Below are 72,089 nucleotides of genomic sequence, written 5' to 3'. Positions count from 1 at the left end.
GCTTATTGATCTTTCCAACCTATTTTGTAAAAACTTTCTTCCCAGATGTACATAATCACTGAAGTTTCCATTTCGGCTAGTATTATATCTATTTCTTATAGCTAAGGGGTGAAAAAACAACTATAACAAAATACACCTTTTTCAAGATTTGCAGATTAGCTTTAGGTGTGTCTCCTTTATAGCCTATTCAGCCTTCTTTATGGGGCCAATTTCATTATTGCATAAATGTTTAAGGCAAGAATTTTATAGATATTTATTAATTTGATTAACTATTTTATTCTATTCCACTAGAACTTTTATCATAAATTTATGTTGAATTTAATCATATACCCATTTAAATTCTAAATTATAAATATTTTAATTACATCATTTGATCATCAAAGATGAACTCAACCTTGAGTTCTTGCATATGTGCAATACCTCTTTAGCATTATCATATTTTTATATACTGTTGAAATATAAAAGTAGAGATCAATATGTTTCAGAATGTTATATCTTAGTGTAAGTTCTTTTGGGGACGTATTTTTTCTTTCATTTAATATTATGCATGTGAGTTCTATCATTCTTCTCCATTTCCTTCTTCAATCATGGTATAAAATCCACTGTATTAATGCTTTAGTTTGCCAGGGATTCTGTAACAAAATCTGTACTGTAACAAGCTAGTCTATGATACTATCAAGTAAAAAAAATATATTGCCTCACAGTTCTGGGAGCTAGAAGTCTGAATTAATGTTTTTGCAGGACCATGTTTCCTCTGAAAAATGCACAGAGTTCTGGCAATGGCTGTGAATTCATGATGTTCCTTCACTTGTGGTATAATTCTATTTCTAGCTTAATTGTATAGCCATCTCTTTCTCTCTCTGGATAAACAAATTTCCCCTGCTTTAACAGATACCAGTGTTTAAGACATGGCAAGTTCACCAATACTGATAGCAGAAGAGACACATCTGTCATAATTCATCTAAGGACTGATCCTCTCTGATGCTTTAATTGTCCTGATTTTAAATTCAGTTTTGTCTTCATTAGAAATATATTCAGATATATATCAAGCCTTGCACCTCACTATTCATATGGAAATACCTGCAAATTTAATGCAAATACTGTGAAGCCCCAGGGATTTTATTATTTTACTCTGGTGAATACATTGGCCTAAGTCAAATAATCAACATTTTTCTTTGATTTTGTCATCAATTTACCATTTCAAATATCATTACTATAGAAACACATGTCTCCATAGTGTTGTCACATTCAGCCATCCCTGATGTGCCCTGCAGCTCTATCCAAGCTATAGTTTCTCTGACCTTTCTTAGGACAATTTCTAGATTTCTGCAAGGGACATAAAACCATTTCAAGTGATTGTGTCTCACTTATTACAGCACTACCTTGTTCTTTATTTCATGCTTTATTTGCTTTTCTCCCTTCTCTGTCTCACAGTCTTCAGGCCCATATTAATGCTTCCTGGAATCAACTGCAAGTTAAACATCATATAAACAAAGCTTTCTCATAGTATCATTTAAGGAGGGATTTAAATTGTGACAGTTCTCATTTCTTATATGGAATTGGTGAAATGACAGCAGAGATGTCCATTGCACCAATGAAACTGTATAAATGCAACTAGTGGAAGAAAATGATAATGCTAATATCACATTACTGAATAACTGGAAGTAAGCTATCATTGGAAACTATTAGTATTTGAAATATAAACAGTTCTTCAGCATCAATAGCTCTGAGCCTTACCATCTTTTCTAAGATCAAATTCTAGATTTCAAACTGTGCTTTCCCTTTCAGAATTTTCATTGTTTAGATTTCCATTAACAATAAAGAAACCATTAAAAATAGAAACAGATAACCTGCTTTCTTCAAAGAGCATAATAATACTGGTAAAAACACCAAGTTGCTCAAGAAAACATCATTACAATGAGAATATTAATATGTATGACATGCTCTGCTGAGTCTGGCACTGGTACTGTTGTTATTTCCATAATTTTAAATTGAAAACATGAGTCAAGAATTTTTACTGGAGCTAATATGATAATCATAATTAGAGTCCTCCACTCACCTTAAATGAGGAATGTGTTATTTCTTCCCCATGTGGTTGGTAACCTCACTGAAATAAGAGGAATTTTTGAGTGTCTCTCCCTTCTGAGAAACACTTCTGGGAGCTTGAGTGCAATTTGTTATATTTCCAGTGCATCTTAGACCAGGAAACAATGCCACCAGGCCTTTGGTAATTATTCAGGGTAACTTTGATTTCCCTATTGGAAAACATTAATTTAAATACAATTCCCTTGCTTTCTTGTGTTATTTTGTTCAACCGCATTGATATAAGTGTATTATTTGTTGGATACACATTTTAATTTAAAAAATTATTTCAGTATTCAGCATTTTTCATATGAATTCTCCAAGTCTGAGCATGAAGGTATATTTCTTTAACATGCCCTAAAACATTTTTAAAAGATTCAGAAAGAATACAAATTGTGAAAATTAGTTACTCATTTTATTTCTTTAATCTCACAACTAAAGTGAGTTGATCCTACCTTAATTGCTTATCCTGTAGTCAACATCAGTCTTCATTCCCAATTCCATGTCACTTCTCCTTCCTATATAGGCATCTCTCCTAGTCGGTTGATATAGGTCCTTAAAAAGGGCATCCATGTATAGCACTGGGCAGTTGTCCACTCTGATACATCACATTACCAAGGAAGTCATGTGACTGCTGCTAGGAGAAATAGTAGGAGGGGTCATAGGAAGTCTTCTGGAGATCTGCCATATCTTTTTCCTCAGAACAGAACAACAATAGTCAGTGAAATCAAACCCCCATACCATGGACTTCAGAGAAGCAATGCTCATGGGTCTCATATATGACCAACTCCTTGACTCTCATCTTTAGGATTGTCTTGCCAGTCTGGATCAACACCTCTGTGTCCAAGAAACTCACATGCTGTCTCAACTGAATTGGGGTACCCAGTAAATTATTAAATCTTGGAGTGTTTGGTGTGAAGCAGCCAAGTTGTATATGTCCTATGACTACCATTGGTATGATAATGAAGAAGCCATGAAGATGTTCAAACAATGTGCTCTGATGGTGCTGGAAGATGTTAAGGCACAGCTCAGTAAGAAGAGTGGGCAGACTGTACTGTTTGATGCCACTAAAGCCCTGGGAAATTACTGGGGTTAAACTGGTAGGGTGATAAAGTTTGTGAACTCAACTAACTGATCCCTGACCTTGAATTGGAAAGCTGAAAGGGAGGGAAAAATATTTGGACTAAATTAATATTTTTTATTTAACATGGTCTTTTGTGGATTTTTATTTCTTCTTTTATCTGGATTTGAAAAAATCGTATGAAAATGGACTTTTGCAAATAATGGTCATATAGTTTGCTCATTGGCCAACAGGAGAGTCTATGTTTCTCCTTTTTCCGGTGGAGTTTGACTTAACAGTGATGTAGTCAGTGGTCTAGTTCAACCTGTGTAGGATACCATAGACCATTTCCAAAAGCAGGTTGCATAGATTCTGTTCCAAATTTTATCCAAGACTTAAAAAATCTGGATATTCCCATTTAGTCATTACATAGTGTGTATGTGGTGGATTGAATCTGTCTTGTACCCCAGGAAAGACCATGTTTTCTTAATCCATTCTGGTGTGTGCAGAACTAGAACAAAATTGATACTGGAAAGAAGTGGAGTGCTGCTGCAATTTGCAAATACCAGATATGTTGGAACAGTATTTTGGATGGCTAAGGGGAAGACTTTGGAGGAACTGTGAAGAGATTGATGAAGAAGTCCTGGAGTGTTTGAAGAGATTGTTGGTGTAAATGGAACCACTGCCAATCTTGGCAAAGGAGGACACAAAAGGGAGAGATTGGAGTTTGCAGAGTGAGGACCATGGAAGCTCGGGTCTGAAGCCAAGAAACCTCAGCCAGGAGAGTGGACCCACCCATATACATGGAGAGGGTGAGTTTACCCTGAAGGGTGAGGATGAGCCTTTCATCTTATTGAAGTGGGAGGGTTGTGTAGCCTCGGGCCTTGGAGAAGGTAGAGCACGCTCCTTGGGGGACTGGGAGAGCCTGGCTGCCACCACATGGAGGGGTTGAGCGTGTGCCCCAGAAATAGCAGAGAGCCCAGGGGTGGCCCTGATGCCTGGAGAGAGTGGAGCTGAGAGGTGGTCTCCTCAATGTTCCCCGAGGTTGATTTGAAAAGAGGCAGGCCACTGCATTGGCCCTCGGAAAGGGTGGGACTGCTACTTTTTAAAGCCAAAGGATGAATGACTTTCAGACTTCGAAATCCAATGGTGCTTGCTTTGCAGGTTTTACATCTGTGTTTCTTCCAATTTCTCCCTATGGAAATGAAAATTTGTATCCTGTGAGTATCCTCCTTTGCATCTTGGCACTAGACAACTTGTTTTGAGATTCACAGGTCCACAGCAAGAAGAGAATTTTTTGCACCTGTTTAAGGTGATGCTTGAAGTTGCCAAGTTGACAAGGGCTGGACATGTGTTAGTTATATTCAGTTGTCAACTTGGCCAGGTGAGCATACCTAGTCTTGTTGTTGCAGACATAAGCCAATAGTATGTGAACCTCATTTGTTGCTAATTACATCTGCAGTCGGCTAGGAGGTGTGTCTGCTGCAATGAGTGACATTTGACTTAATTGGCTGGTGCTTAAATGAGAGAGGGCAACGTAGCACAGCTAAGCAGCTCAGCATTCCTCATCTCAGCACTTACAGCTCAGCCCAGGCCTTTGGAGATGCAGAAAGAAGTCACCCTGGGGAAAGTTGTTGGAACCCAGGGGCCTGGAGAGAAGACCAGCAGAGACCATCTTGTGCCCTCCACGTAAGAAATAACCTCAGTGGAAAGTTAGCTGCCTTTCCTCTAAAGAACCAACAAAATAAATCCCCTTTTATTAAAAGCCAATCCATCTACGGTGTGTTGCATTCTGGCAGCTAGCAAACTAGAACAGAGTAGGTGGGAATTTTTGATTAGTTGTTTCAATTGAGATGTGACACGTTCATTCAAATGGGTCTTAATCCTATACTGGGGTCCTTTGTAAGAGATGAAATGAAAAGACACTCATAGATAAAACCACAAAGAAGCTCAGAGAGCACTCAGCAGAATCTCAGAGAGAAAACACCCAACCCCAAAGTGAAAGATGAGCAGCAGATGCTTTCCATGTGCCTTCCCAGGTGACAGAGCTGTCCCAGATGCTAGCAGCCTGTCATCAGAGTCCAAGTATCATCCTGTATATGCCTTGAGTCTGACATACCCATGGCCTAAAAACTGTAAATTTTGAGTTAATAAATCCCCATTGTAAAAGCCAACCCATTTCTGTTATATTACATTCTGGTAGTTTCAGAAAACTAAAACAAAATGGAAACATTTACTGAGTTTTTTATTAATGCTCAAGGAAAACAAAATACAGTTCAAAGAATAACCAACAAGTGGCCACATATAGAGAAGGGCCATGATATGAAAGGTAGCTAGCCTAAATTTGGGTGTTCCTTTGTTGCAGGTTCTATCTCATTTCTAACACTCCCTCCATCCTCTATGTTTAAGAAAAGAACTCTCATTTGTCATCATTCCTCAAAGTTTACACCCAATGAGCAAAGACATGAGAAATGATCTACCATTACCTAAATATTCCCCCATCTACCTTATATATTTTTTGTCTTGTTTATTTTTGTTGTAAAAGTTGTTTATTTGAAGAGATATTAGGAATATAAACTTAGTTTTCTTTTATTGAAAGTTCCTTTTTACCTGGCAAGGATGATTGCCCTGTGTCCACTATAACAATCCCATTAAAACAAGGTAATCAAAGAGTTAATTATTAGATCTGAATTGATATCCAATTCAACAATTTTCAGGATCTCAGTTTCCAATCAATTAAGTAAAGAGAACTCATATATCTCATTGTTACAAAGACATGGTTGATAGTAAAATGTGTTTTAAGTCAGTACTCAAAATTCTTCTTGGAAAAAAAAGAAATTTTCAGAAATAAGACATTGGGTATAATGTGAATATCATGTTGTATTATAAAGAAATTAATATATTTGAAACCACAGCATCTTAAAATTTATTTGATTATGATTGCTTGAGGTGATTTTTCTGTAATAAATAATAAGCTAATTGAAAAGTATTTCTTAATATCCATCTCATAAAAATTACAGTATTTTCAGCATTCTAAGATCATTGTATGGCTTATTCTTTTCAAAACAGGTTTTAAAATTAGTAAGGTAAAATTTCAGTCGTGAATGTGCCCTGGTTTATCAGTTTAGTTGTCTCTTCAAATTAGCAAAAATATTTTTTATATGGGAAAGAGAGATTAGTAGCAGGACTAAGGATGTGCTCAATTTTGTCTGTCAATATCTGACCCAAAATTCCATCTATAATATCCACAAATTGATACCAACCTAATCTGCTTGAAAATTGCACTATCATTTTTCTCCTAGTAAAGTAGACACCAAATGGTGACAATAAACAATTTCTGTGATTTTCTATTCATGAGGTCAATATGATAAAATGATATATTAAACTCTCATGATAATTTTCACACTTCATATTTCAGCTCAATTATCATTTCAACAACACAGAATTCTTTGACTTTCATTGCTCATATAAGACCTCTCTTTTTTGTCACTTAGAACAGTCATCATTTAATATTTGGTGATATGAAAACTTGATTAAAATTTAGCTCTCCCACTACACTGACACTGTAACCTGATTAAATGCAAGATTTTGTGGTCCACATATTTGTATGCTAAAGGCATAGTGAACGTCCAAGAACCTATAACTTACTCAGAAAATATGTGTATGTTTAATAAATTGTGAGTCAAGAAATGAGTAATAGTTAATTGCAATAGTTAGAACTTTTATGCAGTTTATTAGTTACCAGACTATATATACATTTTATATATACTCACTCATTGTATCCTCATAACAACCCCAAGATGGGAGTCCTTTCTCACCTATCACCAAAGATAACATGTGAAGAAACAGAGGAATATGAACTCTAAGTTAATTTGTCAAAGCCAAGTTGGTCATCTGCATATACTAGTATTCTAAACTAAGTTTCCTTAGTAGAGTACGTGCTTTAAAACACTTAAAACATAGAAAAAGAGCAAAATTATCTTTTCCCTTTGTACACTGATTATTAGGCCTTCTTGTTATAACTTTATGAAGTCATGAATGTCTTCATTAAGTCAATGTAATAAATAAGAAAGGAAAGAGCATTTTTAAGAAGGAGGGAGGAATTTGATTCACTTGATTTGACAAATCTTTCAAATGGTTGATATATGTATAATTTTCAATTTTATCATGGGAGGTCAATAATATGAAAACAATAAAAATAGCACTAGAAATGGAAGTAGAAAAAGATGAAAGAGAAAGAGGAGAAAGTCCAAGGAGCAAGAGAAGGAGAATAAGAAAATGAGAAAGGAAAGAAGAAAAGAGTGAAGAAGAATAACATTTAGATAACCAAAGACAATGAATAAATTGTACCTATAATGAGTCTGAGGTTCCATCAGATTTTCAAAGTACAGAATCAAAACCCTTGATAGATATTATCCAAGAAAGTGTATAGTTATTGAGAAATGAATTATTTGAAGCAACTGCACTGGATGAAATTTAAAAGGGAACATAGAACCTCTCCTCCTTTGGATGCAGAAATGTGCAAAGATAATATTGCTCTGACTCCAACGATTTTCTTAAAAGCCAGACACATGAAAAAAATCACAGCTTTTCATGAGCCCTTATCCAAGTAATTTGAATTCTGAGCATGGGCAGGACCCTCAAATAGGAGATTTGACAAATGAACACTTTCAACTTTGACAGGGGTTGGGGAAAGGAGGTGGACATACATACAAGCAGGTACAATGGGATCAGATAAATTATAAAGAAAAGATTCAGTAACACTGAGACAAAGTAATTTGGAGATTAAAAAGCCAGCATCAATTTATTTCACAATAGGTGAGCTTGGGGTTTATGATGTATGTCAAAACAATTTCAATAGGGACTGCTTACTCCTTGAAAAATCCTCATGAGGGAATTTTACTTCAACATTGAAAAATTGTTATAGTCATTAAGTGTACTTTCAAATAAAATAAGTAACGGTCAAAGAAAGAATCATACCCAAAACTTTTATTTCTAACATTTTTTGCTAAGTCTCTGTTGTTTGGATGGCAACATTCCATCTCTAATAGTAAAATAATTTTGATAGATCAGGAGTAAGAAGCAGAAAGAAAACATGACTTATTTGTCTTACATTTTTAAAATTATAATTTTGTCCCTCACACTTATATCTTTCTAAAATTATATTTTTCTTTTGAATTCTCTCAATGTTTCTCTTGTTTTGAAACTCTGCTTAGAAATATTGTAATTTTCTGAAAAATTGACTCTGTTATTATTTTATACTGACCTTATCTTTAGAGTACAGATGTCCACTTTTTCTAATAGTACTACTTTATTTGGACAGTATCATTTTTATGCCTATATTTACAGGTATACATTTTTATATCCTTTATCTATTCATCCATTCCTTTTTATAAAAAAGTCATTTTTCTTTATTAGTTGAGTGAAATATTAAATGAAATAAGTCAGACACCAAAGGACAAATATTGTATCTTCTAATTGATTTGAAACAATTAGAAAAAGCAAACTCAGAAGATCAGAGACTAGAGTATAGGTAACTAGGGGAACATGGAGCTAAGGGATGGGGTTTAAGGCTTAAAATGTACAGGGATCCTATTAGGAAAGATGAAAAAGTTTTGCTAATGGATGGTGGTGATGTTTCATAATATTGTGATTGCCATTAACAACACTTAAAAAAGAAAACTCCAGATATATAAGGCTCAACTTTATTATTGAAATAATAAAAGTTGTCATTTATAGAACCAGATATCTAGGGCTTCAACATTATTATTGAAATAATGAAAGTTGTCATTTATAGAGCCCATGTTTCAGGAAAAGAATTTTGTACCCATTGTCCAATTTTTCCTTACAGCATCTCTCAAAGCTGATGAATGCCAAACCTAAGGTTCAATTCCAGTTCTCCTTTTGCATGCATGGATTCTTCACAATCATGTACTACTTCTTGTTATACCATGGCTCTATTCTTCTATCACCCCTTCTTCAAATAATTAAAAAAAAACAAAATATGACTTATGAAGTATGTGGATATTGTTTAAACCATGAAGAGAGACTATTGACCAAAGAGACTTCCACTAAGAGACTGTGAAACTTAGTAAATTGAAGTGACTTTTAGATCACTTAGCTAACAAAATCATCTTAACAGAAGAATTAAATGCATTCAGACTATTCAATGCCACTGGATAACTTAAGCAGCTTTGCTTTCATTGATAAGTTCCCATTATCATTTATGTATAAACACTGATCCCTTAAACTCTTACTTTAATGTGGATTATCTTACTTTTACCAGGCCTAACTTCAAGAGTTAAAGTAGCTCTAAACTTTAAAAATATTTCAAGATATTTGCTCAAAGTGATTCATTGAACATGACACTGGAAAAGCTACCTTGACCATTTCCTAACTGCATCTGTACTGCCTTTTGAAAGTCAGAACACCCATCACATTTAAATATGAAGGAATAAAAGAATTGCAATTTAAACTCAATATCATGGTATGTAAAGTGCAAAAGGAAACATTGAAACAAATAATATTTCAAAAAATTTAAAATATCAGAGCATAAAAGGCAATATAGCAACAAATGAATAATATAATATCTTAATGCAGAAGAAAAACTAAAAAGGGGGATAAATAATCAAGAAATCCCCCCAAAGTCAGAATTTAGAGGGCTACACAATAGAAAGACATGAAACCTCCAGAATAATTCAGAAAATTGTGACAGTGATTAGTCACTATAGAAAACACACAAGAGAAAAAAGGGGAGGACAGATATGAAGAATAATTATTTTGAAATGGGAGATTTAATAATTTGAAAGAGGTTGACAGAACTAAAATGATAAACTGTAATTTTCAAAATGTTAAAAGGTTATTCATAAAAATATAAAATGAGTACATGATAAAATTTGCATATCATTTTATTAAGTGAAGAACCAGGATGATAGGGAGACCAATTCAAAAAGCATTTAAATAACAGGGATTTATAGAATTTGTTTAAAATTAAAACACAGTAAGTTTGCTTTCTTTTTAAACTTTTATTAAATACAGTATCTCTATAGATAAGCCCATATATTATAAGTGTAAATGAATTCTCATAAGCTGAAAATCATGCTGTAAGCAGGATGAAGATTGGAAAGCCAAATATTGCCATCACTACAAAAAGCTCTATTACCCTGTGTTCAACGTAGAACTGGAAGTGTATTTTTCCAGGTAGGATCTATGGAAAATCTTTTTGTCTGATCATCTGGACTCCTGTGAACTTCTTGCAAAACTAACATAGCTTTCAAGAATTTTGCTTGAGCAGACACACTGCCAGGCTGGAAAGAGGACAGAAACAATACAAAATGAAGATAAAATGGCATCCAATGCAGAACCATAGAATCAGACATCTCCACTGAGGAGAACAAATCTTGGGACAGGAGAGATGGGTTTCCAGCCAATCCTTTAGATAGGCCAAGGTTTCTTACTGAAGATCTGGAGGGTGGTGCTGATTGCTAAGAAATTCAGTGTTCAGTTTCCACACAAAAACAAAATAGGTATGCTTTATAAGTTAATCTCCAAAATGACCCGCATACAAGACTTGTTGGGAGGTGCCTAGGCCTTATTGTTTTCTTAGGGCAAGAGCACCCTCATTCATTTGGGCCACACATTAAATGCCTAGAAAGTGTAGATTTGGTATTCAAGCTGTTCCTGAGGCAAAAAAGAGATTTGCTTTTCTTACACAGAGGAATTGCAGAACTTGAATCTAATATAGTCTGCCCTGTTAGATTTCAAACTTGCTTGGGAACTTGACCTCTTCCCATCTGGTTACTCTTCCCTGGAATAGGAAAGTCAACCCTGTGCCAGACCCACTATTATATTTGAGAATCAAATAACTTGTTTGCTAGGTTTCACAGATCCACAAACTAGAGAAGAATTTTTCCGCGGGATGGACCATACCAAAACTGCTTTTGATGAGACTTTGGACTAGGGTTGTTACTGAAATGACTTAAGAATTTTGGGATATTGGGAAGAATGAATGATTTTTGCACACGGGAATACCTTCTGTATTTGTTCCCAAGGGGGACTAGATTAAATTATGTGCCCAATTTAGAAATGTTCTTCATCTTAATCTGTGTCCCAGTAAGTGTTAAGACCTTTTGTAAACAGGAAATCTTGAGTATATTATTTTCATTTAAGGTGTGGCCCAAATGAATGAGGGTGAATCTTAATCCACCTAGGAGCTTGATGAAGAGGAAGTCAGAATTTGGAAACAGCCAAGGGGAAGAAGCTGAAACATTAGGAGCAGACTCAAGAAGAAAGAGATCTCTATGTGATAGGAAGGAGAGACACAATTGTAGGAACCACAGCAAGAGAGCACATGAGAAGTACAGACTTTGAGAGAAACAAGTCTTTTGATATCTTCAATTTGGATCTTTAGCCTTGAAAATCTGATCCAATAAATTTCTTTCATTTAAGCCAATCCATTGTATGGTATTTGTCATAGAAGTCTGGCAATTTTACTGATCTGATATGATATACATTTAGAGATTTCTTACAGAAATTGGCCCACAAGGTGGCTGTACCAATTTCTAAATTTGAATTCTGTAGGGCAGGCTGTGCATTGGAAAGCCCCATGAAGGAGAAGTTGAATTTCTTAGTAGAAATTCATTTTGACTTCTAAAACCCTCAGCTTCAGTTCTTAAGATCACCAGTTAATTGTGTTGAGAGACCTCCACATTGATGTGGGCAATCTCCTTTATTGGTTGTAGATGCAGAGTGTTGTGCAGTCAATTAACTGAGTATATATGTATATACATCTATGAAATGTCTTCACAGTGATAATCAGACCAGTGCTAACTTGACCAATCAACTAGATACCTTAAACTGTCCAAGTTGAAGCATATTTTAACCATCACATTTTACTGCTTTACATCTTGGCATTCATACACATTTACTTAACTTATTCTTACTGCCAAAATAAAGACAATAACATAGTCAAAAATGTATAACATGATACAACTGTCTTGTATACAGTGGAAAATGCACTAATGATTTTCCCAGAAGATGATGCAAGTTTGTAAGATGTATATTTCTGTGTGTGTGTGTGTGTGTGTGTGTGTGTATGACTGTACATCCTACGGGTGTGTATATATATATATATATATATAACAAAACAAGGGAATATACATATATTAATAACAAAACAAGGAAAAATAGTCAAGAATTGCTAGTCTTTGTTTCTGTACCTGTTCACCTGTTCATATTTATAACTGAATCCAAAACCCATTCCATCCAAAATTCATTCCATATTCCCTTTACCATCACCAAGCACCTGATTTCATCAAGGTTCTTTGCTTTTGGGGAGTGATCCAAAGCTTCATTTCTGTAGGGTCTAGAAAATTATTAGTTTGGGCTGGATTGAGTTATTGTAGTATTTCACTGACTTCAATAACAGGGCTTGGGAGTAGTTAGAGATGGCCTAAATGACCTGCTATATTCCAGTCACACTCTTCCCTACCCCTACTAATAGTCCAATGTCCCCTTTCTAAGCAGCATCAATCACCCCAGTGAGTACAGTAACTCTCTTTTTGTCTCTTGTTTCAGAGAACAAAATGGCCACGAGCAGTTTTATATTCCAGTTCAGTGTAATCATTGTTGTATTTCCTGATGGAAGCACTTCTCCCTTATGCAGACATCTAGACCAGAATTGCATAATATTGCATTGATGAAATAGTAGTGGATCACATATGTAATAGAGATTGGTTCCACTCTTATTTCCACACTGTGACTCTTGGCCCCATGAATCCTGGCTATGGAAGAAACATCCCACCATACCTTAGACACTAATTTAGAACATATATATCACCCTGAAGAACATTTCCCTTACCATTTGAGGTATTGACATCCTTCTGACATTGTGTTTGAATCTTGGATAGATCATTCCATGGTTCAATGAATCTAGCTGTCTCATGATCTGAACATCCTAAGGTCAAGTAATCTCATGAGTAGGGCCCACTGACCACACTTCCTTTGGGATAGAGATTTCCTTTATCAGAAGCCATGCTTGTGGAATGATTAGATGATGAATAAGGCATTCAACAGGCCCACAAATGGCAGTTTCAGAAGAAATCATATATGCAGAGAAGGCAAATCAGTATCTAGTAAGTATCATTTGTAGTATTTGCAAAATTGTGCCCCTTCAATGATGAATGTGGTCCAATTTAATCACCTGCTACCAGATAATAGGGTGACCAGGCAGTTTTCCTAAGCTGCTGATGGATTGGGCAAACAAAAGTGTTTGTAGTCAATTAGGCTTTGGTGAATTCCATGCTGCTTTGCCCATAAGTAACAATCTCGCATACCACCATGGCCTCTTTGATCTTGGGCCAATTGGGCAATTCAGGAGTGACTAGAAAATGAAACTGCTCATAAAAGCAAAAGGGTCACTTTATCTACTTGACTCTAAAATCCTCTTATATAAATATCCAATCAGGTTAGCATTCACAATGACACAAATGTTTTCTGGATTTTTACCCATTCAGAAAATTCTATTCATAAGCTTCTGTCCTAGACTGTTTAGTCACCAATTTACCAATAATATTTCTTCCATACCCAGGCCACAGAGTGATATCATTGTCCACATCCCATGAATATGTATACACATGCATTTCTGCCCATTTATTCTTCAAGACAAAATTAACATGCATGTGCATTGCTCAAGATTCTACCACAGAGTAGACTTTCCCTTCACCACTCTCTCAATAATGTTCCAAAAAGGAGCTGCAGTGTCTAGCTGTGCATTTTAGATGGTGTCTGTACATTGTGTAAAACCATTTGTAAAGAAGACTGAGGCTTTATTGCAAGGAACTCCCTAAATCCATAGCTTGGGTTAGGGGAGAGAAAGTAAGATAGTATGTGCAGTGTCCCTGGGACCTGTGAGCCATAATTTCAGTTATTTGTAACTTTGGGGCCTGCTATGACTTGAACTCCTGTAAACTACTCTCTTATGATGATGGAGTACAACATCCAAATTTATTTTTTAATATGTATGGCCACACCTATTTCATGATGGGCAGCTCAGGTTTTATGGTAATTAGTTGCCCTGGGTTTAAGCACTCAGTTTCTTTTAATTTGTATTAGCAGACCAAAGGCCAAACTTTTTCTCAAAAAAGTGTGTAATTAATTGCAGAGGATGCATGCTTTACTCCAAAATTCCATGTGCCTATGCTTTGTTCTCACATAGAAGTTTGAGAAAGGAAAAACATCTCCATATGACACTAAAACTTCAAGTAGCATTTTTTATATGCTGGGTTCTTATGCCCAAATGACAAAGTAGCTTGTGTGGCATTCTGGTCAGGTTGCACAGATTCCTCTTGTTCTTGTCCATATTAAAAAATAGCAGCATTGGGTAACTGAGCAAATTGGCCAGTTTAGTACATATAAATGAGAAATACATTGGCTCCATAGCTTAGAGGCCAGTCAACTAGGCATTCTGCTTCTATTTTGGTTTTAGAAGAGGTCAGATGCAACAGCTCATCCTTCACTTTAAAAAGAATATCTTGACATTGTCTTATCAAATGGTGACTATAAGTTTCACTGAGATGAAAGTATTCTGAATTTTTGTTTTTTTATTATCTATCCTCTAACATGCAAATGTCTTACTGTTAAGTTTATAGTAGTTGCTAGTTTTTGGCTTACTTCAACTAATCAGCTTAATATCATCAACTTAATACACCATTGTGATATCTCCTGGAAGGGTAACTTAATCTATGTAACTGCAGACTAGTTTATGAAATAGTGTTGAAGATTTACTGAGGAAGGACAGTGAAGGTATTTTGCTGTCCTTGTCAACTGAAACAAACTAACAAGTATTGAAAACATTTGCCCAATTAATAGCTTTACATCATGTACCTGGGGATGTGTTCATTGTTTTATGCAATGGTACCATATCTGAAACAGTTGCTTCAATTAAAGTAACCAGCTGTTAGTTTATGGTAATCTCCTTTCATTCTCCAAGATCCCTCAGCTTTTTACACAGTCCAAACAGGAGTTTTGAATGGGAATGTGATAGAATCACCACTCCTGCATCCTTAAAGTCTTGGTGTCAACATTAATCTTTACTGGATAGGTGTGAATTTATTTATAGACTCTGTATTCCCTTGATCAAGGTAAAAATTCCTTTAAAAAATAATCACATTCTCCTGATTATTTTAGATTTTTCACAAAACTTAAAATTAGATTTTGTGAGACTTCTAACTTCATTCTACTTTTTCAAAGGTCTTTTGACAACCTTAGTCCTTAGCGATTTCACACATATTGTAAAATCACATTGTCAATTTCTGCAGCAAGAAAATACTTGCTTAATTTTTTTTTTTTTACATGGGCAGGCACCAGAAATCAGACCCGGGTCCTCGGGCATGTCAGTCAAGCATTCTTGCCTGCTGAGACACCATGGCCCACCCACTTCCTTAAATTTTAACTGTGCTTCATTAACTCTGTTGATCAATTTGGGATTACATTTAATTAATAAGCCAATTGCTCCCAAATGGCTTCCTACCAGTATCATTATTTCTTTAGTTATATATATATATATGTATATATATATGTGTGTGCGTGTCATAAAACAAACATGCATAACTTAAAGAACAAATGATTTACTTCTAAATTAGTTTCCTCTTTCTTGCTTGCTAAAATTTCCAAAATGTAATATATAAGAAATGGTTTATCATTTAACAATGGGAATTTTTTAGTTTACATGCTTACAGTTCTGAGGCTGTGAAAATATCCAAACCAAGCTTCATCCACATGGCACCTTCCTGAAGTCAAGCTGCAGGTGATCCTGGAATGTTCTCTCAGATGATAAGGCTAATGGCAACATCTGCTGATCTCCTCCTTCTCCTCTAGTTTTTATTGCTTCCAGCTTCTGTCTTCAGTGGCTTCCTTCTGTTTATGTGGCTATCTCTTACTGCTTCTGTCTTTACCTCTGTTTTTTGTCTGATTTTCATCCTCTTATAAAGGACTCCAGTAAAAAGATTAAGTTACAATCCTATTCACCAAAAGATCCTACTTACAATGGGTCATCAAACACAGGAATGGATTCAATTTAAGAGCATGTTTTTCTGGGGTACATAACAGCTCAAACTATCATAGACACAGTCATTACTTTATGCTTTGATGAAAAGTGATTTGTTTTATAATGACTCATTCATTTCTTTAAGATAAAATGTGGATGTGATAATTCACATTTCCGGGTTTTTCACATATATCTTAATTTCCTAGGCTTCTTAAGCAAATATAATGTAATGATTCAGCTTAAACAATGGAAATTATTACCTTACAGGTTTGAGACCAGGAAAATGTCCAAACTAATGCTACACTGCTACAATGGTTTCTCCCCAAAACTGTAGTTAGCTGAGAGTGACTACTGGCCCTCAGCTTAGCACAGAGCCTTGCACATAGTGGGATCTATTGGTATCTCACTTCTCCTCCAAGTCTTATTGATTTCAGCCTTTGAATACTCAGTCTGTGGCTTTCCCTTTCTCTGTCTGAATTTCATTTCACTTATAATAATTCTAGTAATAAGACTGATAATCATATTGGTAGAGGTTTTTCACACATTAACTGAAGTAGCTTCATCAAAGATCCTATTTATAGTGAATTCACACTCAAAGGCATGGATTACCTTTAAGAACAAGTTTTATTTTTGGAATATAAGCATGCATACACACTCCAACCTCTCTATTCATCAGTACTGGGTGGGCCATGGTGGCTCAGCAGGCAGAGTTCTATAGATTTTTTTAACTGGGACATTTTCTCAGCCTGGATCTGTAGACTAGCAACTTATTAAATTTCCCTTTTTAAAAGCCATTCTGTTTCTGGTATATTGCATTCTGGTAGCTAGCAAAATAGAACAGATTTTGGTACAAGAAGTGGGGTGCTGCTGCGCTTTGCAGATACCAAACATGTTGGAATTGCTTTTTAAATTGATAAGGGGAGGAATCTGGAGGAGTTGTGAGAATCCTCATAGAGAAGGCCTGGAATGTTTTGATGAGACTGTTGGTAGAAACATGGACTCTAAAGATACTTCTGACCAGGCTTTAGACTGAGATGAGGTATGTGTTATCATAGACTGGAAGGAAAGCAAGCTTTGTTTTAAAATGGCAGATAATCTGGAAAAATTGACTGGTGGCTTTGGCTGGAAAGCAGATTTTAAAAGCCATGAACTTGGATATTTAGCAGAAGAGATCTCCAAGTTAAAAGTGGAAAGTTCAGTCTGGTTCCTCCTCACAATTTATAGTGAAATGCCACAGGAAAGAGGTAAGATGAAAACTAAACTCGAGTAAAAAGAAACCAGAAAATGAACTTCTGGAAAATTCTGGGCCTCCAGAAATAGAGACCCCAGAGAATAATGCCCTGTGTGAGGATTTAACCAAATGTGGAACCAGCCAGCCATTTCAGGGAAAGCCAGGGTTGGACATGGAGTTATCCAGGAAGGATTTGCAGAAACTCCTTATGTCTGATGGACATGATCCAAGGCCACTGCATAGAAAGCCAATGAGAGTGTTGTGGGACATGTACAAACAGAGCCACTGACAGTCTGGACTGGGGGGGTTCAGATAAGAGACACATTGGAGGGAAAATAACTTCAGAGGCAAAACCATGGAGGCTGATGTCTGAAGTCAAGAAGCCTCAGGCCAGGAGAGTAGATCCACCCAAACCCATGGAGAAGGTGAGTTTGCCCCAAAGACAGAGGATGGGCCTCCTGCCTTGTTGCAGTGGAAGAGCCATGCCACCTCAGGCCTTGGAAAGGGTGAAGCACATTCTTTGGGATTTGGAAAGAGCCTGGCTGCCACCACATGGAGGGGTTGAGTGTGTACCCCAGAGATAGCATAGGGTCTGGGTGCAGCCCCAATCCTTAGAGAAGGTGAAGCCAAGAAAAATGTGGTCTCTCCAATTTCCCCCAAGGTTTCATTTGGAGAGATGCAGGCCTCTGCATAGGCCCTTGGAAAGGGTGGGACTACTGCTTTCAGAAGCCCTGAAGATAAATGATTCTCAGACTTTGAAATTGAATGGTCTTTGTCCTGCAGGTTTTCAAAACTACTTGGGTCCAGTGACTCATGTGTTCCTTCCTTCATATGGAAATGGGTATATATATATCCTATGAATGTTCCTCCTTTGTATGTGGCAGCAAATAACTTGTTTTGAGTTTTTATAGGTCCAGAGCCAGAGAAGGACTTTGCCTTAGAATGGACCATGCCTGTTACTAACTTTGATAAGAGTTGTACTGTTTCTAATTTTGTATTTTGTTTGTATTCCTGCTGAAATGGTTTGAGGATTTCTGATATTGTTATGAAAGTAATGTATTTTGTATATGGGGAAAACATGTCTTTTTTAGGATCCAGAGGGTGGAATGTGCTGGTTTTCAAGGATGTATATACCCTAGAAAAGCCATGTTTTAATATAAATCAAATTCATAAAGGCAGAATAATCTGTATTCAATACTGTATGTTTGAAAATGTAATTAAATCATCTCTCTGGAGATGTGATTTAATCAAGAGTGATTGTTAAACTGGATTAGGTGACAACATGTCTCCACCCATTTGGTTGGGTCTTGCTTAGTTACTGGAGTCCTATGAAAAAGGGAACATTTTGGAGAATGAAAGAGATTTTGAGAGAGCAGAGAATGCTGCAGCACCATGAAGCAAAGTCCACCAGCCAGCCACCTTTGGAGATGAAGAAGGTAAATGCCTTTTGGGGAGCTTCATTAAACAGGAAGCCAGGAAAAAAAAGCTAGAAGATGATACCATGTTCACCGTGTGCCCTTCCAGATAAGAGAGGAAACCTGACTGTGTTTTCCATGTGCCTTTCCAGATGAGAGAGAAACTGTGTTTGCCATCTGCCCTTCCACTTGAGAGAGAAACCCTGAACTTCATCAATCTTCTTGAACCAAGGTATCTCTCCCTAGAAGCTTTAACTTGGACATTGCTATAGACTTTTTTTAACTGGGACATTTTCTCAGCCTTGGAACTGTGGACTAGCAACTTATTAAATTCCCTTTTTTGAAAGCCATTCTGTTTCTGGTATATTGTATTCCAGTAGCTAGCAAACTAGAACAATACTCCTTTGAAAGAGAAACAGTCTGATGCCATAGAAAGAATACCAGAAATCAAATAATTCTTAAGGAAAATTACATGGTTTAATTATTTCAGCAATAGATTTTAAAAATAAGTCTATTAATGATCATTGGGGAATATATATTTCATAGTTATTTAAAGACTACATAAACAACTTTAATATATTAATGAAATGGTTGTGCTTTCTATTTGCCAAAAAAACATTTCTCAAGTATCCATACAAGCACTCTGCAGAATTATGAGTACATGAATATAGAAATAACATATTGTCATTAACATAAAATTTAAACAGAAATAAGATACAGAAAGTGCAAAGGCCAAAATGAGTAATTTATTGATATGTATTTCTAGAAGGAAAGCAAAAAAAGTCTCACTGCTTGTATTTGTAAACAGGGTGCATCTATTCCAGGATACTTTCTGAAGCCCTGTTCACCTCCATTCCTGACGTGTAATTAAATTTCAAGATAGTAGACAGAATGGACCCATAGGATACAGGATGGTAATAAAAGACACATTCAGTTTGCTAAGGCTTCTGGGATGCAATATACCAGAAATGGATTAGCTTTTACAAAGGGGATTTCTTAAGATGCAAATTTACAGTTCTAAGGCCATAAAAATGTCAAGAAGAGGATACCTTAACTCAAGAAAAACTGATCACATCTGGGATTTCTCCATCAGCTGGAATGGCATATGGCTGGCATTTCCTGGTCCTTTACTCTTGGGTTGTGTTCCTCTCAGCTTCTGACCCCAATGGTTTTCTACATCAGGCCTCCAAACATCTTTAAATGTGTGAATCTAGTCATCTGCTTTCTGTATTGGCTCTAAGCTCTTACTTTCTCCTTGAGCTTTTTGAAGGACTCCAATAAACTAATTTGGACCCACCTTGAATATTAGGGTCACATATGCATATGTGCCAGATTGACTCTGTTGTGCACCCCAGAAAAATTATGTCCTTTAATCCTCATTCAATATTGCTGCATGGTAGCTTTTTGATTGTTTCCATGGAGATGTGATCCACCCAATTGTGGGTGTTAACTTTTGATTGCACAATTTCCATGGAAAAGTCTACATCCATTCAAGTTGGGGTTATTAATTGGAGTCCTTTAAGAAGGAACAGTTTTGGAAAAAATCTTTAGAGCTAATACAATCAGTAGAGCATCCAGAAGTGACAGAGCTAACAGAATGAACAGAGCCCTGGGGAAGATGTTGAAGAGAAAGCTAGCAGATCTCACCATGGCCTTTACAGCTGACAGAGAAACCCTGAACACTGCCAGCCTTCTTGAATGAAGGCATCTTCTCTGGATGCCTTAGATTGGATATTCTTTTAGCTTTCCTTTCATTTGGACATTTTAATGGCATTAGAAATGTAAATGGACAACTTAATGCATCCCCCATTCTAAAAACCATGCCATATTTGGCATACTGCATTCCAGCTGCTTATGAACTGAAACAGATTTTGGTACCAGAGAAGTGGGGTGCTGCTGTGATTTGCAAATAGCAAACAGGTTGTAATGGCATTTTAAAAGGATAAGGGGAAGATTCTGTAAGAGTTATGAGAAGTTTGATAGAGAAGGCCTAGAATTATTTGAAGAAACTGTTGGTAGAAATGTGGACTCTAAAGATATAACTGATAAGGCTTTAAACAAAAATGAGGAATATGCCACTGCAAACTGGAGAGGTGACTCTTGTTTTAAAGTAGCATAGAATGTTCCAAAAGTGTGTACTGTTTTTGGATGGACATTAGAATTTAAAGGTGACAACCCAGGATACTTAGCTGAGACTTCCAAATTAAGTGTTGAAAATGTAGCATGGGTTCTACTTGCAGATTATAGTGAAATGTGACAGTAAAGAGATCAGCTAAGAACTGAATTATTTAGGTATAAAGAAACCAGAAATTGATGGTCTGGAGAATTCTGGCCTTCTAGAAAAGGAGACACCAGAAAGTAGTGCCCCGTGTGAGGACATAACCAAACATGGAAGAACTAAGCCATTACAGGACAGGTGAGGATTTGAGATGGAATTATCCAGGAAGGATTTGTGGAAAGTCCTTTCATTTGATGGCCATGATCCCAGCCTATTGCATAGGAAACCAAGAGGAGTGTTGTGGGATCTGTATAAGCAGAACCTCTGCCATTCTAGACTAAGGGGCAGAAAAGGAATATATTGGAGGAAAAATAACTTCAGAGGCAGAACTATGGAAACTAAGGTCTGAAGTCAAGAAGGGGTTGACTGTGTGCCCCAGAGATGGCAGTGAGCCCAGGTGTGACCCCAATGCTTGGAAATGGTGGAGACAAAAAAGGTGGTCTTCCCAATGTCTACCAAGGTTGCATTGGGAGAAAGGCAGGCCACTGAACAGGCCCTTGGAAATGGTGTGGCTGCCATTTTTTAAAGCTTAGACAATAAATGACTCCTAGACTTGGAAATATAATGGAGTTTACTCTACAGGTTTTTGAAACAGCATGTGTCCAGTGAACCTGTGCTCCTTCCAATTTCTCCCTATGGAAATGGGATATGTATCATATTGCTGTCCCTCTTTTGTATGTTAGCAGCACATAACTTGTTCTGAGTTTTACAAGTCCAGAGCCATGGGAAAATTTTGTCATAGGACAGAAAATTTCTGTAGCTGACTTTGCTGAAATTTTCTACTGTTTCTGACTGTACTATATTTGTATTGTGACTGAAATTGTGTAAGTCTTTCTCATATTGTTATTGAGTGAATGTTTTTGCATTTGGAAAGAAAATGTCATTTTTGGGTCCTAAGTATGGAGTGTGCCAGCTTGAGTCTCTTGTGTACTCCCCAAAAATCCATGTCCTTTAATCTTCATTAAATATTGCTGGCTGGTAGATTTTTTATTGTATCCATGGAGATATGATTCACCCATTTGTGGGTGATAACTTTTGATTAGATAGTTTCCATGATGAAATGTCTCCACTCATTCAAGGTGGAGTGGCTTATTGTAGCCCTTTAAAGGAAACCATTTGGAAAACACTTTAGAACCACAGAGTCACCAGAACCAACAAAGGCAACAGAATGGACAGAGCCCTGAGGAAGCCATTGAAAAGAAAGCTAACAGATTTCACCATCTCTTTTCTGCCTAAGAGAGAAACTCTGAATGTCACTGGCCTTCTTTAACCAAGGTATCTTTCCTTGGATGCCTTAGACTGGTCTTTCTTATACCCATGCTTTAATTTGGACATTTCTATGGCCTTAGAATGGTAAACTTGGAACATAATAAATTTCCATTTTTAAAAGCCATTCTATTACTGGTACATCACATTTAAGCAGCTTACAAAACAAAACTCCATGTAAATAACCTAATCAATGTCTCTACACAATTCCATGAATAGAACCTAATCAAGAGGTCCCACGCCACAACTGTTTTTCCTCCACAAAATTGGATTAGGGTTAAAAGAACATGGCACTTATGAGGAACAGAACTATTTCAAACCAGCACAAGTACGTACAGTTATACTGCTGAGAATGAATATCATGATTTCAAATGTCATGAGTGTCTGTGCAGGGCAGGGCTAAAATTGTAATTTGTCACAGAAAAAGTGATAAGTTATAATGGATCTGCAGAAGTGCAATCTGTTCAAGAATCCATGTTGTACATCTGAGAAATGAAATGGCCTTATTCTCTGCCAGGAAATTGACTACCACTTTGTGAACAACAACAGAAGAATAGCAGGCATCCAAGTATGACAGCACACTCAGAAAGCAATACATCAGTTTGTGGAGCCAGGGATTTCCAATGGCCAACACAACCAGTCCCAAATGTCCTAACAGAGTGAAGAGACAAGTTGCTAGATATAATAAAAAGAGGAAGTCTTCAGACTGTGAAGCCCATCAACATAAACATAGTGACCTCAGACACATTCTTCACCTGAATCTTGTATATATGCAAATCAGATGCCTATCCTGATATTTCACTTCATATGTATATGCCCCCAAGGCAAGAACTTGTGGAAATAGAGTCCACACAATTCTGTCCTCATCTTTGTTTCCTGAAAAGGAATAATAATATTCAAGGCATTGATACAGTTAGCATGACAAAAAGTTGTGCCCAAGTGGCTGAATTTCCTTATGTAATTCCTGGTTGTACCCTGTTTTATAAGTGTAGTTGCTCTTTGAAATTATCAGAAATATTCCTTCTTTGATAAAGAAAGATTAGCATGAGAAACAAGGATGCACTCACTTATGCCTGTCAGCATCAGACTGGTAATTCAGTCCAAAAAATAGACAAATTGATATAAAATTAATCTACATGTAAATTGTACTATCCTCCTTTGTCTCCTGATAAAGTCAAAGCAAAATGGTGAAAATAATTGTCTGCAATGATTTTCTATTAATCAAGTCAATGTGGAAAATAGTATACTTAACTTTCAAATGAATAACTTTTCATTCTTTTTATTACCACTCAATCACCTTTCCCTCAAGAAATAATTATTTGACTTCTGTTCCTCATATTGGACCTCTTTTTATCACTTAAACTGGTAATCATTTAATATCTCTTGATATGGAAGTTTGATTTCTATCTAGATCTATCACTATATTGACACTGTAATTTTCATAAAAGCAGGAATCTGTCAATTTGTCTCTGCATACAATCTTATCTTCAGGATATAATGTGGTGCCTGTAACCTATGGCTTACTCAGAAAATATATGTATTTTAATGAGTGGTGAATGAATTAATGAGTCAATAGTTGGCACTTGTATGCAGCTTATTAATTACTGAACAATATGCACAATGTTTTGATGTACTAACTGTTTATCCTCATAACAATACTAAGAGGTGAGACTATTCTTAACTGTCATCAAAGATCACAGTTGAGAAAACTGAAGCTTATAGACTTTACATAATATATTCAAGACCACATCACTAATATGCAGGATACCAGAATTCAAAACTAAGCTTCCTGGCTAAAGCCTGCTTATGAATGCTTCCATATATAGAATGCAGGAATGAACTGATCTTTTCACTGTGTCCCCTATCAGCCTTCTTGACAATACTTTATGAAGTTATGGAGGACTTTATTAAGTCATTGGTAGAAATAAGAAAGAAAGGAATATTTTAATAAAAAGTATGGGAGAATTGGTTTCCAATAGGTTTCACAAATTACTCGGTTTGCAGATATATATAGGGTTACAACATATTTTCCTGAGTGATCAATAAGATGAAAACTTAAAAAATAAAAGTAGAAATACAAAAAGAGAAGGATTAGGAAGAAGAGAAGAAGGAAAAAGAGGAGGAAAAGAAATAGAAATAGAAATAAATGAAAATAATGGAAGAGGAGGATGAAGAGGAAGAAGAAGAGAAGCAGGAAGAGGAGAGTTTGAACAAGGAGAAGGAGAAAATAAAGAGGAGGAAATGGAAGAAGAGGGTGAATAAAAAGGAAAACATTGGAAAAGCAATGTGTGAGATCAGTTATAGTTATAATGATTCTTAGGTACCACTCCACTTTCATGATACAAAACTAGGACCCCAGAAAGGTGTAATACAGGCACATACGGAATTATGGAGAAAAAAGGATTTGAAGCAACAACACTGCATTCAAGGTGAAAAGGAATATAGAATTTCCACATCTACCTGGAGTGTATACATCTGAAAAGACATTGCAACAACTTAACAGTTTTTAAAAACCCAGATAATCTAAGGAGGAACAAGAATATTAGAGGAGATGGGATAATTGAACTCTTTCACCTTTGTCAGAAGATGAGAAAAAAGCAGTAACCATTGCTTGTACCTGCAGTGACCAAGCAGGTATGAGAAAATCAGGTAAATTATAAGATATTGTTAAAGCCAAGTGTGGGCTTGAATGTCATTTGGGAAAACCAGAGAAACCTAGAATAAAGGTGGTTGTATTCATTCTCTATATCTTCTTGGCAGGTCTTACCAAGTGTCCATGAGAAATATAGGCATCCTGCTTGGAGATCCCCTGATATGATTACCATGCAAACTACAAAATATCAAAAATCTTCCTTTTTTACCAAATGAAGGACTACTTTTCCAACTACATCTTCAATCTTAATTCAGACTGTTTTAATGATAGATAAGTATTGTTAGATACCTAATGATAGAATTGTCCCTGCTTTCTGATAGCATATAATATATAATAGATATTTGGTTTCTAATTACCCCCCCTCAAAGTGTCATAGTTTCTTCCTCAGAACTACTTACTTTGAAACTACCTATTTCCACATGGCTTCTATTCTTTCTGACTGCATTGTGTAATAAATCCAAGTTGTTGGACCATAGGTATTTTGGGTGATCTTGTCAAGTGGAATGGGTAAACAATATGCACAAATACATGAGAAATTTGATTGGAGAGACATACTATAAGATATCAATGAAATGGTAGAAATATATATTTAAAATGTACACAAACAAAAACAACATTAGAAACAAAGCATTCTTTCAAAATTTCATGAGTAGAGTCACTACAGCAGAGAAGAGAATGAGTGAATGTGAAGATTAGCTAAGAGTAATTAACCAAACAGAAAATTAAAAAAAATTAAGAGAGAAAAAACAACCCAATAGCTGTGGAGCATGATTAAACATTTTAATAAACATGTAGTTAGAGTTCTACAGGAGGAAATAGATTAGAAAAAATATTAAAAGAGATAGTTGCCAAGACTTTTCCAAAAGTAAGAAAAGGCATCAAATCATAGAGCCACAAATACAGTAAACCAGAGGAAGGATAAATGCAAAAAGGAAATTGACCAACCATAAAACACATCTATATTTATGAGACTCACTGTTGAAATACAAAAGTGAGGAGACAATTATGAAGGCAGAGGGAAATACATTTCACATGCAGAAAGAAAAAAAATTAAGCATTATAAAAGGTAAAATCTATTTTTTTTGCTATTGCTGCCAGAATGCAATATACCAGATATTAGATGACTTTTACAACTAGAAATTATCAGCTTGAAATTTACATTTCCAAGCCCATGAAAATATCCCAATTAAGGCATCAACAGGATGATAGCTGGACCCTAAAGGTAGGCTATTGGCATCTGTGGTTCCTCTGTAAGATAGCAAGGCACATGGGCAGTGTCTGCTGGTCTATCTTTTCAGTCTTGCATCCAGCTTTGGTTATAGTGGCATTCTCTCTAAGCTTCTGTAGGTACTCGCTACATATCTCCAAAGCTTTTCTCTCTCCAAGATCTCTGGGTGTTCCTCTGTGCTTTGTCTGGGTGTTTCTCTCTTACCCTACTAAGGGACTCCAAGTAAAAAGATTAAGATCTAACTTTTAATTGGGTGGACCCATCCCAATTGTATCAATATGATCAAAATTCCCACCCACAATGTGTCTTCCCCCACAGGAATGGGTTCAAAGAATATGGCCTTTTCTGGGGCTTCAAACCACAGCATCTTTAATGATACAAGTCACATGATAATGCAAAGATATATTTATGGAACTGAAAGGGAAAAATTTATTCCAGAATTCAATACCTACTGATAATAACATTCAAATATAAGAAGAAAATGCAGACTTTTTAAGAAAATTAACAAAAACATACATATATACACAGAGAATTAATTTGCCCACAGAACTTTCCTTTAAATATGATCCAATAAGATATAGGATAACAGGACACTTGTGTCTAAATATAGACATAAATGACAGTGAAAATATAAAAGAAAAGGTAAATATATGAAAAATTAAAAATAAAATCAAAAAAAGAGAAAGAGGTAAATACATCAAATATTTGATTTAAAAATTTCTAATTGTTTAAAAGTAACATAAAAAAACTAGGCTGATGTATTCTCAGGATTAAACCATACAGAAGAGTGTTGTTTATGAAAAAAATAGCACAATGGGAAAGAATAATAGAATTTTTACTAAGTTATAGAGCTAATGGTACAAATTATATGGTTGTATTATATTATATTAGATAGACTGTAATAAATTAAACATGCATATAATGAACCCTAGGGTAACTGAACATGGCAAAGACAGTATAAAGACAGAGTTCATGAAAGTAAGGAAGAGAGCAAGATAATATTGAACCTGAAGGCTCCTTTAAAACTTTGATTTTTACTCTTAATGTGATGCAAAGTCTATCTAAAGTTTAGATAGACTAAACTATTTAGGTTTTTATGAAGAAACTGGCATGAAAAAATTAGTAATTTTATAGTAACATTCTTGGTTTTTACATTGAGATAGACTCACGGAAGTAATGTTGGAAAACAAAGAGATAATCTAGAAGACTTTAGTGTTAAAGACTGAGATGATGGTTCTTTGCATCAGGGTGGTAGCAAAGGAGGTATTGAGAAATAGTCACGCTCCAAATATGATATGCTGATGAACTCAATGTAAGATGTGTGACTAGAGAATATGCCAAGATGACTCCTAAGTCTTTGCCTGAGCAAGTAGCAGAACAGCTTTTCATTATTTGAGATTAAAATTCAGATATTGATAGAACCTACTTGAGCATTAACTGGTGATGATAGACTATGTTCATTATATACCCATAGCCCTTTGAATACTGTCTGGCATAAAGTGGGGGATAAGTAAACATAATTTATTTAATTCCATTACTATATAACTTTTAACATTTACAAAAAAACTTTTGTTCTTATTTGTCGTGCTCTTTACCAGTTATTTTCTTTATCGTTATTTGAGTAGCTCAAAGTTCAAAATACATAGAATTTTGCCATACCACCAAGAGTAAAAGTAATTCGTCTTAAAAACACTTCTGATCACATATTACATAAAATATACTATGCATTGTTATAATTAGCAAAAACAGAGGGACAGTGCAAATAGTTATTTTTCACATTACAGAAAGATTCATTTAGTAAAATCACAAATGCTTTATATAATACATTAACAGAGGATAGGGCAGTCTGAATTTAATTAAAACACAAGTATCTTCTAAACTTATATTGTCTGAAAAATTACAGAATCATATGACCATCATTGTCAACAAGAACCTGCAACAGCCATTTCCTAAAGTATAGAAACGTATGTAAATTAAAGCAAGGCAAGCACAGTTTATGAAATATGCCAGAAATGTAAAAAGCTTGTGAATATGAGATGAGAAACAATGCATGTACAAGATGAGATATTAGTTCAAAAATTATATTAGAAAAAAATGAATGCTGGGGATGCAAAGTTAGTTCACTGGTGAAATTCCCACCTGCCATGCATGAGACCAGGGTTAGATTCCTGGCCTGTGCCTTCCCCACCACCCCCCAAAAAATGAATGCTTATCAAAACATCTCCAATTGCAAATAAATAAAGATCAATTACCATAAATATGGATTCTAAGTAACATAGAGGTCATAGCAAATATGAAATATAATACAGCAATTTATATGATAGTATAAATTATAAGTTAACATTTTCATATAAATTCAGCTTGTGGAGGAAAAAAAGGCACCTTTTAATTGTTTGAATAAATCAACTAACTAATGAACTAGTGGAAACTCATTAACAATTTACTTCTAAAAGAGGTTTAACTTCATTTTAATCTTTCAAAAATAATTTAAAAATAATGAACAAAACTAATTTGAGAAAGATAAACAGTTAAAAATACAAATCTCTCAAAGTAAAAATATATCTAACAACCAATGCTAAATTTTAAATGAAAGAAATCAAATATAAGATAATGAAGAAAACATATTTTCTTAAATATACATTGAATAGTAGAAAAAATCTAAACTCTCATTCTAGGCTATGTAGAAGAACTTTTTAAAGGAAAAGTTAGCAACCTAAGAACTAAAATCCATGGGATAACACAAAACTTGATTCAATAACAATTCTTAGCTTTGTAATTTTCTGTATTAAAACTTTCAAGTAACAAACCAAAAATTTAACCTAGAATTTATTTCTTTTTAAAGAACATAAACTTGTGGAAATCAAGAAAAATGAAATGCTTATTTTAATCATACCAAAATTAAATGAAGGAATATAATTTACTGAAGCTTATTGACAATCACAGTATAGTAGTGTTTTCATATGGTTAGCAGGTAGACACAAACAGATAATAAAGCAAGGAGATATTCAGCCTCATGAATTTACAAAACTCCAGGTCTTAAGGCATTGCAGTGAGATTCTTAATTTCACCCACATAGCAAGAAAACATTCATTTCTCGAGTTTAAACAACAAAGGAACTACAAAGGCTATAATGAAGAGTGACAAATGCAAGCCGAAAAATGGAAATAGAAAATGACAAAAATGTTATATGCCACATAATATGTATATTTGTATTCATAAGATTATCTAGAAGATGAACAAAACTACAAAAAATAGGTTATTTGTATTTTCTTTAATAATACAAAATATTTTCCAAACTTACTACAGTGTTACCATAACCAAATACTTTTTCTGTAACTTAATTCTATCACAATATTTTGCTTTGCTCTAAACCAAATATTGGAGGTGCTATTTTCATTTTTAGCTGTTTATTTGTTTATGAATAAGACTAAGCAAATGTGTTTAGAAAATACCAGTGAACCCTTTCATTACAAAAAAAAATGCATTCAAAGATTTGCAATAATCTAAGTACTTTGATGATTTGGGTATAATCAATTATATTGCATAAAATTCTCTCCAGTCATTATCTAAGTCAATCTTTAACACAGTTTTAAAGATTTAGAAGTATTTTTTACATAAACTTGAGGAAACTTGAAGTTTTAGTGATTCACTATATTGAGATGCCATTTAGCTAAAAAGCTGGGATTAGCCCGGATTATCCCATACAAAGCAGTAATCTTTACTAGTTGCTATTTTTCTTCTTCAGAGAAAAATGGAGTGATTTTTGAATATCTGCAATTGTAACATGCATGTGATAAAATTTTAAAGAAAAATCATTTTTTGTTTTTATACAAAGGATGTCTTGAAAAAACACATACATTTAAATCTTAGATTTAACACATATTTCATGGATAACACTTACTATGTAGCATTCTAAGAATATATCCTTGGAAACATTCCAGATCACACATGCTCTAATAGAATATGACTCAACAAAAATGCAAACTAATTCAAGGATGTTGCAATATTTAGAGAGAGACCAAGTTAATACCCAAAAAGAAAGAAAGAAAAAGGTGCTCTTATGCTTTCAGAGTCACTGTCATTTCAATTGCCTGGAACCCTCTGTCTTCTGCATGACTCTAAAGAGGGCATTTTTTACTTCTTTGTTCCTAAGACTATAAATTAGTGGATTCAACATAGGAATCACCATAGTATAAAACACAGAGGCCACTTGATCCTTTCCCAAAGAGTAGGAATGCTTTGGTTTTAAATAAGTGAAAATTGTAGTACTGTAAAAGATGGTGACTCCCAGGAGGTGGGAGGCACAAGTAGAGAAGGCTTTGCGTTTTCCTGAAGTAGAATTAATTTTCAGAATAGTAGACAAAATGGACCCATAGGATACAGAGATTGTGATCAGAGACACCATGACATTTAAACTACCAAAGATGAATATCATTACTTCAATATCATGAGTGTCAGTGCAGGATAGGGCTAAAATGGGGATCATGTCACAGAAAAAATGATAGATTACATTGGATTTGCAGAAATGCAAACTGTTCATATAAACAAAATTGACTAATGACTCAGTAAATCCAATCGCATAGGACCCAGTGATGAGGGCTCTACAGAGTCTCGTGGACATAACAACCTGATAGTTAAGAGGATTGCAGATAGCCACATAGCGGTCATAGGCCATAGAAGAGAGAAAAAAAAATTCAGTGGCAGCCAAAAAGAAAAAAAAAGACATCTGGGTGAAGCAGCCCATGAATGAAATGTATTTGTTGGAAGTCAGTAAGTTCTCTAAGGTTTTAGGGATGATGACCGTTGAATAACTGAGGTCGAGGAAGGACAGGTGACTGAGGAAATAATACATGGGGGTCTGAAGCTGGAGGTCCAGGTGAATTATCAGTATCATCCCTGCATTCCCCAGCAGGGTAATCAGGTATATCAAGAGAAATAGCATAAAAAGGACCTGCTGGATCACTTCTGAGTCTGTCAATCCCATAAGAATGAAGTCAGGAACATTTGTGTCATTCCTCCTCCCCATAATAGAATTCAACTGTTGTAAACTGTTGAGAAATTAAAAATGATGCTTAGTTTAATGATTTCAAAACAGTTTTTGTTTATAGGAGTGATGCAGCCATTTTTTTAGAAAAATAGTTTATTATACAAATTCATGATAAAAAATAGTCTGTAAAATATAACCAAAAAAATTTAGAGTGTCTGGCAAATATTAATTAGGTATAACCATTTGGATATTATATAATAGAGACTCATATATGTTGCAAAATAAAAGAATTTAACACAAAACAGTGATACACATGAAAATGTTATACCATACATATTACTTTTATAAATTTTTTAAATGAGAAGACAGCACAGAAAGTTAAGGGATGTATCTAGTACCACAGCCAAGATTCTTTGAGTTCAGAGATCATGTGCAAAAAAAATTGTCACTTACATTTAATTCCATAAAAAACAAGAAAAGATACTAGGCATATAACAAACAATGATAGAGAGAGTCATACATTTGCTGTTATATTGTATTTGATATTATATAATACAAATGACAGATCATATATTAAACCTTAGAGTATCTTACCTGGGTGTATTAATATTATAGATCACTCATTACTGTTAATTTTCAAAAAATATATTGTCAGATTTTTTAAACAATTATCCTCCAAAAATGTATCTTCAATACATGTACATTGATTGATGACACTGATTCCATCAATTCTATGTTTTCATTTGTACAAATCATGGTATTAGTTAAGTAAGGTCTACATGATATGTATACATATATGTGCACATGCAAAATATTCTAATAGTATCCTCATTTTTAAAATAAATTAAAAAACTAACTTTGAGATTAATGCTTACCATGAACCAAATTGGTGAAAAACTTCTTACACCTATCTGTCTAGAAATTTGTCAAATACAAGTTCATCTCACAAACACTATATATAAACCATTTAAGGATTTCAAGGCATCTCTTATATTGAAGATTGTTGATAATGCAACATTTGCTCATCTCTGGGACCAATTTCCAAGGAAGATTGCTTGGCATCATTCCAAGGATAAAATTTTAGGAACTAATACATCTGTGTTAATTTTATTACAGACAGTTGTACCCCCCTCTTAGTAGCCACACAATGCTGAGAAGTATTTTTTTCTTGCAATTACTTTGTGATGCTCTAATTTATGACTGGGTTTAAAAGAAAGCTTTTTCTAGAAAAATAATTAATCTATGTTAAAAGGCCAGTCATTAACCACCAAGGATGGAACAGCACATTTTTCACAATGAAATATTTTACTTTAAAACTATGACATTATTATAGGAGTAAAAATTGTTCATTACACAAAAATTAGAATACAACAAATTTCGAAGAAGATGAACTCATTCATAAATGTTGTTAATCTTTAGATTATTTTCATCCAATTATTTCCTTTGTGCATATAAAGCTTTCTTTGATGTATACTTACATGTTTATCATTTTTCACACTTTACATTCAATAATATCCCTAATTTATTATTAAATAGCAGTAATATATTGTTATGTTAGACTTTTGCAAAAGCCACAATTTTATGTATTTCTCTATGGCAGATGCAGCACAACTAATTTGTTTCTAGGAGGAAGCACCAGCTGATGAATGGGTCTTTTGTGGCATCACAAGGAAAATATGGTGGAGTTTCTCCAGTCAGTTTTGTCAGTGTCACTTAAATAATCTACACAGTGAATGCATTGATGCATTCTTTCATAACAATACTTGTGTAGCTTGTTTATTATTTCATTGCATTGGATTTTATTATATTAAAACAAATGTGAAAAAAGAAAGTAAAAAATGTTCCTGAGAGAGTAAACATCATAAAATTAATTTGATGATCAAAAGGTCTCATTTTCTACATATAACCAAGAGAAATACATTATTATGAACCATGCATTAATTAATGGGAATGAAATCAATTTTCATGCAGATTTAGAATCAATTTGTTTAAGAAAAACTGTTTGCACTGCAGAATTACAAGAGATAATTTAGCAGTATGGATAAATAGTTTTTAAAATATCTGTCATATATTGATAAACTTTTGGAAGTAATATTCTTCTCTGATTTTGTCATTGATACTGAGAAATGCTTATTTAAAGATTCAAAAGCCAGCATCAATTGATTTCACAATTTATGGCCTTGGAGTTTAAGATATTCTATGTCAGTGCCACTTCAATTGGGATCCGCTTACTCCTTGCAAAAATTACCACATAGGAGTTTTTCTTTTCAGGATTGAAATAAGTTTTCATAGTTATTAATTATATTTTAAAATAAAATATGTAAATATTGAAGAAATAATAATTACCAATACTATTTTTATGTCTAACTTTTTTATTAAACCTTTATTGGTGACATTCCAATATATCATCTCTAGACAGTAAAATAATTTTGACAGAGTAAGTAAGGAGTAAGTAAAAATACAAGGATGACTTCTTTTTCCCACATTATAACAAATTGACAATTACCCAAATGAAACTTTTAAAAAATTTCTGTTCCTCTTTTTAATTGTGCCAGATTTTAAAATCTGTTTTGAAATTTACTAAGGATCTGTATAATTTTTGGAAAAATTAACTCTATTTTTATTATAGTGTCCTTCATATCTCTAGAGCACAGACGTCTATTTCTCTAACAGTTTTGAGGCAGGATAAAGTAGGAACCTGAGAGGGGAGAGAAGATACCATGAGGAATCCCTTGAGCACAGGTGGTTGTCCAATCCTGGAAGTCGGTCCTGCACAGACATCGTGTTGGGGGCTACACACCCATGCCAAACACCCAATGGCAGCCCAACCTGCCCAAATGCACGGTTTACCACAGGATACCACCCTGGAGAAAGTAGGGCATGAGAAAGAGCCCTGACCTGGTAAGATATGCTTTTCAAGGGCCTATTTTGCAAATCTAAGACCTAGTGTAGTGGGCAACAGAAAATTCTTATTAGGCCTTAAATCTTTTTGATCTAACAAGAATGATTGGAGTGGGAATAAATCAAACTTAATGATAAGAGCAGATTGCTCCAACATTGACTGCCTCTGGGCTCTCTGTTCTTGAGAGAATGCCAGCTACCTGTCTTGCGTGTGTACTTAATACACTTTCTACAGGTTTGTTCAATCTGTCATGCCCTTGAATGAATTCTTTCTCATTGCACAGCCAAGAACCTAGAAATTGAATCTAGCAACAGTACAACTTTGCTCCATAGTATTTAAATGCTTGAATTTACACAGGTATGTTTGTACATACTGTTAATATCCACTTATTTTTAATAATAAACATCACATAGTTGGGTCCTATTTTTTTAATCAATTACTATGCTTTTAATTGAAGTTTTAGTCCACTTATACTTAAAGAGGTTATTGTTCTAATTTCAATTGATGGTACATATTTTGAAATTCTAATTCTTCTGTCCTAGGTCTTTTTGCTTAATAAGAAAATATTATCTTTTATTCATTCTACTGATTTTTTAGCCACATGTGATTGTTCGGAACTGTTATTTACCCCTGAAAAGGCCTTGTCATTTTAATCTATTCCTGTAGGTGCAGACCTATTTTGGTTAGCACCTTTTTGTTAGGTTATTTCAATTGAAATATAACCCACGCAATTAAAAGTGGGTCTTAATCCTCTTACTGGAGTCCTTTATGAGGGGAAAAAGGACCAAAAATCTCAGAGAGCTCATAGAAAATCCCTCTGAGGAACCAAGAGAGGAAATCATGGAAGTCAGAAGTTGAAAGCAACATAACCTTGGAAAGAAAGACACCACCCCTGTGTCTTCTCATGTGACAGACATGTCCCAAAAGCCAGGGACCTTTCTTGAGAAAAGGTATTGTCCTGTTGGTACCTGAATTTACATTTTCATAACCTTAGAGCTGAAAATTGTAAGGTAATAAATCCTCATTGTAAAATCCTACCCATTTCTGATACATTGCATTCTGGCTGCTGTAACAAACTAAAACATCATGCTTCATTCCATTAAATTGTTAATAATTTCTCTTAGGGGTAAAATTTACATCCATAAAACATGCTACTGAATTCTTTTTTTAATATTTTTATTGTGAAGTCTTCACATATGTACAGTCTATACATGGCATACAATCAGTGGCTCACAAACTCATCACATAGTTGCATATTCATCACCAGGATTATTTTTAGAATATTTTCATCACTCCAGAAGAAGAAATAAATTCATACATCCTATAATCCTTACCTATCTCACTGCCCACCAGTATTTCAATCTACCCATTTTTTTTTTACCTTTTATCCCCCCTATTATTTATTTATTTATTTATTATCCTTATTTTTTACACATCTGTCCATACCCAGGATAAAATAGCATCAGACCTAAGGTTTTCACAATCACACAGTTACATTGTGAAAGCTGTATTGTTATATAATCATCTTTAAGAATCATGGCTAGTGTAACACAGCTCAACAGTTTCAGGTACCTCCCTTCAGCCACTCCAATGTACAACAAACTAAAGAGAAATATCTATATAATGCATGAGCATAACCTCTGGAATAACCTTTTGACTCTGTTTGAAATCTCTCAGCCACTGAAAGCTTTTGTCTCATTTCTCTCTTCCCCATTTTTATAAAAAAAAATGCTTTCTCAATCCCATGATGCCAGGTCCTAGCTTATCTGTGTAGTTCTTCCCACATTGCTAGGGAGATAAACACCCATGGGATTTATGTTCCATGTACAGGGGAAAGGCAGTGAGTTCACCTGCTGAGTTGGCCACATCTGAGCAACAAAAGAGGTTATCTGGGGGTAATTCCCAGGCATAATTTTAAGTAGATTTAGCTTCACTTTTGCATGAATAAACTTCATAGGGGTGAACCCCAAGATCAAGTGCTCAGCTTATTGAATTGGTTATTTCCACTGTTTGCAAGAATATCAGGAATTTCCCAAATGGGTAAGTTAAATATTTCTTCCTTTCTCCCCAGTCCTCCAAGTGGACTTTTCAAATACATTTTTATTCACTGCCCAAATTGCTCTGGGATATATCAAGGAATCACACAAGCCTGTAAAAAACAATCAGATCTCATGCCCTATTCAAGATTCCACATACTTATGGTGTTCAGCTAAACTGACCATACGAATTAAATTGTGTAATGCACTACCCAAAACATTGCAGTAAGTAAACATCTCTCTCTATGTTCTCATGCAGAAGTTGAAGTTTTAAAATATGGATGACGTTCATCCTTTACCTTATATTCTGATTTACCTAAGACCTATGCATATCAGCTTCATTTATACCTCTAAGTGATGTTTGATCACTTTTTCAATTTAAACATTTCTTGTATGGGTAAATGCTGAATTTTATAGCTTCAGAACTCTATCTCTGAGACTCAGTTATCACATAAATACCCAAAGTTTCTGGAAAGGACCAGTTTATATACAAACAGCTTAGTATCTCAGAATTTAGAAATAACAGTTACAACTCCTGAATATAAGAGACTACTGTAAGAGCTTACAATCTAGGACCCTTAACAATAGGCCATAACCTGATAACCCATGCTCTTGACTTCAATTAATGGAGTTTACACATTATAGTTAGTCAATATGAGCGAGGCATGATAATATGTCTCTCTATTTCTGCCATTTCATTCAACACAGTCCCAAAGACTTTTGCTTTATTGTTTCTGATGGGAAATTCATTCTTATTTTTATTGGGACTGCATTTTGTATAGCATATTGCTGTTCTCTTGCAGCCTTTAGAACTCTCTCTTTATCCTGTTCAGGGTTAGTTGGGCTTTGTAAACATATCTTCATGTCTTTAATTAAAGTTTGCAAGTTTTCTGCCATAATTCATTTGAATATGCCTCTTGCCCCTTTCTCTATTTCTTCTTCTGAGATTCCCATTATGAAGGTGCCCCAAAGTCTCTTAGGCCCTGTTCTCTTATATCCCTTCTTTATTGTTTTTCTTTTCAGCCTGAATTATTTCAATCATCTTGTCTTCAAATTCACTGATTCTTTCTTCTTTATATCAAACATCTTGTCTTCTATGATGAGTTCTGAAGTTCTATCTTGTTTTTTGTGAAGGCCCAAATTTACTGTGTCATTGCCTTGCAATCTTTTTTGTGCAGAATATATTTTAAAATTTCATATATTAATTCAGCAAATATTTTTTGTGCACAACATATTTTAAAATTTCATGTACTAATTCAAGGAATAAATCCCTTAGATGCTTGTTTCTCAATGTTGCATACAGCTAGTGACGTGAAAAATATATCTTTGAGTATCAGAAGCTAACAAAAATATATACTTTCCCTGTATTTGAAAATTAGCTCTGTATTTTCTGGTGTTGGTCTTCAGATATTAATCTCTTATTAATAATATCAACCTGAGGCAAAACTGTGGGTTCCTCTCTTTCTTTTCTGAGCCTGTGTCTTGTCATGGGCCTGTGTCCTGGCCTTAGAATGTGAATGACTCTTCTATTATTTTTTTTCTTTTGCATAGGCAGGCATCAGGAATCAAACACAGGCCCCTGGCATGGCAGGTGAGAACTCTGCCTGCTGGGCCACTATGGCCCACTCTCTTCAATTCTTTTGATATAGACCTCCCCCTTCCTAAAGTGCTCTATTGCATGTTTTAAAACAAGGAATCTTTTGCCCTAAGCCACATTGAATTGACTGCTTCCTTCAATTTCAGTGCTGAAAGAAACCAATTTCAACTAAGAATTTAATTTTTGACACAGCTATCTGAAAAATTAGGAAGAGATTAAGACATTTATAGACAAACAAAAGCTGAGGTAGATTCTAACACTAGACATCCCCTACAAGGAATACTACAGGAAGTTCCTCAGACTGAAAGGAAGGGACACTAGAAAGTGGATCAAAGCAGCATAAGAAATAAAAACTTCTGGTAAAGCTAACAGTGATAATTATAAATCTCAATATTACATTTTATTGATATGTATGTAATACCACTTTTCATTTGTACAGATTCTAAAAAGAAGATGCTTAAAATAATGGCAGATCTACAGTATAGGACAGGTTACATGTAATGATATAATTTAGAACAAGTAGAACATAAAGGTGGGGTTTAGTGGGGTATAAGGAAAATGTTTGTATATAGTACTGTAGTTCAAATTATATAAAATCAAAAGGAAAAGACTGTAGGAAGATGGCAGAATAGAAGCTCCAAGACTCAAACCGTCCACCAATAGAACTACCAAATGGGCAGAAACTGTCTGAAACAACTATTTTAAGACTCCTGAGGCAAGTAGAACACTGTACAGCATCAAAAAAAAAGAGTGGGAAAAGGAATCTGATAAATTATTTTAAAGAACAGTAAATTGTTCTTTGGCACACATCCTTCACTTTCACATCAGAGTGCCCTGGTGTCTAGCTTCTGGCTAACTCCACTGTGAAATAAAAGGACATAAAAACCCTCTTCTCCAAAATCAGGGGAAGGCACAGCTGATCATTAATTATGTTTTTTGATTAATAAATACAGATTAGTGGGGCCCAGTTCTAAGGGCATATATTGTTTTAAAAAGACTTGGACAGACTTTTGGAGAATACTTGTAGGAGGAATGGAGCCTGGATTGTGGGACTTTTGGCAGCTGCACTTGGTTTGAATAGTGGGTGTGTTTCTATATTCTGGCACACTGAGTTGCATATGTGTTGGCTTGTGTTTCTCTGGAGCCTTGGGTGACTCTGTAACACCTGGGACCTGGGGATGGAGTGCTTTGGCCCTGAAGTAATGGTTTCAGCAGCTGAAGGGGAGATTGGACCTCAATTGGAGATTGAGTTGAAGCTGGTCTGGCTGGCACTGGGTTGGATCAGAGTGCAGTGTGGTGGATGGTGGCGTGTGTGCTTTGGACCTCTGCCTCCTGTATGGGACTGGTGGAAGACAGGTTGTTCTGTCTTGGGCCTAGGGTTTCTATAGACAAAATCTAAATCAACCTGTATGGACAGTTTATTTAAACAACTAAAACTCTTGGAGTCAAGAATGGGAACAAGGCTTTGTAATTCTGAATAGTTTAATGTAATTTATACACAGATACATTTCAAACTATGGTGGACAGATAATTAAAATATATTTGTAGAGTCTCCTGAGGGTCTGAAAATATTATGGAACTATTAAACGTTCCCATCTGAGAAATGCTGGGGACCCTCTTATCCATTAGGGACTCCCAAGAAAGTAAGCCAAAGTCTTGATTTTCAGGCTTGCCCTTATGAAGCTTATTTCTGTTGTGGAAAAGTGTAAGACTACTTATAATGAGACCTAAAAGCTGGTTCCAGGAAACCTCTTTTGTTACTAAGATGTGGCCTTTCTCTCTTTTTAAGCTCAGCCCTGCAAAGAAAATCCTTACCCTCTCACCTGTATGGCACATGACATTCAGGACTGAAATTCTTCCTGACATTGTGTAACATGACCCCCTTGGATGTGTGTGGCCCTTGCAACATAAGACTGACAATACCTTCCTGAACAAAAAGGGTAAAAGAAGTGTAATAAAATATGACATCAGTGGCTAAGATAGATAAAACACAGTAGAGAGGTTATTCTAGAGGGTATTCTTACACAAACTTCAGTTAGAAAGTACTGCTATGGTTTGCTAAACCCCAACCAGTATCACTCTTTTTAACTCTTAAGAACACTTAGGGCTCAAACTGACACTCTATAAAAGTTTCATCTACTGTTTGCCTTCTTGGAACCTATATTTTCCAGAAGGTTCTTAGGCCAGAAAAATCTTGAAATGCATAGGGACCAGCCTTTCCAATATTTTCAACTAATTACAACCCCTTATCCTTTAGTGTTGACATTCCTTCTAAACATGAAAAAGTCAGAATGGGCATTGCTAAAGTTCTATAAATTTGTCTTTGATAAATCTACAGGGAACTTTAGATTTGGGATAAGGATCAAAGGAGAAGGAAAAGTTATAACAGAGGAAATAGGATTTTAAAAATGAGTATGAATGCTGAATCACCACAGTGATGCTTCTTTTAGCCTCAAATATTTTGGAGCAGCTATATGAAAAAATATGAAATAGTAAATGGTAATTCATAGCAAATTCTGAAATCAGTACCGTAACTTATTGAACTGTACTTTGAAAAGTATTGCTTTTTCCTTATTTTCTTTGTACATATGTTATAATTCACAGTAAAAAATATTTTAAAAAGATGCATGGGCACAGATGATAGCAGCCATTGTTTCAAACCCCACTGACCCAGGGTGCAAGCAGTCATTGTTTCCACCATCTCAGGACAGAAATCGCAACAATGGAAAGTTAAAGACACTGTGCTTCCTCAGCACTCTGGGGAAGAGTTGAAGTGCTGCACTGGCTAGGCAGATAAGGGAGTCTCAGTTTTCCACAGCAATCAGAGAAGCTCTTGGTCCTTTCATTATCTCCTCCCCAGGCCACCTTGGAGCTGATCTTTGCCCCTTTTGTAGATTCCTGGGCCTGGTTGTCTTAAGTCTGTCTTGGGAAAGTCCTCTTCATCATGCTATTGTCACAGAATTTGCCTTAAGGGAAAAGTAGTTTGAGACAGTCAAATAAGTGTAAGAAACTCTAAAGGCAAACAATCTAGGTCACAGGCATGCCAGCTTCAAATATCCTGGAGACTGAGATATTGTCCCTAAGAAACAGAGAGGATAGTAAAACTCCTTAAACAGAGCAACAATGAAACAATTGACAAAGAAAAGCCTAGGGCAACAGAGAAGTTCAGAAACATCAGGGCTAAAGCTCAAGATAATCTCTGTCTTATCATCAGCTGTTTGCAAAATCAAGAAATACATATATCACAGGAAAAAATCATGGCATTAACATTTTAAAAATATTAAAATGTACAATATGCCACAAGAACAAATGAAAAATGAAGTAATAGGAAATAAGACCCATCTAATGAAAAAGCATAAAATGAATGAAGATGACAAGAATGTGGACATGCCAAACAAAGGCTTTAAAAATTATCTTAAAAATGCTGAAGGGATGAAGGAAAGTACAAAGAAATAAAGGACATCTGTAAAACAATGATGAAGAAAATGAGAGTCTAATTAAAGAAATAGATAATTTAAAAAGGAACCAAACAGAACAATTGGAATTTAGGACCACAATAACTGAAGTGAAAACTTGCCAGGATGATTTCAAGAGCAGATTGCCATTGACAAAAGAAAGAATCAGTGACCTAGAAGACAAAATGCTTGAGATGAGGCAGGTTGAGGAGCAGAAAAAAAAAGATTTACTAAAATTGAAAATGCAAACAGAGATATCTCTGACAAACAATCAAATGTACCAATAACATATTGTAGGAGGCCCAGAAGGAGAAAGAAGAAAGGGGAATATTCAAATAAGTAATGACAGTTTTCCAAACTTAGTAAAAGACATGAATATGTACATCCATGAAGCCCAGAAAATATAAAAATATTTAAACATGAAGAAAAATAAGTTCTGTCTTGTATTAATCACACTATTGAATGTTCAGGAGTTGGAAATAATTTGAAAGCTGCAAAAGAAAACTGTCATGAAGAAAGGAGTACCAACTAGATTGAGTGCCATTTTCTCATCAGCAACCATGAAAGCATGAAGGCAGTGCATTGAGATATGTAAAGTACTAACAGATAACAACTATGAGTTAAGAATTGTTTTTTTAGTAGATTCAATGTAGTATAAATTAAAATCCTAATAACTTACTTCACAGAAATAGAAAAAACAATAATCAAATTGATTTGAAAGGGCAGTGTGTCCTGCATCCTAAAAATATCTTGAAAAATAAAATGAGCAGGGGGTCTCACAACTGCCTGACTTTAAAGCATATTACGTAGCAGTAGTGGGCATAAAAGCACAATAATGGCACAAATATAGTTATACTGAACAATGGACTTGAAATGAGTGTTCAGAAACAGGCCCTCTCATTTATGGATTTTTTTTTTCACATGGGCAGGCACTGGGATTCAAACCCAGGTGTCCAGCATGGCAGGTGAGTAGTCTGCCTGCTGAGTCACTGTGGCCCACCTGGACAACTGATCTTTAACAAGGTGGTCAAGCCAACTCAACGATGTCACAGAATGAAAGAAGACTCATATCTCACACCTTGTACAAAAATTAACTCAAAATGGCTGAAATACCTAAACATTAGAGCTAAGGCCATAAATATTTAGAAGAAATTATAGGGAAATATCTCATAGATTTGTGACATGAAGTGTTTTCTAGACCTTACACCCAAAGTGCAAGCAATGACAAAATAAATAGATAAATTGAATTTCCTTAAATTTTAAAACTTTTGTGCATTAAGGGTCTTAGTCAGGAAAGTGAAAAGTCAGGTTATACAATGGGAAACTGTATTAGCTAGGGTTCTCTAGAGAAACAGAATCAGTAGGATATGTCTGTAAATATAAAATTTACAAAAGTGTTTCACATGGTCATGAGGATATAGAGTCCAAAGTATGTACAGCAGACTGCAAGCTGCCAGCTCCAATGAAGATCTTCAACAAACTCTCAGGAGAAGCTTGCTGGGTCAGCAGGGGGATGTAAGATTCCAAGATCTGTAGGTCAGGCCACAGGCTGGTGGGTCCAATGAAGATCTTCAATGAACTCTCAGGAGAGGATGGCTGGCTGAAGTAGGAAGAATGACTGTCTCTTCTGAACTCCCCTTAAAAGACTTCCAGTGAAAAAAGAACATTTTTGTCTTAGAACAGACCATGCCAATATTTGACTTCGATGAGATTTCTATTGTTTCTGACTTTGTAATGCATTTGTATTGCTACTGAAATGGTTTAAAGCTTTGTGATACTGTGATGGAGTGAATGCATTTTGTATATGCAAAAACCACATCCTTTTTGGGGGCCCAGAGAGTAGAATATGCTGGTTTGAAAGTATTACATAACCTAGAAAAGCTATGTTTTAATCCTGATCCAATGACATGAGAGCATAAATTTCTTTTAATCTTTATTCAACACTGTAGGTTGCTTGATTAGATTATCTCTATGGAGATGTGACACACTCAATCGTGAGTATTAACTTTTGATTACATGGTGATGTGACTCCACCCATTCCAGGTGGGTCAGCTTAGTTTACTGGAATTTATTGAAAGAGGAAACATTTTGGTGAGAGTCAGAAATGACAGAAACCACAGAAATCATAGAAACAACAGAGCCTAGAGTAAGGACAGAAGCATCAGAGCCAACAGAAACTTCACAATAGACGAGACACACTTGTGGACACATGGAGAGCAGAGACATGGACATTTGGAGATACTTGGAGCCCTGAAAATATTTCCATGAAAGGTTAAGCAAGCCAGAATCATGAGCAAGCCAAAGGGAGCCAATAGATGAAAGCCAGCTCTGGAGAAGCAAATTGAGTAACTCTGACAGGAATAAAGGCTGAAAGTACAAAACCCAGGATTCAGGGACCAGCAAGCATTCACAGCTGATAGAAGTGTTGCAGATGCATTAGCCATTCTTAAATTGAGGAATCATTCCCCAGATGCGTTAGTTTACATTTCCACAGGCTTAGAACTGCAAACTTACAATTTATTATATTCCCCTTTTTAAAAGCTATTTCAGGATGGGCCATGGTGGCTCAGCAGGCAGAGTTCTCCCCTACCATTCCAGAGACCCGGGTTAGATTCCTGGTGCCTGCCCAAGTGAATAAAAAAGCTGTTTCAGTTCTGGAATGTCATATTACAGCAGCTAGCAAATTAACACAGCATGTAGCAATATGGATGAACCTTGAGGACATTAGACAGAGACAAAAGGACAAATAGGATATGGTCTCTTGAATATGAACTAACATTAGTGAGTGAACATTTAGAGTTAAAGTTAAGAACAAATGTTATCAGGAGATAGAAAGAAGGGAAGGATTGGACATTTGATACTGAGAGAGTACAGAATGTTCAACAACACTGATTGTGACAATCCAGAAATGGACAGCAAAATACTCTTTGATGGTACCACAATATTGTAAGCACACTGAATTAAGCTAAGTGTGAGTGTGATTGAAGGCAGTGGGCTGGGGACATGTATGACACTTCAAGGGATGTTTTATAGCAAAAAACACAATAAAAAAACTAAGGTCTATAGTTAACGGTAATGTTGGAATATGTTTCCTTGAATGTAAAAAGGGCAATATGCCAAAGCTAAATGTCAATATGGGGGAAATTGGTGAGAAGTATGCTATTCTTTGTGGAAGAAATGAAAATGTTCTTGTAAAGATTATGGTGATTAAGACCATAATCTATAAGGTCTATTATATGGGGAACCACTGATATTTTATTTAGGCTGGATTGTATGATATGTGAATAAAACTGTTTAAAAATGAACAGAGAGATATAAGTGATGAAGAAAATGTGGCAAATGAGATGTACCTATTTACTGTTAGTAGGAAAGTAGAGTCGTGGAGCTCCTCTAGAGGGCAGTGTGGTGACTCCACAAGAGGTTAGGGTTGGGGTTTCTGTAAGATCATGCAACTGCATAGTAAGGCACATTCTTGGAGGAATTGAGAGTGGGGACAAGAATGGACCTTTGCACACTGGTGTTTATGGCAGCAGTCATTGAGATTTGCAATGAATGGAGGAAGCCATTCATTGTATGCATCAACTGAGAAATGGAAGGGGGAACTGTGATATATGCATACAATGGACTATTGAGGTGCAGCAAGAATGAATGAAGTTGTGAGGCATACAAATAGGTGGATGAACCTTGAGGACAGTATGTTGAATGAAATAAGCCAGAAACTAAAAGACTAATACTATAACACCTCACTAATATGGACTAACTATAATGTGCAAACTCTAAGGATTGAATTCACATGCATGGGCTATCAGGTGAAGGAATATTGCAAAGGTTCCTAGATTGAAAGCTCTCACAGCAATCACATTTATTCCAGAGCTGTAACAGTTATTTCTAAATTCTGAGATGTTGAACTCTTTGTATATAATCTGGTTGTTCCCCGGAATCAAAGGTATTTGTATGACACCTGAGACTCAGAGCAAAAGTCAGCATTACTCCAATCAGCAATGATTAAAAAAACTGAAAAAGTGATCAGACTTCAATTAGAAATATGAATGAAGCTGATCAGGGTAGGAATAAGGTAAATTAGACTAATGGGTAGAGGATAACACTGACAGTATTCTAAAACTTCAATGTCTGTTGTGAGACCTAAGAAAAAGATGTTTATTTGGAGCAAAATACATATTTTTGGTAGCACACTATCTAACATGTATCGTTAATGGGGGTGAAATCTTTTTGGTTAGTATGGTATAGTTTAATGCCATGATACATTTCCAAGTAACCTGGGCAGAAGATAAAGAAGTATTTGCAAACTCCCTTTGAGACACTGGGGTTAAAGGTGCAAATAATAAAGTCCCTCACCTATGAAAGACCTGATATTCTTGCAACCATTCTAGCAACCACTGCCAAATTGATGGGCGAGCCCCTCGATCTTTGGGTTTACCCTTGTGAAAAATTCTTGCAAAGGAGAAGCTAAGTCTACATATGATTATGACTAAGGGTGAACCCTAGAGAACCTCTTCTGTTTCTCAGATGTGGCCTCGCTTGAACACTGCCTTCTCCCCACACATGGGACATGACTTCCAGTGGTGCAAATCTCTGTGGCAATGTGGGATGTGGCTCCAGGTGATAAGCTTGGTCCTGGCATTGTGGGAATTGGAAAGCTTTCTTGACAAAAGCAGAAGAAAAATGAAAAGTTGCTGAGAGATTGCAAACAGAATTGAGGGGTTTAGGGAGGTTATTATTATGCAGTATATAGATATCCCATTACAGTTTTTGTGTATTGGAGTAGCCAGAGGGAAATACTTGAGACTGTTGACTTATAATCCAATAGACTTGGCTTTTGAAGATGATTGAATAACTACAGACCTTTTAAGTATAACCATGTGTTTTAGTTTGCTGATGCTGCCATAATGCAATATACCAAAAATGAATTGGCTTTTATGAAGTAGATTTTTTATTTAATGTAATTTTATTGATATATATGATATACTCAAATATCACATAATCATACAAAGTGTACAATCTGTGCTTCACAGCAGCAGCGTATAGCTGTGCATTTATCATCAAAATAGAATATTTTGCCTTTTTGTGAAAAATAATCTACATGCAAGAAAGACATATTTACAATCAGTTGTAAAATAGAATTCAGAATTTGTTATTTCAATTCCGCAATGTTAGGCTTTGACTACTAGTTGCTCCAAGACACTGGAGACTAAAATAAGTATCAATATAATGATTCAGGAGTGATACTCATTTTTAAACCTACCTTCTCTGTATAACTCCAGAATCTCCTTTGATCTTTCTCACATTCCTTATAGATATTTGTGCTATGCCCATTCTAAGTTTTTCATGTTGGAAGGGGTTGTTGATAATATAGGATAAGGGGATGGAACTAGTTGATATTCTGGAGAAGCTGGCCATCTGAATTTCAAGACTTATCTGATCTAGAAATCTATACGGAAATTGTACGTTCCAATTTTCTTACAGGTACTTTATAAATAAGACCATACAACATTTGCTCTTTGGTTTTTGTCTTATTTTGCCTCACCCAATGTCCCACAGTTTCATTCACAATGCATGCCTAAAAACTTCATTCTTTTTTGTAACACACAATATTCAATCATATGTATAGACCATTATTCATCACTCTACTTCTCAGTCACTGTATCCTTCAGCAACTTCTATCAATTTGGCATCATATGCAATGTTTAAAGTCAACAGTCCATCAACACTGAATTTTAGACAATTTCATTGTTTCCAAGAGAAAAATAACCAATAAGCACACTCTAACCAAATAGAAAATCCAAACCTCTTCTTAACTCTTGCCCATCCACCAATTGTTTACCCCTGATATTGCTGTGGCACTATTGATGTTTTCCTATTAAACATAATCCAAAGCATGCAACAGCAGTTTCCCCCCACACCCACAAATTATACATTCTTTCTGCAAGATTCATACATTTGCAGTAGTTCATGCAAGAACTTATTTATATTTGTAGTATTAATTTGTGAGACACATGGGTCTATATAACCCCTTTAAATCATGTCACCTTCAATTTGACAATATTACTTATAGACCCACTAATGAATCACCTTCACTTCTATCTATTCCCTTACATTTAAGTTCAACCTCATTAGCTAAACATTTACCCATGTTTAGCTTCTGTGTATCTCTAAGTCCCCTATATTCTGTATTACAAGCTTCTGACTTTACCTTTATCATAGTCATAAAGTGGAATAATAGAGTATATGCCCTTTTATTTTTGGCTTATTTCACTCAGCTTTATGTCCTCAAGGCTCATCCAACATGTCATGTACTTCAGGACATCATTTCATCTTACTGTTGCATAATATTTTATCATATGTATATACCACATTTTGTTAACCCACCCATCTCTTGATGGGTACTTTGTTTCCATCTTCTGGCAATTGTGAATAATGCTGTTATGAATATTCCTGTGCAAATGTCTGTTCATATCACTGCTTTCAGCTCTTTTGAGTATATGTTCGGTAGTCATAACAATATATACTTACCTGAGGAAATGCTAGACTGTCTTCCATAGCAGCTGTACCATTAGACATTCCCACCAGCAGTGCATAAGGTGATAGTGTGAATGAATGATTATCTAATTTGAATGTTTATATGGTATGTGAATATATATCTCCACAAAATTTCATTAAGATAAGTTACAAATATAATAATAACAGTAATAACAATAAAACTTATTAAAAACCCAAGTAATCAAAACAGCATGGTACTGACACAAGGATAATCATATAGACCAATGAAATTTAATTGAGAGCTCAGAAATCTGTCTTTGCATTTATGGCCAACTGTTATTTGACAAAGTGATAGAGACCACTCAATTAGGAAAGATTAGTATATAATCTAGGAATATTGATAACTTAATTTGCAAAAAACAAACAAAAAGAACAAAAAAGAGAGCATGACACTTACTGTTCTAGCTTGCTAGCTGCCAGAATTCAATATATTAGAAATGGAATGGGTTTTGAAAAGTGGAATTTAATAAGTTGCAAGTTAACAGTTTTTAGGCTGTGGAAATATCACAATTAAAGTAAGTCTATAGAAATGTTCAATCTAAGGCATGCAAGGAAAGATACCTTGATTCAAGAAGGCCAATGAAGTTTAGGGTTTCTCTCTCAAGTGGAAAGGCACATGGTGAACATGGTCAGGATTTCCCTCTCAGCTGGAAGGGCATGTGGCGAACATGACATCATCTGCTAACATCCTCTCCACCTCTCCAGGAGGTGTTTTCCTTCTTCATCTCCAAAGATCACTGACTGGTGGATTCTGTTTCCTGGTTCTGTGGTGTCCTCTGTTGTGGATTTCTCATGGCTCTCTTGTTCTTCTCTGCTATCTCTGAATCTCCTACTTTCTCCAAAGTGTTCCCTCTTTTATAGGTTCCCAGTAAAGTAATCAAGATCCACCTGGAACGGGTATAGACACATCTCTACCTAATCCAATTTAACACCCACTCTTGAACAAATCACATCTCCATGGAGATAATCCAGTCAAAGTTTCCAGCATAATGTGCTAAATAGGGATTAGAAGAAAGAGTTGCCCTTTCAAAATGGGAGTAGGATTAAGACATGGCTTTTCTAGGGTACATAAACCTTTTCAAACTGACACACCTACCTCACTCCATATTCAAAACTCAATTCAAAATGAATGAAAGACATAAATATAAAACCTAGAATTATCAAACTCCTACAAGAAAATCTAGGCAATGATTAATTAAAGTTTCCCCCCAGTGTTCAAAAAAAACACACAAAAAAAGAGAAAGGAACTTTATGAAAACTAAAAGCTATTGTTTTGAAAGGTCCTCATCATGAAAGTGAAATGACAACTCATGCAATATAAAAAAATATTTGAAAATTACATATCCAACAAAGTTTTTAATATTCATTGCATATAACAAACTTCTTCAACTTCACTGAAGTTGAACATCCCAATTTAAAAATGGTCAGAAGATTCAGTAGACATTTTCCATAGAAGAAATGCAAGTGTCCAAGAAGCACCTGAAAAGACACTCAACACCATTAGCCATCAGAGAAATGGAAATGCAAATCAAAACAATAAGATACCATTTCACACCAATTAAAATGGCTATTATTAAAAAAATAGAAAATAAAAGGTATTAGTAAGGATGCAGAAAAACAGGAACATTCATTCATTGCTAGTGGCAATGCCAAATGGTGCAGTCACTTTGGAAAACAGTGTGACAGTTCCTCAGAAAACTAAAGATAGAACTACAATGTGTCCCAGCAATCCCACTACTTGGTATATACCAAAATAATTGAAAACAGGGACCAGAACAGTTATTTCTACACAAATGTCCATAACAGCATGATTCACAATTGCCACAAGATGGAAGTAACATATGTCCATCAATCAATGAATGGATAAATAAAATCTGGTATATACATAAAATGGAATATTATTCAGCAGTAAAAAAGATTGAAGCCCTGATACATGTAATTTCATGCATGGATCTTCAAGTCATCACATTGAAGGAAATAATCCAGACACAAAGGGATACAGTATGATCTCAATGATTTGAAACATTAGTATAAGAAAACTCATAGTGTCAGAATCTAGATTATAGGTTACCAGGGGATAGGAAATTGGAAGTTAAGACTTAAAATGTACAGGTTTCCTGTTTGGAATGATGGAAGTGTTTTGGTATTGGATAGGTGGTGATGGTAGCACAACATTTTAAACACAATCAACAGCACTGATACATATATCTGAATGTGATTAAAAGGGGAAATGTTGGTTTGTATGTACAATAGAATAATAAATAAGAAAAAAATCATGTGATTGCAATTCATAGAGAGTAAACCTTAATTCAAACCATGGACTATAGTTATTTGTACAATTATAACACTTTGTTTTTACCAACTGAAACACATGTTCCACATGAATGCAAGATGCTTGGGGCATGGAGGTATTTTGGAATCTTGTATTTTATGCATGTTTGTTTTCTAAACCCGTAATTTTTCTACCAAAGATAAAAGAAAGAAAGAATATATTTAAAAAATTAGTCCTACTTGCAATGAACTCACAGCCACTGTGAGCTTAGGTTATTAAGTTGTATTAATGTATTTAGTTTAAGAACAGATTTTTTATAGGTACATAGTTTCAAACCACCACAGTCATGCTATAGTATTCAGATTTTAATTTCATATATTTAATGGAGAACTTTAATTCTTAAACAGATCTGTTTTCCATGTAAATAAAAATCAAAACTACTTCTTAGCACATGACTTGTCAAAATTTTAGATATTTCAGCAAAGTGGCCCCAAATTATCAATTTTACTTAATGGCCCCATTATGCTTATAATGCACTTATATGATGCAATCTTTCCACTGGAACTTCTTATGTTTACTGTTATTGGTTCTGTACTCTTCCTGCTTTACTGTCTGGCTACAAGCTGCCATTTCTAGCTTTCCTAAGTTTTAAAACTTAGGAGTCCTGACACCTTAATATCATAAGGTTCTACTCTTAATTTGCTAAAAACTGAGAAAACAGACTATTTTGCTATATTAAGTATCAATTTAATATTCTTAGGTCACATGCTAAGCATGTGGTATATGCTCATACACCATTGATATGGCAAGAAATTCAAGCAATGAATTTCAGATGCCTCTGTACTTACTTCTGTATGTCAAACTGCTGAATACTTGATATTCCTAAATGGTCTCACATTATTGTGATTCAGTGTTCAATCTGAGCAAATGAAATGATTATTCATCTTCCAAATTTCAAGACTACTAGTGGTTGATTAGATTGCATTAAACTATTTGATGTTAAAAGTATACTAAATACCAGAGACCCAGGTTCAATTCCTGGTGCCTGCCCATGTGAAAAAAAAAAGTATATTGAGACTCATAACAGTAGACTTAAAAAAGCAGAAGAAAGAATATGTAAACTAAAGATAGAGGAGTTGAACTTGAATGCTCAAAAGAGCAAATGTCAAGAAAAATGGGAAAAAATGTAATTTGATGTCAGGAAAATGATAAACATGAAGTATACCAAGATAAGAATTATTGATGTCTCAGAATGAAAAGAGAAAAGTAAAGGGATAGGAAGATGAGTTGAAGACATAACAGAGGAAAACTTCCCAAACCTTTTAAATAACATAAATATTCAAACCAAACATGACCAAAGAATATCAAATAGAATAAATCCAAATAAGCTTACTTCAAGACATATACATAAGAGAATGTCAAATCTTGAAGAGAAACTAAAAGTGATGAAAGCAGCAGGAGAAAAATGATTTATTACAAGCAAGGAAAACATAAGACTGAGCTCAGAGTAATCAACAGGCACCATAGAGGCAAGCAGGCAGTGTAAGATATGTTTAAGATTTTGAATGAGAAAGACTTCCAGTCAAGCATTCTTTATTCTGAAAAGTTGCCCTGCAAAATTGAGGAAGAAGTTTAAATCTTCACAGTGGTTGTGGAATTTACCAACAAGAGAACAGCCCTACGGGAAATATTAAACAGAGCTGTGCCATCTGAAAATAGGCAGAGAGGGACGTCTCAAGGATGGTACAGAGTAGAAGAGCATTAGCAAGGGTAACTTAAAGGATAAAAAGCAAGAGAGAGAAGAATATATAGATTTGACAAAAGCTGTAGTCAGTTCTAATAATATTAAATAAAACAAATTCCTGAAATAAAAATCTTGAAAATATTTAGTAACACAGGTCATTACTATAGCAAAGTTGATATTTCTAATAACTTTATATTTAATATTTTTAGAACGTACACAGTTTTCATAGCTAATCAATTATTATTTAAAATAGTGTTTAATATTTAGAATTTAAGTAATTCTGATACCTGTGTCTTTAGATTTTACCTTGCTTGTTCTAATTTCAAATTGGTCTATGAAGCAAATTTGTACAAACATAGGCTTAAGATGATTATTGTTTAATCTAATTAAATAATTACTTAGTTATGCCTATGGCTAAGTTAAATAATACACCCATTTTTGGTGGTTCAAATGGTATTGTTTGTTTTCTTAAATAAAGCTATTTAAACAACGTTAAAGAAGTTTTTTAAAAAACCCTCCAAACAAAGAAAACCACAGGGCCAAATGAGTTCACTGGTGAACTTCATCAAAAAGGACATAGCCATCAATCCTATTCAAATTCTTCCAAAAATTTGAATCACAGACAACACTTCCTAATTCATTCTATGAGGTAAGCATTACTTTAACACCAAAGCTGGACAAAGAAAACACAATAAAATTGAGAATGACATTCCTGTGACATTCCTTTTTTGTTTTGACATAACAAAAAATCCAGAGATTAAGGATTACTGACAACCAGCCCCAGAATACCACAGTCTTCAGGGCAAAATAATCACTTTTCTCATGACTTCATTTTGAACTTCTGTATTTGGCAATGGTTCTTCAGTACTGAAATCAAGAGCACAAGAAAAACAACAAAATGATAATTTGTACATCATCAAAATGTAATAGTTTTTTCCATCATATTACTTTAACATAAAATAAAAAAAACTGCAACCTACAGAATGGGAGAAAACATTTGCAAGTCATGGATCAGATAAGGACTAATTATTCCAGAATATATAAAGACATCCTACAACTTGACACAAAAAGCCAAACAATTAAACATGGGCAAAATTTGAGTATGTTTTCCTCCAAAGATGATATATAGATAGCCAATAAGGACAAGAAAGGATGTACAATTTCATTACCATTAAGGAAGCACAATTCAATAAAATAAGACACAATTCCACACCTACCAGAATGTCTGTTATTAAAAATTGTAAATGACAAGTGTTTTAAAAGATGCTTAGAAATGACAAGATTTGTTCATTGTTGGTGGAAATATAAAATGGTGCTGGTGCAGCTTCTGGAGGAAAAGGTTTGGTAAATCCCCAGAAAGTAAAGTATAGAATTATCATATGTCCTGGCAACACCAGTTCTAGGAATACACTCTAAAGACATGAAAACAGGGACTCAGATATTTGCACATCAGTGTTCATAGCAAAATTATTCAAAATAGCCAAAAAATGGAAGCCACCTATTGTCCATAATCAGATGAGTTGATAAACAAAATATACTCTACACATACAAAGGAATATTATTAAATCATAAAAGGATTGAGGTTCTTATACATGGGATAACATGAAAGAACTTGAAGGTACTATATTGAGTGAAATAAGCAAAATGCAAAAGGAAAATATTTCATTGATATGAGATCATTACAACATGCAAATGTGTAGAGTCAGAAAATAGAATACAGATTACCATGGGCTAAGGTGGGGGTACAGAATGGGGAATTGAAACTTAATTTGTACAGAGTTTCTGTTCTGGGGTTATTGAAAACTTAAGTAATATATGGTTGTGATGGCAGCAAAATATTGTGAATATTATCAACACCATGAATTGTATATTGGCAAGTTATTAAAATGAAAAATTTTAGGTTATATATATTTTACAGTGTAAATATTAAAAAACAAACAGAATTATGTGAAAGAAGAGTGAACTGTAATATAAACTATGATAGATGGTTAAAAGTAAATTTATAATACTACTGTTTCAACAATTGTAAGAAAAGTACCACACTGATGCAAAATGTCAGTAGGGAGAACTGCATTTTTGAGATGGTAGATGAAATCTCTGTACATTCTGAGGACAAAAAAAAGAAAAAATATGTCATTATACTTCCTTATACAAAACGTAAGCACCTAAACATTTCCAATTTCATTTGTCCCTTTTCATTTCAGCCATTAATTCCACATATATATCTTAACTATCTCCATATTACATTTGCATTTCATTAACGTTTTCACTAGATAGAACTATTTTACTTTTTGCCTTTACCCTTGTAGATTACTTTTCTTCTAGCCTTATTGCTCCTTACGAGAAGTCAGCCATAATTGATGTATTCCCCACTCCCCCAGAATGTCCCCCCTCCATTCTCCATAGACCCATGACATGTATTTACCCTACCCCATTCTGGTTGCTGTGAAGTGTGTCTTTGCATCTTTCCTTTTATGTAGCTTGATTAAGATATGCTTGTTTGTGTGTATGTGAGTTTTTATTTTGGATGTATCTTCTTTCGGACATTCAGAATTTCTTAGATCTATAAGTGACATATTTTCTCCAAATTTTATGCAACATCACTCTTTATATTCAACTTTTTGTCATACTTAGGCTTTGTACCTGTTTATTTAAAATGCTTTTTGCTGTCATTGTTGCTGTATTCTCTTAGCTCCTCAGGTTGCAAAACAGTTATTGACCTGGTTTCAAGTTTACCGTTGCATTCTTCAATAGGCTCCAATCTGCTGTTGCACCCTTCTGGCAAATTTTTCATTATCATATATTTTTCTTTTTTTTTGAGCATTTCTACTTATCTCATTATTTTAGTCTGTTTTTTTCCTCTGCTCTGATTTCCCATATACATCATCATTTGGATCATGTTTTCCTTAAGTCAGTAAGTAAATGTTTAAAGCTCTTTTAAAGTAAAATACTTGGTCATTAAGGAAAACTTTGGGCTCATCTTGAAATGTTTCTATTAACTTTTGTTCATTAACATGGTTCACATTTTCATACTTTGTTTTATGTGTTGTAGATTTTTTTTATAAAATACTGCATTTTGTGAATGATATGTTGTAGGGTATTTGGATTATGCTGTGTTTCCATAAAGTGTATTGTCTTTTGTTCCTACAGAAAATAATTTACTCGCAATGTCTTTTAAACCTCTCATATTTTGTATTATTTTTTATTAAGGAAGATATGCTCTGTTTTGTCTTCAATCTTAGGGCATGGTATACTCCTCAGGTATTGTCCTTACTACAAAAATTTTTTTGGCTTAACTCCATGCCTGAGTTAAGCAATGATATTCATCATACTTTTGATGGTAAAGTACTTTGACCATAATCGAGTTTCTCTCAACCCTTCATGACCTCTGATATTCAAGTACTGCCCTCAGACAGGTAGTAGCCTCTCCTTGCTGTTTGTTCTCCATCTGCCCACATAGAGGCCAGTGTTCACCTAAGGACCTACAGCAAATCCAGATACCAATATTTGAAGTAATTTTGTTTCCCTGTTTTTAATGTTCCGATTTCAGTTTTGGAAACCCAATATTTACCTCCTCATATCTGTGAAATCATTATGCTCTGTCCCTAATCAGCAAGCAGTACAGAAAGAATGGCTTACTTTGAGGCCCTTCTCATATACATCTATTACATTGTGGATAACTGACCTGCTATGTCTATTGGCAATGACTGAAAACAGGTTTCACATGCATTTTACACAGGTTGAGAGTGGTTTATGGTTGTGGGGGAATTCTTGGACTACTTGCAATGTCATGACAGAAGTAAAAAACTGACCAAAGATTTAAAATCTCTTCTGATTTCTAAGACAGAATTGTTTGATTGTCTAGCTAGATTTTTTACAATTATCATCTTTCCTTTCTTTCAAGGCTCATTTTTTATTTTTTTAGCTTCTCTAAGAATGCCTCTTTATTTTTCCTTCTTGATAAATATCATTTGGCTTCATTTGTTTGTAATTCATTGTTATTCTAGTTTTATTATTTTATTTCTCCTAGTTTCTTAGGTTAAATTAATTTATTTTATTCTAGGAGTAGAAATAAGATTATTTTAAATTTATGTTACCAGTATAATAACATGAAAATTTAATATTCCTGGTAACCATCTGAGTGTCACTTTAAATCACCTGCAGTGCTGTGAATTATTCATATTGCTATTCTTTATATAAGTATTCTAGAGTTAAATATTTTCATCCCTAATTCACCAAGAATAAGATAGGCTTTTATTCCACAAATAAAATGTTAAGCCTGTAATTTTAGTTTAAATTTTTTGAATTTTCAAATTGTAAGGTCTTCCAATATTTCTATTTTGAATGTAAATTTTAATATATTGTAGTTTTCTTAGATAATTTTAATAACTTTAGAATGTGAAATTATGTTGAAATTTTTGGAAAGTTATAATAAAGTTCTATAAGTTGTCTCAGATACTGGGAAAGAAAGCTTTCAAAATTTTTATGCCAATTTGTTACTATGGACTATATTATTCAGTGTTTGCAAATATGTGGAAGTTGTTTTAAAGCTGGATTAATTAGACATAGATGTGTTTTGTTCATTATGCCACTTTATTTCATTCACTTATTCAGTTAATAATTCATTGAATTGCTAAAATATACTTGAAACTTCATACATAGTTTAGCCAAGAAGAAAGAGTATTTTTCTTCTTGGCACCTATATTCTATCTGGAAAATTCAGAAAAAATATATAAAATTAAGTGATTTGCCATTTAGCCTATGAAAAGTAACTTTAAAAATTGGAAATATAGGGCAGACTGGGAGATGAGAGATTTAAGGGCAATGGCATAACAAAACAACTAGAAATAGCATGAACAGGGAAAGATTCAGTGAAGAGATGGCATTTGAACAACAACTGGAGTGAGAAAGAGTTAGTTATAAATATTCATAAGAGGAGAATGTGCCAAACACAGGACACCAGTGCAGAGGCCCTGGAAAGGGGCTGAACCCTGCAGTTTGAAGAACTTTGAGGAGGTCCATCTAACAAGAGTGACACGTGGTGTGGTTCAATAACGAACCAAGATCATAATAATGAACTAAGTATGGGTGGTGATAACTCCTATGGAGAAAAAAATATTAAGTAGACGTTGTCCATGTAGACAGTAGGGTTTGTTCCCTTAAAAACATAAATATAGAAAATTCTCAAAGGATTATGTCACATTTGAGCAACTTGAAAGAAGAAATTGAGTCATAAAATAGCTGGAAGAAGTAAGGTTCAGACAAATGTAATAGTAAAAACAATGTCCTATAACTTTAGTTACTTCATGTCCTTTTATTGCAATGTTTTGCATCATTTTATTTTTGTAAAATTACATAAAACTATAATATATTGGTTTTGTATTTTAACTCTGATAACCTTAATCTTTTTAGAATGTATTCTTCCTAGCAAATTAAAAATTAAAATTTTATCTAAAAAATGAAATTTCATTATATTAACAGTTCTATCCTGTTTTGAAATTCTTTTCCTACCTTGTGTGTTCTTGCTTATTTAGTTTCTTTAGCTATTTTTAGATATTTGTTCCACTTTACTTTCTCAAATATCCAGAGAATTCTTGACTTCATTTGTGAATGAACCTATAAACTTTGTGTATGAATATGAGTGACTTCAAAACTACATTATATCAAAGTATTAATTTAATTTAATTTAGTTTATATGCATTGAACACTTTGGCTTTTAAGAAATTCTTGAAATGTTTCTTGACATAGTATTTTCAGAAGAAAAATCATGTTTTAGTGAACTTGATATAAAAAGTATCTTAATGAGAGCTGTCATCGTCAGGTTCATGTATCAACTTGGCCAAGTTGTGGTAACTGTTTGTCTGATTGGGCATGTGCAGGCCTGTCTATTGCAATGAGGACATTTCATAGAATTAAATCATGATCACATCAGCTGCATCCACAGCTGATTCCATTTGTAATCAGCTGAGGGACGTGTCTTCTGCAATGAGTGGTGCTTAATCTAATCACTGGAACTCTCTTAAGGAGGATTCAGAAGAGACAGGCTCTCTTCCTGTTTCATCTGGGGAGCCTCTCTTGTGGAGTTCATCCAGACCCTCTATCAAAATTATCAGCTTCACAGACTGCCCTGCAGATTTTGGGCTCTGTGTTCCCGTGGTTATGTGAGATGCTTTTATAAATTTTATATTTGTGAATGCTTCCTGTTGATTTTGTTTCTCTAGAGAACCATAATTAATACAGGAGCTAAACAGATCATAAATTCAAGGAAAATAGACAGTTTACAGGAACATTGCCCAGGTACCCAAAACTAAACAGACTTTAACAAAAGTAGAAAGTAACTTCATTATTTCCAAAGTCTGATATATAGAACAAATTTTAAATTGAGCATATTTATCAGCATATTTAAAAGGAAACTGTACCAGGCAAATTTCACACAGTAGGAGTTTTCTGTATGTTGTGGAAGAAAACATGAGAATTGAGAGAACAGACAGAAAGAAACAGTAAAGAAGGGCAAGGCAATGCATGGTTCATTCTGGAAAAGGTGATATTACAGGGGAGCTATGGGGAAGGTCTAGAGAGAACAGCTAGAAAAGAGGATGTTATATCCCAATATAGAGAGAACAGTGAGAAAAGTCAGTATAGATATTTAAGCAAAATTTTGGTACAAGTAAAATGTATTACTGATTCTTATGATGAGCAAGTGAAAGTGTGGCATGTTTAGTCCCCTACAAACAGAAGAGCAGGAGCATAATGCTTTTAAAATGATAATTAGATAATCTTATTAAATATTAAATAATTGAGAAAACTACCTTAATTTTCTATGTAAGAATATATATTCACTGCAATTGCAGTGTAAAAATAGTGTGCACACATTAGAACCAAGATAAATATGAATAATATGTGAAAGCTCTGATGTTTCATACAATATTTGAACATTATATTTAGAATGAATGAATGAAAATTTCTGGTGTAAAAATATATGTTTAATAAGTGCCAATGATGATAAAATATTCAAGGCAACCAGTCTTAATCATATACTGTGATTTTAAGGAAAAAAACCTGATGTAAGCTAAATAACAGAACAACTATAATAATATTATTTTCTCAATTGTAACCAATGATCACACTAAGGCATGTGTTAGTTTTGGGGAACTCTGCATTTCCTGCATGATTTTTCTGTAAACCTAAAATTTCTATAGTAATAAAAAATAGTAAAGTATAAATGGATAGGTAGAGATTAATTTCAATATGTCCCTACAATAATGCATACAGTGTACAATCCACTGCTTATCAAATTGGCACTAATATACATCTACTTAAACTGTAATTAATCCCCAAATAGTGGCAATAACAGAGTCATGATTCCACTTAACATGATACAGCAGAACATGCACTAACCTTTTACCCAGAAGAGGATGCTAGCCCCAGAGTGATATTCTTAATCTGTAAATTTTACTGTTTTTATGATAAGGGAGTTGGAGATGGAAGTAAAAAAAGATTATTATGTCATATATATGTATGTATAAGACATATGTGTGTATACAAACTCTGTGTGTCTATATATGTAAACATGTACATAACAAAATAAGGGAAAATAATAGACAAGTCTTGCTTCTGGACATGGTCACATTGTCGTAGGAAGTATTTATAACTACCTTCATTCACTATCTGTTCCAATTTTCCTTTACCCCCAGCAAGTACCTCAGCTGATCATGGTACTTTGCTGGTGGGATGGCCCAAACTTTGATTCTTAAAGGATCAAGATGATTAGTAATTCATTATGGATTGGGTTGTTGTAGTAGTCCATTAATTCTAATCATGAGATGAGGCAGTACTAAGAGAAGCCCTAAGGGATCTCCTATATTCCAACACATACTTTCTCATTTCCATTAGCACTCCAATTTACCTTTGATAAGCTGGATCAAACACTCCCAGGTAGTACAGCAATTGTGTTTTTGCCTATTGATTCAGAGGCATGTGGAGATCAAAATGGACAGATGGCAGTCTTATATTTCACTTGTATGGAATAACTGTTATGACACCTGGTGGAAGCATTCCTCCTTCTGGGGAACTCTGGTGCAGGAGAGCATAAGATTACAGAGACAAGAAGCCAAATCTTCCAAGTGAATCTCATGGTAATAGTGATGTGCCAATCACCTTGTGATTACTGCACACATGAAATCTGGCCATTGGAGAAAAAGTACTATAAGGTGCACTCTGATTTAGAGGATGTAGAACCCCTGTAAAACATTTATTCAATTCTTTCAGGTATTGTTTACCTGCTGGCACTGTGACTGAATCTTCATTCAACCATTTCATAGTTCTGTCACTCCAGCTGACTTAAGATGATAGAGCATGGCAAGGTCAGTGAATCCCATGAGCATGGACCTGATGCACATAATTCATTTTGTTGTGAAATGATTCCTCAAGCAGAATCAAAGCTTATTCAATACCATAACCTTAGATAAGGCATTCTATAAACACACTGATGGTTTTAGCAGAAACTTTGTGTGCACAAAGTTAAAATAGTTGACCAAGTAAATGTTTTTTTTCCAGTAAAAACAGAATGCTAACCCATTCATGGATATAGTGAGGAGAGTGGCTACCTGCTTACAGGTAGCATGGCAATCACCTTGGGGAATATTAAAAAATGGGGAATGAATGCTGGTCTCTACTGCTGATAGACAGGGCACTTAGCAGAGACCATGGCCAGGTCAGTCTTGGAGAATGGAAGTATATGTTGCTGAGTCTTTGTATATCCTCCATCCATAATACTGTGGTCATTTTGTTCATAAGCCAACTGGACAGGGGTGGCTGGAACAAAAGGCTGAATGGAATTCACAGCACAGTTCAGTTAATTCTATCCACTTTTTTATAAATCCTCCTCTGCAAAAGAAACTGCCTGGTGAGCATTAACATGGGACATAAATATCTTCATGTTTTTTGCCCATTCATGAAGTTCTATCCACATACCTCTTCCTCATGCCAGTTAGTCTCAGATTTTCCAATCATGTTTCCCCCAAACCCTTAACATAGAGTCAAGACACTGGCCACAAGTCCATGAATATGCGTACACATGAACAACCTCTGGCCATTTCTACTTACAAGAAAAATGAACAAGAACACTGCTTGAATTTTTGCCCTTTGGGATGATTTCTCTCCACCACTCTCCTTCAAGAATGTCTCTGAATAGGGCTGTAGTGCTGCAGCTTTCCACTTTTGGGTGGGGTGTGTATAGTGTATAAAATCCTCTCTAAACAAATTAAAGCTTCTATTTTGTGTAAGGAACTCCTTAAGAAGTCATAGCATAGGCTGGGATAGAGAAAGTAATGTAGAAAGAGTGAAGGCCGTGGATATTTGATCTCCTTCTTCAGTAAATTACTTGTGCATTCTTCCCCTGTCATAGCCAGAGCTCCTATAAGCCACTTCCATTTGATGATGAAGCACTGCAGTGCACACCAAAATTAATGGCTTAATGGTTCAGACAATACCCATTTCATAACAGCAACTCAGGCCCCATGGTAATTGGATGGCCCATGGTTAAGCATTTAGTCTCTTGAAAGGCCCCATAATAGGTTAGAAGCTGTTTCCAGAAGGAGAGTAATCTGCAAATTATGGCAAGCTTCACTTACAGCTGCACCACATTTCTCATATAAAGGCTCCAAACAGCATCTCTACATGCCACTGGTACTTCAACTACCCCTGAATATGTGGGATAATTATGGTCTGCATAGCAAAGTAGTTTCCATGATGGTTTGGACTTGTTTCCAAGCCTCTTCTTCTTCTGGTCACCACTCAAAACTTTAAAGCTTTTTGGGCTACTCAGTAAATAGGACAAAATAGCATACCCAAATGATATGTTGTCTCCAAATTCTTTAGAGGCCTGGCATTCTGCCTCTCTCTCTCACTTTCTCTTTCTGTCTCTCTCTCTCTTTGGTTTTAGAAGGGGCCAGATCCAACAGATTTTCCTTCACCTGAAATGTGATATTTTGACATAGCTTTCTCCTTTTGATTATAAATTTCATGGATGTGGAAAGCCGCTAAATGTCTGTTCAATTTATTGTTCATCCTTTGACATGCAAATGCCTTATCAATAAGCCTAGAATAGTCCCTACTTCTGGTCAATAGGTTGAATCGGCATATCATCAATTATGGAACACTGTTAGAAAGGTAATTCTAGCAAGTCATCTGCAAACTAGATTATAACAGGTCTGTAGATCTGCTACACAGTATTTTATTCCCTTGAGGAAGGACAGTGAAAATTTTTTACTGACCTCAGTAGCTGAAAGCCAATTAAAAATTAATGGTCAAAAATCATACTTACCAGATCAATAGCTGTATACCGAGTACCTGAGGATGTCTTAACTTGCTCAAGCAATGATATCATGTCTAAACCTCTGCTTCAATTAGAATAACTAACTGGTTATTTTTATGAGAATCTACTATCTTCCTTCAACATCCATCTGTTTTCTGCACAGGGCAAATAGGAGAGTTGAATAAGAGCATGATAGAATCACCATCCCTGCATCCTTCAAGCTGATATTGGTGGCACTAATCTTCACATATGTGTGTGAATCTTTTTCTAAACTCTCTATTCAGTTCCCTTGATCAAGGTATCTATCCATTCAATAACACCAACTCTCTTGATTATTTTAGCTATTTTGATAAGTCCTAAAATCAGGTTATGTAAACCTCTAAATTTATTCTTCTTTTTCTATGTTGTTTTTACTATCTTAATCCTTGGATTGTTCATATTAATTGTAAAATCAGTTTGTTAATCTCTGCAAAAAATACTTCACTTAAATTTTAATTGGGTTGCATTGAATCTATAGATCAATTTGATTGCATTAATTAATAAATCCTTTGCTCCAAAAGGACTCCCTACCAATATCATATTTTGTTGTTTATTTATTCAAATTCCATGGTCAGATTTACCTATCCACTAAGATAGAATCTCATATATTTTTCAAAATTATTTTGAGTGTTTTTATAGTCAGATACTGAGTTTATAGCCAAGTACTGGTCTATTGATTACTATTTGAGATAGCCAGGACAAAGTAAAACCACAGAAAACTAAAGCATATGTCCTTTTAATCTAGAGAATATCTCAAATTCTAATATTCTATCACATAGAATAATGCAATTATCTATTGTCAATGATTAACTCTCCTGTTAATACTTCTTATCCATATGTTTACTCCTCTGTGAGAATCCTAATGAGCTTAAACTATCTCTCATGCAACAGAAAGAGTAATACTGTAAAATATAAATAGAAAGCATAGTAGTTTTATTAAACAATTATAAATTTTGTAATAGATTATGCTTTCATGTGATTTATAATATAGATTTATATAAATTTTTGAGAAATTAAAAAGATTTTATTCTAAGAAACAGGAAACTGGATTTCTAGGAATTTAAATTATTAACATAATGACACATGGGTTATATGTATCAGTGCCAGGACTATGTACTAGAAGATAATTATTAGATTTATTTTCCAATCCTGTGCTATATAGTTTTTCCACTGATGGATCACTTTGTATTGAAAGTGCCTTGCTGTACTTTGTTGTCCAAGAAACTTTCACTTGTATATTATATGGGAAAAAATCTCATTTCATTGTTTTCATTTTGCAGAAGAGAGTTTCTGTGTTTTCTCCTTGGGCATCCCCTGTGAACTTTGAGATGAGCTTAATTAGCTGTCATAAGTATCCCAATGCATAATGTTCGCAGTGTATTGTAATTGAGTGAACAGAACAGTTCCAAAAATAAGAAGAAAACTTTTCATCACTTACACAATATTTTAGAACTTCATTTTATTTTACTATTATCCTGAATTTCAAACTAGACCATACGCTTTAATATTTAAATGGAAAAAGGGTCTCCTAGTTCACTCAAAGTTGTATTAAAATTGAACCACATGCATTTTATGGAACATAGCTGGGAAAATAGGGAGGAGTCTCTATGTATTTAAGTCAATAAATAAATAAGAATTTTCTTTTACTTTTCTTGAAGAAAAATAATAGAATAGTACAATAGAAATAAGGGACTATATTTACATATTAGAAAATACGTAAATATAGAAAGAACTAATTTTCAACCATACATTTGATGTATGACTCTTTGATAACATAATTTTATTTTCTGACAGGATTTTAAATGAATTTTTAATTTAGTTTAATATTTACTTTATTGATTTCAAATCCATTTAATTGTATTATTTTAAAATTTCATTGTCTTGTAAATTTGATGGATTTATAAAAAGAATTCATATAGATAAGGATCATGGCTTATATTCTTTCTAGGTGACAATCATTCCAGAATTTTTCCTGTAACAATGGAGTTATATATATAGTCAAGTGGCTTAGCATGTGGTGGAAGAGAAATCTGAGCTTGAATCCTGGTTCTGCTAATTAACTGCATGCTTTGGTCAAATTATATACCAAGCTTCACATGAGTCTTCTTATGAGTACAATCATGCTTAATTATTTAGTTTTCTGATTGCTACATAGATTATATAAAATAATTTTCAAAATATCCCTAGCCTTAATATCCACATAACAATATGTGTGTTATGTTTGTCTACTACAATCTGAGAAATGTAAATAAAACCATTTTCTCAACTCTCACATAGTTAAATATCTATGATTTAAATATGATTTGGATATCTAAGTAAGAATTGAGAAAAATTTTTATTCATATCTTTCAACTTAATATTTTTAAACAAAATTTATGATATATATTTTTTCTGGTTCCTATTTCCTCTTAAAGTGAAGTCAGCTACACACAAACACAACCAGTTTAACAGTCCTAAAATAATAGCTAACAGCAATACCTGTTTGCAGACCAGAATGGATGAAATAGCTACACTCCATACATTCCTCTACTCTATTTTCAGTTCATTATTTTCATAGTATGTCTGTAGTAGGGTCTGATTTGCTATAAAATATGCCTTCACCTGTAAACCAATTTCTTGCTCTACAGAGAAGATCAGTCACCAAGAAAATTACATTCTCAAGAGTATTAGGAGAATTTAAGTAAAACCTACTATCATACCACTGACATGTCCATAAACAGAATGTGGTAACAGAGAAGAGATATTTTGGTCCCATATAACGTAGAATATTGGTGCTCACCTTTATTTTCAATAGAATGATATTTAATATATAGTGACTTTCATATAACAATCATATAAATAACTTAAAGAAGAAATACTTTGCTTCTGGTTTAGGGTACATTCATTGTTTAATGCTTTGATTAAAATTTTGATTTTATGACTTCCCAGTTACTTATTTCAGATAAATAAAATTTGAACAAGGTGTTTCAATTTTGTGCATCTTTCACATATAATCAAAAATTTAATTTAATACACATATTTCAGTGAATCTCAGAAATAATCACTCTGATATGTTACCATTTTCATGAAGTTGAATAGGACATGCCTATAATTTGGGTCATAATTAGTTGTTCTTGGTTTGGAAAAATAAAATTAATTTTCCAAGCTCACACTCAATAACTGATAAATCAGACATTTTAATACAGGGTTATACAGGTTCTTAATCCTCCACAATTGTCTTGTCTGAGTCATGCTAGTGAAGTGAAGTTAGAGTTTTAATGTTGCTGAAATTTCTGGTATGTGTTAGTCAAGATGATTTATGTAATAGATCCCTTTAACAGACTATTTATTGATATATTTTTCAAAATTTGCTTGCCTAATTTTATTTCCTTTCACTGTGCTTTTTCTTGTCTTTCTAATTCCTGTTTTGTCCTAACATTCCTCAGTAAATATTTCCATATATAGCCCATGGATTATTGTAAGAGAAGAGAAAGAGAAAGTTTGGGGTAGAGAGAAAGAGAGTGAGGAATTTTTTTTAACAAAATGCATTTTTGTTATGTCCAATAATGCATTAATGCATAATTATATTATTAATTGAAAGCTTTGTAAATTATTTTAACTTAGCCGCTCAAATCAGGTCAGACATTATAAGATTTATGTGTGTGTGCTTGTTTACATGAAACAATATTAGTTGCCTAAAAGTATACAAAGATAGGAATTAATTAATCATACATATATATTTTTTGTTGTTGTTGTTGTTGTTTGCATGAGCAGGCACCAGAAATTGAACCCCAGTCTTTGGCATGGCAGGTGAGAATTCTGCCACTGAACTACTACCATGCTGCCACTTAATTATATATTTTTATTTTAATATTTTTTGCATCAAATGAGCATATTTTTTCTTTAACCCTCAAATTATGAAGCTATTTAATTTATTTAGCATAAAAATTTTCATTTAGATCACTGAGAGCTTTTCTTAGTAACAAAAATGTGGTTTTCTTCTTCCAATAAATTTAATATGATTTTTACATTATCTTCTCAACATATGAACAACTCAATATGACAAAAACTCAGTGTGTTTTGTATCATGGATATAAACAATTTGTGGGTCACTGAATGCAGCTTGGCCCAATCCATTTCATGTGCTTTACTCCTTTAAACCCTGGAAAATACAGAGGTTAATGGTTTAATATTGATTCAAGTACCTTGGTCTATGACACACTGAAAGAAAAACAGGGGTTACCATGCCAAAATCTTATTTTTATTTATGGATACTGGATTAAATTGTTTTCAATTCACTTACAGGTTCCTTTTATTTATTTATTTATTGTTGGCACGCACTCTTTATCTTCATATTCCAGTGAGTGAGAAGCAGTCTGATGGCATAGAGAAGAACATCAGAAATCAGGTAATTCTTAGGGCAAATTTTATGATTTAATTGTGTCAACATTAGCTTTTAAGATAATTCTATTAATGATCATTGGGTCATATTTTTCCACAGTTATTTATAAACTACATAAACAGCTATAACATTTTAATGAAATATCTGTGTTCTGTTTTTGGCAAAAATAGTTCTCAAAAATCAATCCAAGAAACAAACAAACAAAAAATCAATCTAAGTTGTGGCATGGGCTGTACCATGGAGGAGGTGGCAACACTGGCAGTGGTGGCAGCAATGGCAGCAGAAACCAGAGTGGCAGGGTGCAGCAGAAGGAGCTGCAGTGCATGGTTGAGCAGCTACGGCTCAGGCTACATGAAAAAAGGCTTTATTAATGATAGACGACATCATCTCAATACTAACCCAAAATGCTCTGTCACAAAAGAACTGATTGACTGGTTGACTGAACACAAAGAGGCTTCTGTCAGAGAGATGGCAATTAAACTCATGCAGAAATTAGTTGACTGGAACATTATTCTTGATGTGTGTGATAAGCATAAGGAATTCAAGGATTTCAAATATTCTACCACTTTAGAAAGGATGATGGCATCTTCTAATTGGACAATGAAGTGCAGGTCTTCTTGCAAGGACAGAACCTACATGAGAAGTTGATGAGCCCTGAAAACACACTCCTGCAGCTCAAGGAGGAAGGGGTCAAATATGAGTGTGCTTTCATGGCATCTGAATTCTTGGATTGGTTGGTTCAAGAAGGTGAAGACACCACACGGAAAGAGGCAGAACAGCTTTGCCACTGACTTAAGGAGCATGGCATCATACATCACGTGTCCAAAAAGTACCAATCTGTGGACAGCAACTTTTTCTCCTAGTTCAGAGTGAAATTCCATTGGAGGCAGAGACTGATTGAGCTGCTTAAGGAAAATTCCCGTCCTCCTAGGAAACCCAGGACAGTCCTTTCTGCTTGAGGAAACAAGGTCATGACAATTGAAAACCTAAGAATGTTATGTCAGTCAGTGCCAGCAAGGAGATCAAGATCATGCCTGCAGGAAGGAGAAGCAGCATGAGCAACTGTGGCAGCAGTGGCTGCTTTGCAGTAGCACTATGTTCAGCAACAGCCCCCCTGTATTCTGCAACCCCATGTCTGTGTTAAAGAGACCTGTCTCTTCTGAGGAACTCCTAACTCCTGGGGTCCCCTGTGCAAGGAAGACATTCACAATTGTTGGTGATGTGGTTAAATGGGGTTTTGTGGTTTCAGAAAGTAAGCCATGCCACATCCAGGCCAGGGACCCCAGTGGCCTTGCAGCTGCTGCCAGAATGAAGGTCTGTCAGTTTGTCACCTCTATAAATGGACTCAATGTACTGCATGTAGACTACTGGACCAAGAATAATCTGATTCTGAGTGACTCAAGGACAACTGTCATGGAAGTCATGGAGGAGTTAGAGTTCTGAGCAAGAGGACCTCCCAGCTTGCTAGTGACCTATGGATGATCAAAGCCAGGAGAACACAAAGCATTGCAATAGGCTTTCATGCAAATGGATGGCTTTGGGCAATGGAACCTTTTCTCTGTGTATACACATCTTAATTTGAGTTGCAAACACTATTTGAATGCAGAAGAACCAGAAAATATTTCTTCAAAAAATTATGTCAGTGTGGAAAACTTCTGGGAAAAGATTTTTCTACCTGGTAGAATTGCCTTACTAAATTTCTGTTTGTAGTTCTTGCTCTGTTTTTACCTCAATTCAGTTTGCAGAAATGTGTTGAAATGCTTTTCTTGACAAAAAAGCAACATGTTAAGATTCCCTTCTTGAAAATTGATAGAACACTGTTTACAGACTTAAAATGTATTCTCACAAAAATTAGCATGAAATTGTTTAATAGAAAATCCAGATTTTACCTAGCTTCAAATTAAAGAACATGAACAGTTAGCTAGAGTTTTGAAGAAATTTCTAAAGCATTCAAGTACTTAAAAACCATAAAAAATTATTTTTCATGAATCTTACCTTTACTTGCAACTTTTAAATTCATGTTTTCAATTATGCCATTAACTTAAGAAACAAAACAAAATTTTGTGATGCTATGGGGTGGGGATGGATAGGGCAATATTACCTAAAATTGTGTACCCCCTTATTTTATTTTTCTGGGCCTAAATCAGTTTGATCTTTAAGCCAACTATAAAAGCTTTCTAATTAATCCTAAATGTGTTGAAAGTAAAAGCACAAAGAATTTGAGTGTAAACATAACTCAAAATCAAGTTTTCTTGCAAGATATCACTTAACAGATGTCACTTTTTCTTCTTTTTGGGCCACTTATGTTCTAGCACTTGGTACGCATGTGATAAAACTGGAAACCCTAAATTGCCTTCATGGCCTGAAATTTTACTAGCTTTCTGGCATAACATGTTCTTACAAAGCAACATGCTGCTTGTTAGGTTGGAGGAGGGTGGGTAGGTATTTTCCCCCCAAATCACCAGCTTGTGCTGTAGCTTTACAACTCACTTGCATATGTGAATATTTCCTCTTTTGGTCTATGAAAGAGTGCATTTTGGGGTTGGTATATAGAGGAAATTCCTCAAAGTGCCAAATTAAGAAGGCAGGGAATGTTAAATTATTTTTAATTTTATATAATGAATTCTGAATGACCAGGTTCCTATCTTATCACACATTAGCAAAGTAAAATGCAAATGCTGTACCTCAATCATTTTTTTGTGATAGGTTAGCATAGCATATTGGTATTGGTATATATCATGCTAAAAATGTTATATAAATTTAGCTTTTCTGATTGGTTGGTTTTAGTTAGAAAATAGAATTTGGAAATAATATGGAATGTGTAACATTAATCCTGTCCATCCACATTGGAGAAATATTGTCCTAGTGTGTTTTCTACCATAAGCCAGGTTGTGTGCTATAACATCTGACATTTGTCTCCTTTCATCTTCATCACATCTCTGCAAGGTAGGTGTTATCACCCTCAAGTTTTAGGTGTGGGAACTGCATCTCAGCCAGATTCACACTTGATCCTAAATTCGCACAATTGCAAGGGCTACTAGGCAATGTGGCTTGGATTCAAACACATGTCTGTTTAATGTTAAAGCCCAAGGGAATCTTAGATTGATGGCTTTTAGTGTTTCAGGAACTGAGCTGAGCACTTTACATAGCTTATCCTTATTGACCTGCAAGGTCAATACCATCATTATCCCCTTTGGCAAATGAGGAGACTGCCCAAGGTCACACAGCTGGTAAATGGGAGACCTTCCCATTCTTCTTTAAAAGTTTTTTTAAGACCTTTAAAATATGAGTCTTAAGGGCTTTCTGTCCCAGATATTCAGTAACTTATTAATTCATTAGTTTATAGGAAGGTGAACTGTTTTCAGAAATGGTATGTTCTTGCCTGCTATTGCTATTTTCTTCTCATATCCCAATGCCCATTACCTTGGACCCCAGCATAGCATGATTGCCACATAACTAAACTAAGCACTGACAAACCTCTCTTCACTCCACACAGCCTCCTACCCTCCGAAGTTTCTTTTTATCAGAGGATTTAATTGATGCTCTTGGTCAAATGAAAATGAAGGGAGAAAAAAAACAATGTTACTTCCTTTAGCTCCCATCACATTCAGTTTAAAGTCCTAATGCCAGAGGATACTAAGTGCTTAGCATTGAAAGAGCTTTCCTTAGCTACCCCTGAAGCTGATCTCAACAACTTCACATTGTAATCAGATTGCATTCTCCTACTTTCTTAGGGGCACTGTTTTGACCTTCTGGCTATAACATGGGCATTCTCTCTGAAATGTTCTTCCTTCTCTATCTTTGTCTGGAATGTTTTTCTCTTCTTGACTCCCCTTAGATGTTATCTCCTCTGAGAAGGCCTTGCTATTCTCCATTTCTGGTTTTGATGCCATTTTTCTGCATTCCCATACAGACTTGTGTCTGCATTATAACATTGATGACATTTCTTTTGGAACTGCGTCTTTACAGGTCTCTCACCCATTATACTCTAAGCATCATTCTGTGCACTCTAAGGGACTGTGTCTTGTTACCCAGGGTGTCTATTCCTTTCTCCTAGCTCAGTTCATAACATATGTCAGCTCTCCATTGCTGCCTAGCAAACCACCCAAAATCATGACATATGACAACACCATTTTTTTCCTCTGCCTCATGGGTTGGCAGCCAGGACAGAGCTCAGCTGGGATGACCCACCACTGCATCTTGTGGGGTGGATTAGGTTCACATCTACATTTTTGATCAGTCAGATGGTCGGCTGGTTGGATGGGGGTGGGCAGGCCCCAGATGGCCTCATGCATGTATTTGTTACTTTGGTGGGGCTATTGGTCAAGGTACTGTGATTCCACTCCACATAATCTTTCCCCATAACTAGCCCAAGCTTCCTCATTAGGTGGCTGAGATCTAATTGGGTGATGGAAAAAGCTACAAGCCCTTGTAGACTTGCTTGGAAGTGATACAGGGTCACTTCCATGGCCAAAGCAATTCTCAAGACTAACTCAGAATCAAGGGGCAGAGAAATAGACTCCACCTCTTGATGGGAGGAGATGTGAAGATTTTGTTACCATTTTAATAATACCATTTTAATAGTACTTTTTATTTGTTTCATAAGTGACCAAGAAGATACCAAGTCCTTGGGAAGGTCCAGCAATCCAGATGCAAATTACTGAACAATGACTGGGTAGTAGGATAATAATAGGTTGTGAATAAAGTCTAATGCCAAATGAGACTTCAAAATCAGAAACTTCTGAAATGATAGTGGCTGCATGAGGCCATGAAAAGTAAGTGTGTTTAGTCTTTTCATTTACTGATGAAGAAACTAAAGCATGGAGTTGATGATGTCAAACTTTATGAGGCTTACTGGGGCCAGAGTCTGGGCCAAATGCCAGTTTCACCTTCCAGCCTTATGGCTTTTGTACTATTGTTGCATTCAGAAGTAACAATAATACAATGAAAATGGGCCTTCAGCTCTAGGTAATTTATAAAATAATAGTGGTCATTAATGGGTTGTTAAACCATAGCATAAAAAATAAATAATGGGGGTGATAATTTGACAATTGACCTGCTGTAAATTATTTTTAAAAATTCTTAAATGTAACACCGAGAACTTTCCTTAATTAGCAAAAGCAATGTTCCTAAGAGCTTTAATTTCATATGTTTGTGTGTGCCTGTGTATATTATCTTCAGAAAGATGAGTGTATTGTGTGTGAGGTTTCACTTACTGAGAACCTCTGAGATGGCATTTTTTTGCTCCCTTGAAAAGTACTCTTAATTTTAATTTTTTAGGTGTTTGTGTGATGTGTTTATATGTTTGTGATGAAGATGGAAGTGATCTTTGTTTCTACATTAGCATAATATGTGTTGTCAATGCAAATTTGAAGGTGACATTTTTAATTGTATTGTGAGACAAAGTTGGCTTTAGGTTTGATTCTATTGTCTGATGTCTATTAATTATCTTTGTTGATCAATTATATAAATTGATTAGGGGACTAAGTTAGAAAGAATGGGATAATATTGAGAAGATACCCATCCAGTGTAGATTAAATTTAAT

The 72,089-nt window shown here is 34.8% G+C and overlaps 1 protein-coding gene and 1 pseudogene across 1 annotated transcript; one reads left to right on the top strand and one right to left on the bottom strand.

Annotated features, from left to right (window-relative positions):
- Positions 1-30,336: 30,336 nt before the first annotated feature.
- Positions 30,337-31,284, bottom strand: LOC143649731 (olfactory receptor 8H1-like). The gene has a single exon (XM_077119660.1). The coding sequence runs from the start codon at positions 31,282-31,284 to the stop codon at positions 30,337-30,339; it is 948 nt and encodes a 315-aa protein (XP_076975775.1).
- Positions 31,285-60,514: 29,230 nt separating this feature from the next.
- On the top strand, positions 60,515-67,987 carry LOC143649303 (DEP domain-containing mTOR-interacting protein pseudogene; annotated as a pseudogene).
- The last annotated feature ends 4,102 nt before the right edge of the window (positions 67,988-72,089 follow it).

Source organism: Tamandua tetradactyla, chromosome 11 (assembly GCF_023851605.1).
Source record: "Tamandua tetradactyla isolate mTamTet1 chromosome 11, mTamTet1.pri, whole genome shotgun sequence".
NCBI classification, from domain to species: domain Eukaryota; kingdom Metazoa; phylum Chordata; class Mammalia; order Pilosa; family Myrmecophagidae; genus Tamandua; species Tamandua tetradactyla.
The sequence above is the reverse complement of the archived record's forward strand: the minus strand, read 5'-3'. Positions and strand labels throughout refer to the sequence as shown.

Bases quoted from the DNA above. Each gene is read 5' to 3' on its own strand.
- LOC143649731 (XM_077119660.1), bottom strand. From the start codon at position 31,284: ATGGGGAGGAGGAATGACACAAATGTTCCTGACTTCATTCTTATGGGA.